We start from the raw sequence: 58441 nt of genomic DNA, 5'->3' as shown, positions 1-58441 counted from the left end.
GGCAGGAGGTCCACAGAGGTAGTCTGCGTGCTGGGGAGCCAGAAGACCGCACGGTGCTCAGCCCCAGTGACGGACGCTTATATATACTCAGCTCGCACCTTGCTATGTCTTCATTCCTTACCTGGAGGGAAATCCCAATGCCTTCCTTGCTGGAGGCCTGGACAAGTTCTCACCCTGTCCGTGTTGGTTTGTTGACCTTAGTAACGGCTGGCAACAGTGGGAGATGACCTCAGCCATTTCCTGCACTACAAATATCCTCTTCTGCAGCCCTGCTGCTGAGTGCAAGTCCAATCTCTGCTGCCGGTCTGGATTCTCAACCCCATGAGAACCATCCCTCCCCACCTGGCCTGCTGATTCACAGGCATGGCGGGCAGAGATGGTCATCGGGAAGTCTCAGGATCCAGTACATGGAAGCCGCTCTGTTCGTCTCCCCTTCCGGAGCTGACACAGGCAAGCAGAGGGTGGGATTACTGGAACAGAGAGCAAAACTGTTGCTAGTGGGTCCTCAGAGTCATGGTGAGGGGCACCGCTTCCACTTGGATGCACTGATTTCTAGACATCCTGTGAAGAGCAGCAGTGGGTCCCTGACACATGGATACACTTGATTCTCAGTCCTTCTCTCTCGTGGTCCTTTATCACGAGCCTTCATGTGACACACAAATACTTCAGCACCCTTTTCCTGTACGAAGAGGTCCACCCTTAGGGTTCTTCAGCACAGGTCTTTGTCACCCGTTTTCCAGTCCTGTTCACTCCCAGTGCCTGACCATCAAGCCAGATCAGCGGCTACAGCCCATGGATTTCGGGACAGTCGCACGTCTACAAGTGAAACCCCAATGTTTCTCTTCCAAGCAAAATGTGTGGCCCGGTGCACTGCCCAGTGTTCTGCTCGTCAGGAGGACTTCGCTTCTCCGTCTCCAGTGCTGTCCTGAAGAGGGGCAGCAGGGCTACAAACGCCCACTCCAAGCGGAGTCTGCATGCCATGTGGAGCCAGGTGTAAGCCCGGCTCCATTCTTCTCTCCCTCTGCCCATGCGGCCTGAGGTGCACACAGGGGAGAGGCGACAGGAGACGGTGCGGCACAGCGACGACCGTGACATTGGGTCTAGACCACTTCCCGAGAGAACTGTACCCAATGTGTGAAGGCAGACAGTAACGTCCCTACCTCAACGCTTCCAAACACAGAGAAGAACATACCCTTCCCTATTTGCTTTCTGATCCCAGTGTAACAGTGACACTAAAGCCCAGGGAGAGTGAGGAGAAAAGGAACTTACAGGCAATACCTTCCGTGCATATCAAACCTCAACAAAGTAGTAGCAGGAGGAATTTATATTGTCTCATTAGACCGAGGCAAACGTGTTTAAGTGTGACACGTTCCATACAAAATTAGAAAAATAAGGGAACACCCTGAATTTGATAAAAAGAAGAGTACCATCTATGAAAACCTCACAACTAAAGTCACTATAAAAGAGTGAAAAGGCCAAGTCGTTTGTCTCCTGCTGTAGCTTTTTTCTTGGATGGAAGATTTTGCATTAAAATCCAATTTTTGAAATCGGTGTAGGTCTACAAATGCTTTTACATTTCTTTCTGTGTTACTAAGTTCCATTTTCCAAGGAATCTGTTTATATCATCTAAGTTGTTCCATGTATTAATATGCTTTTTAAATAATATTTTCTTTTTAATGTGCCCATGAATCTAGATCAATATCTCCACCTTTATTCCTGTCATCTGCTATTGCTGTGTTTTTTTTTATTTTTAAAGACATTATTAGTTTTCCCAAGGTACCAACTTTGTTTTTATTGAATACCCTATAGTGTGTTTTCCATTTCATTCATTTCTACTTTTTCCTTTCCTTCCTTAAAAGTATTTTGAATTTAGTTTTTTCCTTAGAACCTTAAAATTAACTTAGTTCATTAAAAGATTTTTCTTCTTCTAACATCAATATTTCAAGTTATAAACTTCCTTTGAAGTACAGTAGTGACATGCCACCATTTTTGGCTTGTGTTTTGTTACCGTCTTGTTTCCAACATTTTCTGCTTTCCATGGTGATCCCGTTTTGGACCCCGAGAGACCATCTCACCTCGCGTTCCCAAAGAGGACGCGGTGCCTCCTTCACCTGAGGGGCTCTAATGGAGAGCACGTCCTCTCCGACCCTGCTCCTCCCTGTGCCTGCCCGCATCTCCCCATCCTGATAGGAGCTCTGCTCTCTGTTGCCTCGTGTTTACTTCAGACAGGAAGGGGCAGGAACAATGTCAAAGTCATGTGTGCCCGGGTGGTTACATAATTCATTCCCGAGTCCCCACAGTGGAATGAGCGTTATCCTTGACAGTACAATAGGACATCAAAGCGCACCGATCTCACGGCCATGTCAGAGCGATCATGCGTAATTCCATTAAAACTTACACCAAGAGGAAAACCAAGATACACAGTAGGAGAGAAAGGCAAATGTTTGGCGGAGGGAAAAGGACCGGGAGATGGATGAACAGGGGAGAGAGAGGAGGGAAAGGGGCCTGAAAACTGATCTAAGATGTATTAAGTAAGTGCGCAAATCCCCACAGGGAATGCGGTTATCTTGTACTCTAAACACGTAGTGAGAAATACTGAAACTGTAAAAGTTAATAATTTCTGTTCATGGTTTAGAATGCCCAAGGATTGGTTGCCATAGATATTTCACGAGTTCGTGTTACATGCTGTTCACAGCCCGTGCAGAATGACCATCAATGTACTGTTCCTTATGATCTGCCCCTCTCTTCCTTCTGTCTGTCTCTCCTTTGTTGAACAGCACTGACGCCGCAGCCAGGGCCTCAGGTGTGCCAGGGAAGTCCCTGACGCCCAGTCGCACCCCGGCTCCCCTGTACTCTTGTGCTTCCCAAAGTCAGCACTTCCCACAAACAGAGACAGACCCGGCCACAGTGACTCCCAAGAGACACGCGGGACCCTCTCCAGTGAGTAGAACTCATCATCCCCCTGGGGCAGGGGCGACGATTAGCAGAGAGAAACAGAGGAGAACACAGCTCAAGACAGCCACAGCCTGCTGTGTCTCACGGAGCAGGAGGCTCAGGGTACCCCGTGTGATCCGTACAGTGCCGCTGGGGTGTCGGGTCCCCTCCGAGTCTTCCTCAGCTCCAAACCGGCCCCTGCCTGTGACAGGAGCGGAAGAGGCCAAGGAGGTGCGCGCCCTGAGTTTGGGTCATCACCGGCTGGGAAGCAGAGCAGACCAGCGGCCTTTCCTTCCGGTGTGCGACTAAAGGTACGTGTCACGGCTGACCTCCTCGGGTGAAAGGGTTCTCAAGACCCTGAAGGAAAACATGAAAGGGACAGCTGATGCTTGAAATATTTTCTGATTGATTCTTGTCCTTACTGCAACCCAGTAATGTCTCTTTCTCTGGAGAGGAACGCAATTCGCTCAGACTCGGGTTCTCTGCCACGAAGTAGCTCCGCGTTATGCTCTGGGTCACTGCTTCTGGGACGTTAGCACAGGTCTCAGTGCTGGGGGTGGAGGTTCCTAGATCATCGGGCACATGGGATTCGGGGTGCGACACAACCCCTTCGCGGGCTGTGGGGGCGACCCCAGGTCCACGTCAGGTTCCTGAAGACCCTGCTGTGGGGAAAGTGGAAGGGGCCGGGCCTCCCTGGGGCCTCTCCCTGAGCCGCCTGCATGAATCACATCTGCTGTTGAGGCACTTAGGAATTCATGACCATAAACTACCGAACTTAGCAGTCCACGCGCTTCCTGGCGTCCAGCACTGGACATTGTTCCAGATACAAAATCCCACTGTGGGCCAGACGTTCTGCTTCTGCCGATAGCAAACAAAGAACCATTTCACTATAGAAACGGGAGAAAGCAGGAACCGAGACAGTCCACTAGCACTTCTCCTTAGGACACCAGACCCAAGTGCACCGGGAGCTGTGTACGTGGGCTTGTCTCTGCTCTGGGCCTGTGCGGGCGGCGGGAAGCCCAGGACGCGGGTGTGAAGGCCACCGAGGCCCTCGCTCTCTGTCGCACGTGCTCAGCAGTCCGTGACGGCCATCTGCGCAGGGAAACCCTCAGCACCCAGACATTTCGGGACCTGAGTCTGACCCGGCTTGGGCGGCCCACGGCTGGGTCCCACTGGGGAGTCACCCACGAGGTGTCCCGAGCGCCTCCACAAGCGGCTTCCAGGGAGGAGATCTGCGTTTTCATCTCCGCGCCTTACTGTCTGCTCCTTGTTTGGCCCCACAACAGGGGATTTCCACGGCTCAACAGGAGAGACAGGAGGCTCCTCCTTCCAGTGTAGAAGAAATAACGAGTCAGAGCCTCCGTCCCGAGCGCGAGCCGAGAGGCGACGCCAGCTGTGCACCCGTCCGGCTGCAGCAGGTGCCCGAGCCGCGGACCCCGGACTCCTGGCCTCGGCGTCTCCCTCCTCCCTCCGTCAGGAGAGCAGAGAGAGTCCAGTGAGGGCACAGCTGGGCTCTACTCCATGGCTCCCGGCTCCCGCGCCTGCAGGCAGCAGGTGAAGGAGTCCTAGGAAGCGCAGAAATCGCAATGCGTCGGGCCCCGCCCGGCCTACTGGGTGGACTGACGGACAGAGAGGGGAGATCGCTGCTGCCTTTGTTTGCTCCCCACCTCTGGGCTCCCTGGACCCGACCTGCGCATTTCAGTGTTTGCTGTGAGACAGAGCAGGGCTGTCGTCAGGGGAGATGTCCGTGGCTCCTGCAGACGCTCACGAGCTCCCAGTGGTGACCTGACAACTCTGCGAGGTAGGGACGCCCTCACCACAGGGCACAGGAGCCTGAAAACCCAGGCCTTGGTGCTCCGTCCCCACGGGTCTCAGTCCCCTGAGCCGCTCACCGGGTCCCCAGCACAGACGCCGGCAGCTGCCGTCTGCTCTCTGGGTGGAGCAAGACCCCCGGAGACGCACATCTGCGTGGTCTTGTGAGGTGGAAATGGGGGACCTCGTTCCTCGGGCTGGGATTCCCCGGCCTGCTCACTGGCATCACCCAGGACGCAGGGTCACCCCACAGGCGGGAGTGTGACGGGTGGGATGAGGCCCGCTGTGTAACCAGGAGGACGAGGACGCTCCCCAAAACCTGCTCCGTTAAAGGCGCGCACCACTGTCTCGGTGCTTCGTCCCGGGCCTCCGTGAACTCTGACTGCAGGAGAAACGCTGCTGTCTGAATGAGTCACAGAGCCAGGAACACGTTCGTGCGCGCTTTACAGGAGGGAGCGCCCGCACAGCGCACTGCGCGCATGAAGTCTCGGCAGCAGCCACGGGGCTGAGCTCGGCCTGAGCTGCTGCCCACCTGCCACCTGCAGAGCAGGTCTGTGGGGCCGACCCCGCCCTCCTGCAGCTGCTGGCTCCTGTGCGGGGAGCAGCGGCCCTCAGTTCACCAGGGGAGAGGACTCACAGTTCCCCAGGACTGAAGGCGGAAGTGTGCGCCTGCTAGGAATCCTTTCACGCTCCTCTCTTCCAAGACAGGTGGACAGAAAGCAAACGCAACGGGGAAGCTGGGGATCAGGGGAGACTTTAGGGATGGAGATGTGAAGCCATCGGGAGGTTGGCAGGGCACAGCCCACAGTGACAGGGCCGGTGCAAATGTCTCCCCGGAGCTGGGCCCAGGGAGCACTTAACCGCCCCCGGGAGAGCTCGCTGGAGGGAGCACAGAGGGCACGGCACCCTGACGGGAAACCCGTTATCATCTCCTCCTTGGATAACGAAGGAGATTCGGGAGCAGCGCACGTGAGGAAATGCTGCCTTCCACCCAGCGCTAGCCGGCTCCCAGGGTGCAGAGCATCTCCAGGACTCTCTGGACCGCTGTGCTGCCCACACGCGTCTCCGTGTTCAGTTCTGAGACTGATGCTGCCCTGCGCACACATTTCTGTGGATGTGGCTGGCAGACTTGGGTATTCACAGGATTTGGAGCCCTACAGGTGCACTTTTTCCGATATCTGCTGTCTCGGGCATTGATGTGTAAACAACTGCGGCACGAACACACGAGTTCATGTCCATAAACAGACTCCACACAAGCCGAGGGACACCTCCTCCTTTCTCACCCTCTCCAGGGTAAACACTGTGTAGGGTTTAGCTTAATGCTACTTCTGAGTACTCACTTTCCAGGTCCACACCTTAGGACACGGCCCAAAGCATTCGGTGCGCAGTAAAGATGCAAAGGTTTTCATAGGATGCGGCCTGAGGTCCATTGCACAACAGGTAAATAAAACTTTCGGTCAAATGCCAGTGACGATTCGCACATTTCCCTGAAACACCTTCAGAAATGTGCGTTTTACCGTGCAGCAATGGTGATGTTCAGAGCAGCGGGCTGCACGAGGGGACACTGGGGTGAAGCCCTGAGCATCCCTGTGGGGCCCTGGAAGCCCACGGCCACGTGTGGATGGCGTGGTGCCCTGCGTGGACACCCCACGTTCCCTTCAGACCTCAGCCCCTGCCTCTGCTGTGCAAGAACCCTCTCTGCCCCTCTCATCGGGGCAGCGCAGCCCCAGGATGAGCCCTGGGGTTGTTTCAAGGGGCTGCCTGGTTTCCAGCTGCCTTCCTTCCAATTCAGTCTCATCTGGGAAGAGTGGGGTTTTGTCGATTGCGGAATGCCAGGGCCCACAAGGGTCCTTCAAATTCCTCTGAACTCGGTGATTACTGAATAAAGGGGTGAAGAAAGCAAGTGGAGGCAAAGCAAATGCAGAGAAACGAGCAGCCTTGAGACGACATTTTGACTTCCAGCGTAGCTTTTCGGCGTGTGTTAGCACGCGTTAGTACGCGATGTCCGTGTGGTGACATCTGAGCCCTGACTGAGGGAGGAGGGAGCGGACCTGCCCTGAGCACCTGTCCACTTCCTGCTTGGCCGTAGGTCTGTTGTGCGCGCAGCCCCCCATGCGGGAGCACAGCGCAGGTCTTCCGTGCAGGCTGTGAGGATGCTTGGTCATTTCCTAACTTCTTGAACCTTGGATTTGCAGGTTGGATTAAGTCTGTTGTGTGCGCCGCGCCCCATGAGGGAGCACAGCGCAGGTCTTGCCGTGCAGGCTGTGAGGATGCTTGGTCATTTCCTAACTTCTTGAACCTTGGATTTGCAGGTTGGAAATCGCTCTCCCTGCCTCACGAACGTTCTCGAAGGGCCTAAGGCTCGCTTCCCTCCTCTGGGAGAGCCCTTCTGAGTTCTCCGCTCTTCTCTTTTCCGGGCCATGAGTCTGAATTGCTCCTCGTGGCCGGAGAACGGCGCGTCTGTCACACGTTTTGCCTTTGCCAAGTTCTCCGAGGCCGCGGAGCAGTGTTTCCTGCTGTTCGCCCTGGTCCTGCTCATGTTCCTAGCTTCGCTGACGGGCAACGCCCTCATAGCCCTGGCCATCCGCACCAACGCCGCCCTGCACACCCCCATGTACTTCTTCCTGGCCAACCTGTCTCTCCTGGAGATCGGCTACACGGCCTCGGTGGTACCGCAGATGCTGCAGAGCCTGCTGAGCCGGGCCCCGGCCGTCTCCCGCGAGGCCTGTGCCACGCAGATGTTCTTCTTCACGCTTTTCGGTATCAGCGAGTGCTGCCTTCTGGCAGCCATGGCTTTCGACCGCTACACGGCCATATGCGCCCCGCTTCACTACGCGGCTCGGATGAGCCGGGGGGTGTGCGCCCGCCTGGCCGCGGCCTCCTGGGGGGTGGGATGCACGGTGGGCTTGGGCCAGACCAGTTTTATCTTCTCCCTGGACTTCTGTGGGCCCTGTGAGATAGACCACCTCTTCTGCGACCTCCCGCCGATCCTGGCCCTGGCCTGCGGGGACACATCCCGGAACGAGGCTTTGGTCTTCGTGGCCGCTGCGCTTTGCATCTCCAGCCCGTTTTCCCTGATCATCGCCTCCTACGCCCGCATTCTGGCTTCGGTGATGGCCGCGCCCTCTCCTGAGGGCCGCCGCAAAGCCCTCTCCACCTGCTCGTCCCACCTGCTCGTGGTGACCCTCTTCTACGGCTCAGGGTCCGTCACCTACCTGAGACCCAAGGCCAGCCGCTCGCCAGGCACGGATAAACTGCTGGCCCTCTTCTACACGGTGGTGACGTCCGTGCTCAACCCCATCATCTACAGTTTGCGGAACAAAGAGGTGAAGGCGGCTCTCGGGAGGACTCTGGGAGGCAGGAAAGCTGGGACCCGGGGACAGGCACCGCGGCCCCGCAGACCCGCTCGCGGGAGGACATGCGGCGCCAGAGCGCGAGCGGACGACTGAAGCTTCTCCCAGAAGGGTCGCTGTCCCTTCCGCATCTTCCTGGGCTCGGCTATTCGCTGGTTGCGAATTCTGCAGGGAAGTTGATTGCTAAAGAGTTTTGCGGGCCGAGTCCAACCTTAGACAGGCATCTGAAAGCACTTTAGTCCAGAGAATGGAAATCGCCAGCTCACGTCTCAGAAGGCTGGTGCTCTGTCGCTCACATTTCCTGGATCCTTGGGGTCCACCTCACTTCACACCTTCAGCTCTGTCCTACATGGGTCTTATCCTATAATAACGCACAGTGTTATTTCTATGCATGAGAGTTTGAAAATTCTCTGGCTCTAAGTACTGACACATAATATGGTCAAAACGTGGTCTGTGAAGAGGATACCAGGCAAATATGCAAAGAATCCCCCCAAAACCCCCAAACTTAAATTTCAGAGATATTTTCTACAAAATATATTAGAAGAAAAGTTGAGGTAATTAAAGTTCAAGATAGGAGAAGAAACCAAACTAAGAAATAATTGATATAAACCATGATTAAGGTTCTTGTTTTATCCACAAATTTCATAGTGCAGATGAATCTGGACTCATCACACTTGGAGATCATGCAGAAAACTGCCCCTGAGAGGCACGAACATGGTTACACCATACTCGGTAGCCATGGGCACCTATAAAGGCCTTGTCTTCAGCTGGAACATCTAGTTTTCAGAGAACTGCTGTACTAGCATGTATTCAGTGAAGATTTAACAAGTACTCGTATAACCTGACAGACAGTGAAAGCCGTGACTACTTCCAGGACTGAAGGTTAGCTGTCAGATGCAAGACTGAGCAGGATGTGTTGTTTCTGCAGTCGGGGGAAAACACTTGTGCTCACTAATGAACTGGTGTCTATTTAGCCAATCGCCCCTCCATTTCCCAAAACTATCCAATCCATGTACACCTAGTGCTTTGTGCTTTTTTGTGTGCGAATATTAATTTAAAAATGCACTTAGAACCCGCAAAAATGCCCGACTGGTTAACAATTGTGCTACACCCATGGCAGGAATATTCAGTGCAGACAGTACAGATTGTCGTGGAAATATTGATTTAAAAATGCACTTAGAACCCGCAAAAATGCCCGAGTGGTTAACAATTGTGCTACACCCATGGCAGGAATATTCAGTGCAGACAGTACAGATTGTCGTGGTTTATGCCTGCGCGTCCCCAAGCACCTTATGCACTCGTAGGCCAGCTTTCAATCGGGAGCGGATCGTGGGGAGGCCACAGGTAAGTGTGCTGTTAGAAGGCGGGCCTGGCCTGAAGAGGCAGGTCGCTGGGGTTTGACCAGGAAGGGCGTCTCTCCCTCCCAGGCTGCTGCCTCGTCTCCCTGCTTCATGACCGCCATGATGCGAGCAGGTTTCTTTCAGTGAGGTGTGTGAGATTTGATCCTGGGGCAAATCAGGGCATGAATAAAGAAAACTGTGAAATCCGAGTAAAACTCACAGTTTAATGATGCTAGTTTTGCCATGATCCAGAAAACTGTGACTTTAAGAGAAAGGGGAACTGGGTGAGCGGTGAATGAGAGTTTTCCATACTATCTTGACAAATTTTATGTAAATCTATAGTGATTCTAAACAGTCTTTAATAAAACCATTTTATTTATCTCTAACAATTTAGAAAGTGTATGTTGCCACAAATGTATACACACACACACACACACACTGACACAGGAATTCTCCAGAGAGAATGAGAGACAATGTCACCAGTCTCTGTCCTTCCCTCAGCAGTAATGTGTGCTACAAAAAGTCACCGAGGGAGGGAAACCACCGCGGGAGCAGAACCTGTCAGCAGCTGAGAGGTTATAGGGATCCATGGTTGTGTAGGGACCTTTTCGGCTTTGTCTCCCACAGTTTCCATAAAACAACCAGGGAAATGAAGTGAACTGTACTGAATATTTGCCCATGGCTGCATTATACTTTTAAAAGTTAAATTCTGTATTCCAATTTTTTGATCCTACTTTCCAATAGAGAAGTATAATTTGACCCCTTTAAATTATCACATATATCATGCAAAATGTGACCCTATATTCATGAACACTCATTCAGTAAAACAAACAAATAGAAGAAATCTTGAGTTCAAAGTAAAGTGGGAACACAACGTGCTAAAACTTAGGACATGCTGAAAAACAGTTTTAAGAGAGAAATTTGTATCATTAAATAGCTACAACAGAAAATAAGAGAAGTCTGAATTTTAAAAAAAATCTACATTATACCGTAAGAAACTAGAAAAAGCATGGAAACAAATGGAAAAGGAAAGAAATAAGAAAGATCAAAACAGACAAAAAGTGAAATAATAGAAAATATCAATGAAATGACAAGGTGTTGCCACATAAAAAAGCCTTTAGCAGACAAGCTGTTTTTCAAAGAAATAAATTCAAAACATTAAAAAGGGGACATTACGGCTGATATCACAGAAATAAAAATGTCATAAGAGGCCATTATAAAAATGCTATATTTTATGTCAACCTCTTTGATAATCTAGAATAAGGAGAAAATCTCCTGGGAGTACAGAATGTACTGAATTGTGCTCATGAAAAACCAAAATATCTCATGAGACCAAAATTAGTAAGGAGACTGAATTTGTAAGAAAACTTCTCCCAGTAAAGAAAAGTGCAGAGCCTATGACTTCACTGCTAATTCTAGAAGATAAAGATGTAAATAATAGTACTTAAAGATGTTAAATAATAATCCTTTAACACCTTCAAAGATAGAGAAGGAGGAGTAGGAGTAAGAAAAAGAGGAAGAGAAGGAAGAGTGGGAGAGGGCAGATGAGGAGAAATACTGATGTCACGAGAGACATATTATCCTGATATTAAACCCAGATTAAAAAAGAGAAAAGAAAAACAACTGTGAGAAAGCAAAATTAGACCACAATTTGTGAATAGAAATGCAGAAGTCTTCAACAAGATACTAGCAAGTCAAATTTAACAACACATAGAGATCTTTCACAATAATCATGTAGGATTTCTATTTAGGATACAGGTGTGATTCAACATATGCAGATCAAGAAATAGCATTCACCTTCTCAGCAGAATGAAAATAAAATGTTTGCTTTTTTGTCAAATAGCATTTGACAAAAATCAGTATAGAAGGAATGTATTTCATCGAAATATAGGCCATATATGAGAAGCCTACCATTAACACCACACCTAATACTGAGGAATTGGAGGTTTTCCCATTATAAGAAACAAGACTGGATGTGCTCATTGACCACTTTTATTCAACATATTACTGGACGTCTTAGCAAAACAAATAGAACAAAAGCCATTCAAATAGGAAAGGAAGAGGCTGGGGATTTAGCTCAGTGGTGCTACTCCCTGCCTCACAAGTGCAAGGACCTAAGTTGGATCCCCAGCACCGAAACAAAACAAATAGGAAAAGAAAAAAATGAAATGATCTTTATTGGCTGGCAATCTGGTCTTACGATATATAGAAAAATCCTAAAAAACTCCATCAAAGACATTACTAGAACTGATATATCAACTCAGTGAAGCAGCAGTCTACAAAGTCAATGTGTAAAAATCAGTAGTATTTCCATACACTAATAATGAAGAATCCAAAAGGAAACTAAAAGAACTTTCCAATTCACAGTGGCCTTAAAAACATAAAATTAGGAATACATATACTCCCTGAAACGAGTGATCAATACACTAAAAATCTTTAAAAAACTGATGAAACCAAATGAAGACAACACCAATACACAGAAATATATCCCATGTTCATGAAGTGGTGGAATTATTTATTTAATTTCATTTTATTTTACTTTGTTAGTACATGTTTACAGTACATGAAGTTTACTATTATCTTAAGGATTAGGCACATGTACTGAATATATGGATTCTTTTTCAATTCCTTTCCCCTCCCACCCACCTTCCTCCCTGTCTCTAGATCCCCTTAACCCATTGTCATTATTTTTTTTAGTTCATGTTTGTGAAATACAACATTTACATTCATTGCGGGTATTTGCCACATGAGTATGAGGCATCCAAATATCTCTTAACACTATATTTTCCAAGTGTATCCATTTTCCTACAAAGGTCTCCAATTTACCTTTCATAGCCATGTGATATCATATCGTGTATGTGCCAATATTAATAGAAAAGCATTTTGCAGATTCACTGAAATAACTATCAAAATTCCAGTCTTCACAGAAATGCAGAGAAATACTCTTAATGCTCATATAGAACCACAAAAGATGTTAAATAGCCAAACAAAGCTTGGGGGATAGCAGGGGGATTGTTGGGTCATAGGGAATTTCTAATTTCAGTTCTTTGAGAAATCTCCATATTGATTTCCATAATGGTTATACTGATTTGCATTCCCACCAACAGTGTAGGAGAGTTCCTTTTTCACGACAGCCTCACCAGAGTAGCTGGCCAATGTTTTCCTCCCATTCTGTCAGTAGTCTATTCACTCTACTGATTGATTCTTTTGTTGAACAGAGCTGTTCAGTCTGATATAATCCCATTTGTTGATTCTTGCTGCTGTATCTTGTGCGATTGAGGTTGTTTAGATCTTTTCTACACCTATGTCAAGTGTTTTACCTATTTTATCTTCCAGAAGGTTTAATGATTGTTTTAATGTTCATATCTTCAATGCATTTTTATTTTAATTGAGTATATGATGAGAGATAAGGAGCCAGTTTCACTTTCTGCAAACAGATAACCAGTTTTCCCAATACCATTTGTTAAACAGGCTCTCTTTTCTGCAACATAGGCTTTTGGCACTTTTGCCAACCATCAAATTGTTGAATATGTCTGGCAAGAGGTTTCTGTATCTTCAGTTGTGTTTCATTGATCCATGTGCATTTTTGTTTTATACCATGCCATTTTATCACTATTGGTTTTTGTATAGCTTGAAGTCAAGTATTGCGGTGCTACCTGCTTTGCTGTTGTTGCCCAAAATTACTTTGGGTATTCTCAGTCCCTTCTGGTTATGTCTGAATTTTAGGATTGTTTTCTCTAGATCTATAAAGTTTACTGTTGGTATTTTGATTGTGATTTCAATAGCTTCTTTTGCTAAGATCAAGGTATTTTTATTGTGATTTCATAGAATCTGTATAAAAGTTTTGGTACTGTGGCCATTTTGACAATATTGGTTTTGCCTACCCTGGAGCAGGGAACATCTTTCCATTTTCTGATGTCCACTTCAATGTCCTTCAGATTACTGCAGTTTTCTGTGTGGAGGTCTTTCACTTCCTTGCTTTGGTTAATTTCTAGATATTTTAATTTTTCTTCAAGTGACTGAATGGTATCATTTTCATAATTTCTGTCTCATCCCATTCATTGTTGGTGTACACAAAAGCTAATGATTTTCGTGCACTGATTTTGTATCCTTCTACTTAGAACCAGCTCTTTAATTTGTTGATTTTTGTACAGTTATTTTTAGTCTCAATTTCATTGATTTTTCCACTCTCCATCTTTATAATTTTCTTCTGTAACTTTGGTTTGATATTGGTTTGTTGTTGTTTCTTAAGCATCTTAAGGTTTCTCAAAAGGTTATTTGGGCTTGCTCTGTTTTCCTAATGCGAACACTGACTGCAATGAATTTTCCTGTTATGATTGCTCTGATATTGCTCCAGTCACTCACCAACTGTTTACCCTGAGGCTCTGCTTGGGAAGCAGTGTCTTGTGTTCTTACTGCTGTCTCCAGCTGCATGAGATTCTCCTGGTCCAAGTGTAGATTTTTGTTTCTCTGTGAGCACACATGTTATTTTCCCTTTGCCTTCAAGCTAATGGCTACACAGCCACTTCCTGTGGTGCAGCATGGTCTCCTATTTGCAGTGGTGGTCTACTTATTGCGTGTCAATGAACCCTGCTTTCTTCTCCTCCATCAGTTCCCTTGTGGTCCCATGTGCACTTCGCTAACTTCAGCTCCTCCCCATGTTATCTTCCAGACTCCACACTGTCCTGGAGAAGCTGAGTTGCTGGCACTCACGGCTCCACCATTTCCTCCCCTCTCATTCCCTATAATTTTTATCACATCCCATAAAGACTCTCACAAAAGAGGGCTTTCAGAGTCACTTCAGAAGGTGGCAGCTCTATTGATGAACATGTCTGCTTTTGTACCATTGCCATAATGTTTTCATCACCACAACTTTTTAGCATAACTTGAAATTCAGGATTATAATGACTCTACTTTATTCTTTCTTTTTGTTGTTGTTGTTAATACACTGTGTACCATTGTCTTCAAAGTAGATACTCAGAGTATAAGAAACAGACCAAAAAGATTCTTGCAAAAAAACCACAAATGGATATCACAGAATTTTCTTTTCAGTGAACTATAAAACTAGTAATATGAAACAAAGTAACATATATATTAACTTTTTTATGTTTAAGTATTTTTGAAACAATGGAATAATTTGGGGAAGTACTTGATCTCCCTATTTCCTATTTATCATATCTAATTATATATATATATGTGATAGTGGGGTATTGCTTCCACATTATAATTGTGTTGATTTTTTCGGACCTTTTATGTCTATTAGTATTTTATGAAGTTGGGTGCACTGTGGTTTGGTGCATATATGTTTATAATTGTTATCTCTTCCTGTTAATAGTTGTTAATGAATATGTAGTGTTGTTTTTGCCTCTTTTGATCAGCTTTGGCTTGAAGTCCACTCTGAAAAATAGTAGAGCTATTCCTGCTTATTTTGGTGTTTCTGCTGTGTGCCATATTTTTTTCATCTTTTGATTTTTAGTCTATGAATTTCTTCTTGTGTTAAATGTTTCTTATATACAGCATATAGTTGAATTGTTTCTTGATCCGTTCTAATTTGTACCTTTTGATTAGCAAATTGAGTCCATACAGTGAGCCATCATGGTGAGCCATGACATAGGCCTAGCCATGATTGAACTCTGAGTCACCTCGCCGGCACGGACGTGCTGTCGGCCATAGCAACGGGCGAGTTCAGCTGGTAGCAGATGTAACCCGTAATGGTTGTTATTGTTTCCCCCTGGAATGTGTGGGCGGTACTCTCGCTCCCGTGCAGCCCTCTCTCCCATGCAGCTGAAGAGTATAAATGTTTACACTTTTGGTTTCGGTTTTAGCCTATATATACCCCACCCTGAAAAATAAACGGGGCCTTGCTACGAAGAGAGAACGAGCCTGGAACTAAGTTCGTGAAACTGCTCTCCTGTTCTTCCCTCAGGTTTGGGACCTGCTGGCAGGATTCTGACGTTGCGGCTCGCAACAAGTCCACTTATATTAATAGTTATAATTAACAGAGATTGACTTATTCCTGTCATTGTATAATTTTCCTGTTGCTCTTTTGCTTTCTTTCCCCTCTACATAGATGCTATCCCTACTTAATGCATTCATTTTATTAGACTTTTTGGCATTGCTAGCTTCATTGCCTCTTTCTAAGACATCCTTGAGAATTTTTTGGCTTTTTCATTTTGTGATCATACATTTCTCTAAGTACTCTGTATCACAGAAATACCTCTTTTCTCCGTCAATTTTGAGGTAATTTGTCAAGATATATCAGTCTTGGTTTAAAGTTGACTTTCTGTTCTGTCAAAAGAATGGGAAGCTCACACTACAGAAACATACCTGAGTGGCAATTTGTCTCTTTTAGCACTTGGAACAGGCATCCTGTTGTTTCCTGACCTTTTTCTTTTCCTGTTGAAGACAATGCTAGTAGTACTGTTGGGATACCTTTGTCTGTTGTGTTGTAATTTTTATGGCTTTTATGATTCTCTCTTTAGATGTTGTTTATAATTTAGATGACTTGATTATCCTATGTCTTGTTGGATTAACTTTTATCGGACACATTTGACCTTCTGGTACTTGAATATTTATATCTTTCCCTGGGTTTGGAAATCTTTCTGGAATTATTATTTATAAGCTCTCAAAATGTTTGTGTTGCTCTTTTCATTCTTTAAATCCTACATTTAGAATATTTGCTCTTTTTTGCTGTTCTTAGGAAATTTACAAGTTATTTGTATGATTTTTAATTTTTTTTCTCTTCCAATCTTAGGTTGTTTATAAATAACCTAGAATATGGGGCTTTAGGGTCTTGCCTTAGGCATAGGCCTGGCAAAGGCCAGGCTGATGGAATATGGACCCAAAGGCTGAGACTACTGATACCCGAGACTGCTGGGCCACAGGTTCCAACCTGCACTTGACAGAAAGAAGCTCCTTTCTCTGCAAACTACCTGGAGTCTGGACCTGTGAAATCAGGCCACTGCTGAGCTTTGCTGAAGTAGCCCCCATGATGAGGTTCACGACAAAGTCTGCTGCTTAAGTCCTTCTCCTTGTCTGAAGCAGAGGGTATCTCTCAATACCGTGAAGTCTGGAATTGTGGAAGGTAACATGTGTAATAAATAAGTGTCCTTCCTATTATCGTGTTTACATGATTTCTTCCTTACATTCTGTAGAGATGTTGTAATCTTTAACATGGTTTCTTTAGCTCCTGGAGGATATTCTTGTATGGATTATTGTTCAAATAGATGGTTCTGTGGTGCACAGCCATAGAATTACCTATTCTGTTGATTTTGCTAATATGCTAGCCTAGAGTTTATGTTTAATGTTTACATGGTACTAGATAACTAATGAAGAATAAGTTGAATGTCTGCTATTCAAAAAAAAAAAAAACAAACAAAAAACACAGACAATACTGTGTTTTGTTAAACTTAAAAAACAGCATGCCAGGGAGGTTTCAATATTATAATTCAATTTGCTGAACATGATCATTGAATGCATCTTTACTTTCTAACTTAGAACATGATGAGTACCTCTCCCACATGCTGGAGATTGAGCCTGTGTATTCTTTGCTAGCTGGAAGTCTTTCTCCTAATCATCCTTTCTAAGAGACACTGCACCTGTTTTCCTAACAATTTTTCATTATCATGATCCACTTACTAGTGAAAATTTAATGCAGAGCTATATGCTATATCTGGCCATATTCACAGTTGTTTGAAGAAGCACCAACTACTGTGCACCCTACGATATTTGCCAACCCCTCAGTGTCACCTTTTGCTCTTTGTTGAATTCATCTTTGATGTGAATGCTACATTCAGAGAAATAAAGAAGGATGCCAAACAGAATAGAGATAGGAAAAAATGCAGAAGGAATTAACTAAAATATTTATTTTGAGGGGCTAGTAATATCGACCGTTATTTTCCTGATCTTCAAATATATACTTACAGGCACCTCTAAAAGCTATTGTGAAAATTTTATAATGTTACACGTGTAAGAGATAGAGTACATTTTCTTTCCATTTGCCTACATTTCTTGTGTTTCTTGTGCTTCAAATATTAACACCAACTGAAGACACTGATTCAATATTCATTACCCATCAGCGTTTTCCATATTCTGCAAAATAGGTAACATTTTCAAGATTTAGTAAACAATTATTCACTTAATCATTTTACAGACATTTTTGAGTTTGTAATTTATGTCAAGAAACATTACATATACTATATTAACAGAGTCAAGGACAAAAACCATATCATCCTCTCAATCGATGCAGAAAAAGCATTTGATAAAATTCAACACCCATTCATGATAAAAAACCCTGCAAAAAATTGGAATAGATGGTCTATAGCTCAACTCGATAAAGGCTATCTATGAAAAACCAACAGCCAACATATTAAATGGCCAAAAACTGAAAAACTTTATGTTAAAATCAGGAACAAGACAAGGATGCCCACTATCACCACTCTTCCTCAATATAGTTCTGGAAACATCAGCCATAGCAATTAGACAAGAGAAAGAAACCAAAGCAATAAAGATAGGAAAGGAAGAAGTTAAACTGTCATTATTTGCTGGCGATATGATACTCTACATTGAAGACCCCAAAAATTCCCCCAAAAGACTTCTAGACTTAATTGACACTTTCAGCAGAGTAGCTGGATACAAGGTCAACACCCCAAAATCAACAGCCTTCTTGTACACAAATAACAGACTCACTGAGCCAAAAATTGGGGAAACAATTCCTTTCACAATAGCATCCAGAGGGTTTTTCTCCAATGTTAAGTTTTTTAAAAAATTTTTTAATCTTTCACAATGGGTATGACAAATGAAAGCTTTCCCTCATTGCTTATATATATAAGGTAGGGTTTCTACACAGTGTGACACCTTTTATGTTTATAAAATGAATTGTACTTAGCGAAGGCTTCCCCACACTGCTTACATACATAGGGGTTTTCTCCAGTGTGACTCTTTTTATGTCTATAAAATGAAGTCTTACTAGTGAAGGCTTCCCTACACTGCTTACATTCATAGAGTTTCTCTCGAGTGTGGTTACTTTCATGTCTATAAAATGATCTGTTATTAATGAAGGCTTCCCCACACAGCCTGCATACATAGGGTTTCTCTACATTGTGGCTCTTTTTATGTCTGTAAAATGAGCTGTTATTACTGAAGGCTTCCCCACACTGCTTACATACATAGGGCTTCTCTCCAGTGTGACTTCTTTCATGTGCTTGACAATTACTGTGAGTGGTGAACGCTTTCCCACACTGCTTACATACATATGGTTTTTCTCCAGTGTGAGTTCTTTCATGTGTTTGGCAATTATAGCGTTGCCTGAAAGCTTTGCCACATTGCTTACATACGTATGGTTTCTCCACAGTGTGACTCTTTCTATGCCTAGAAAATGAACTATAATTAGTGAAGCCTTCCCCACACTGCTTACATACAAAGAGTTTCTCTCCAGTGTGACTTCTTTCATGTATTTGACAATACCCATGAGAGCTGAAAGCTTTCCCACACTGCTTACATACATAGGGTTTCTCTCCAGTGTGAGTCCTTTCATGTTTTTGACAAGCACCGCGTGCCCTGAAAGCTTTCCCACACTGTTTACAGGTGAACGGTTTCTCTCCAGTGTGAATTCGTTCATGCACTTGACGAGAGCTGGGACTGGCGAAAGCTTTCCCACACTGCTCACATATGTAGGGTTTCTCCCCAGTGTGAATTCGTTCATGTGCATAACAAGAACTAGAACTGGCAAAAGCTTTCCCACACTGCTTACACACAAAAGGTTTCTCTTGAGTGTGACTTCTTTTATGGATACAAAAGGAACTGCTATACATGAAAGCTTTCCCACAATCCTTACACACTAAGGCTTTCTTTCTAGGGTGAGCCCTTCCACTGTGAGTTCTTTCATGCGCCTGACAATGACTGCGCCTATTGAAAGCTTTCCCACATTGCCTACATACGTGGGGCTTCTCTCCAGTGTGACTTATTTTATGTCTAGAAAGTGAACCGCAATCAGCAAAAGCTTTCCCACACTGCTTACATATATAAGGCTTCTGCCCAGTGTGAGTTCTTTTATGTCTAAATAACGAACTATAATGAAGATATGTTTTCCCACATTGCTTACATATGTACGATTTCCTCAATCTGTGAGTTCTTTTATGTCTACAAAATGAAGAGCGATTAGTAAAAGTTTTCTTACAGAGTTTACACACACAGGGTTTGTCTGCAGTGTGAGTCCTTTCCTGTACTGGAATATCGTGGTGAGAAGTTGTTCCTCCTGGTGTACACACAGAGACATTGGCTCGACTGTGGTATTTCTGGTGCATTTGAAAATAACTGGGTGTATCGAAGGCTTCGGCATCTCCTGTACCTCCAGAGGGCTTCTCTCCAATGTAAGTCCCTTCAGTACAGTCAGAGTAGGATTTCCCACATTGCTTTCCCCTGCAGGGTTTCTCCCCAGGGCTTTCTGCACGCTTCTGAAAGGACTGGAGATCTTTGCCGGTTCCCCCATGTTCCTTCCTCTTAGACAGCTTCTCTTCAGATCCCGGGTACTCACAGGACTCCAGGGTACCGCGAGTGCTGACGGGAAGGTTTAGGGATGAATGACTAATGGAAGGAACTCCGTCAGCTACGCTTTCAGCTGTTTGCGCACCGAATGGTTTCATGTTCACATGAAGGTTTGGAGTCCAAAGAAACATTCCTCCAAGTTCACAGTATAATTGACATTGACAGCATTTCTCCGTCTCTTCACTGCTGTAGAAGAAAAAATAACAAAACAACCAATCATATTTAAAACTGTCTCCTTATTAAAGATTTATCAGGAGGTGATCTGGTGTGAGGCTCCTTAACTACATTTGACAATGAATTTAATGTACTCATTGCAAGATGGCTTGAAAACAGCTTTTACTGAAAGACGATTTTTCAAATGTTTGCAATATATAATATTTACTTCCATTTTGGGGAAATTGATATATGCTGATTATTTTTTAAACTATTTCATCCATGATACCACCCCTCCCTTCCACTGAACCTCTTTCCCCGCTGTAAAGTTTGCCTCTTTCTGTTTTACCATCATCTCTCATTTTACAGCTTGTTATTTTGAGTTTATCATACAAACTATACCAGGTGACATGGAACTGTCTCACTTATTTTCATGTAATATTATGGACACAAGAGTCATCCATTTCTTGAGCGAATGATACCAGTTCATTTTCCACTGAGCACAATTCCATTATGTATACTTAGCACAGTATGTTCAGGACTGAAGGTTTAATGCACAGCCTTAGCAATGTGCTACATTCCCTGGCTTTTTTTATGTTTTATTTTGAGCAGAATCTCGTCGGTCATTTACGTTGCCCAGGCTGAGGACAAGTGTGATCTTCTTGTCAACTTCCCAGAGTGCTAGGATTTCAAGCATATATCATCATGCCTAGACTATCTCATAGATCCTTAATCCCCTCGTTTGTGGGTGGCCAGCAGTTTGCTTCCAGAGCTAGCTATTGTGAGTTGTGCTGTTATAAACGTGGATATGCATTTATCAGTCTAATATGATTACTTTAACTTTTGGCAGAATATACCCAGAAGTTCAGCTGGATGAAATGAAATTTCTATTTGTGCTTATCTCCATAGACATTTCCTGGATGTTGAACTGCATGACAATCCCACCAACAATAAAAGAAGGTTTCTTCTAATAATTTTGGAGGAAGGATGGGGTGGATGCTATGGAGGATTACTTGAAGACAGCCATTACCAAAACAGTGACATTCATTTCAATGATTTTGAATACATCTACAATGTCAGCAATTATGCAAATACTGAACACATTTACTACATTTAAATAAAGATAGCATTTTGTATATAAATCGACTGATATCAAAGTAGGCTTTAGAGAACACACAGATACATTAACTGATACAAATACCCTGAACTTGTAACCAGGCATGAACACAAAATTTGTTTCATATACACCTACAGTCAATGCCTAAAGGACAAAGTCACACATTCTTATAACCCTGAACGTGGAACAAAATTTGTTTGTCCTGATGTATTAGATAACGGCACTTGTGTCTCAGTACTTCCTACATTTCCAATATTAGAGAGTTTTAATATTCAATTGTCACATTATAGATACTCAAACCATGTGGATTTTAGGAGAACCGTGAGATTAAATAAATAAATAAACTTTAAACTCGTTCAATACTTGCTTGGTTTTAAAATTTGCGCTCATTCTCTGACTCTTGAGGAACATTGTTTTTGATGTTGGGCACAAATTACCTTAGATATCTCTTCCAACATTTGCACTCATCTTCAATTTGCTGATTATTATAGTATTGTCCTAAAGGGCAGAAAGAGAAACATAATGATAAATTGCTACACTACATAAAAATTAACAGATTTTTATTTACATTCAAAGTGTCACGTGAAGATGCCAGAAATATCCATTAAATGTTTTCATATTCCAATGAATGAAACTACACTGGTAAGACACAATGTTCCCTACTTATATACATTAGAAAATAATGTCTTTCTTACCAATAACAGCCATGTTCTTCAGTGTTTCTGACATCACGTCTCTGTAGAGCATCTTTTGGGATGGATCCAGCAGAGCCCATTCCTCCAAGGTGAAGTTCACAGCCACATCCTCAAAGTCCACTGCCTCCTAAATCATCACACATATTTCCAGGAAAAAAAATTGAGACTCACAAGCTCAGAACATTTCAGCTGCGCTCATGAAAAGTTGAAATGAAGCTGAATCCTTTAAATATTTACTCCATGTTTTGGTCATCAGACACTTATTCTTCAACCACGTGGACACCTTACACAGGAAATCGGATGTTACACTGGAATCCATTGCTAAAGCCACAACAGAAGGGGAGCACAGGTCCTCTCACTGGTTAGATCCAGTTCTGTTTGTACTCTGTCTCCAAAGCATAGCTCACTGAGTCTATAAAATCATCGTCTAAATAAAAAGCTGGAGTAGATGAGTATCTAATTAATTGCTCTAAGAGATCACAGAAAATGTCTCTTTCCAAAACATATTTAGGGAATTGTTCCCTTCCTTCTCTGATTATATTTAGGCAGCATTTTGAAACTCATATCTAGTTTCACAGACAACACATTATTGAACACTAAATACAATTCACGAATGATAATTTAAAATGTTCCTGGACGGCATTACAGTGTTTAATAGAGAATGGCTAAGAACAATGGAATTAAATTAAGGAGGTCATATTATGTTACATCTCAGTGATACCAAATGATCAAATGTCACAGAGGTATAAAAAATTCTAGGGTGATATAAGCTAGACAAATGCAGGGATGGATATGATCAAATTATATATGTACCGAACATCAATATTTTGCAAAGTTAGTAAACACTAATAATAAAAGGAAAAAGTGGCAGAAAAATTTGTCACTTCCAAATCACATCTTTGATTTGTCAAAAGAATTATAGCTGTGGAGTATAATGAATGTCTAACAATAATCAATAATTAGTATACAAGAAGGCATAGCTTGCCTAATATATAAGAAAGAAATTTAAAAATCCACTATTAGGGGACTATATTGGTAGAATGAATGACAAATAGTTCACAGAAAAGGAAGACCATCTTCAGCGGGCTTACATGCAAATAGAATACCGATCCACGATAGACCTGTAATTGTACAAAGTGGCAGAAATCACAATGTGTTTAATACAACCAGGGAAAAACAGGTACATACATTGAAACACGAAATTTATTCTCCAATTAAGTTACATCTTGAAATGGAAAATATAAATGTGAATACTTCAGAATTCATAGTTATCTTTTGGATGTGAAAAAGTGTTTCTTTAATGGGAAAGCCAGAAGCCATCAAAATTAGAGGAAGAAACAGAAACGCATGTAAAACATGAGATATAAAAGAGACAATAAAGAAAAAGTATTTACAGTGTATACAATAAAAATAATTTGGGTAGACAGCGTAAAATCAATAAACACAAAGCAAAAACAAACAAAGCCTATATGACTCAAGAGAAAACACTAAATATGAAACAAGATCTATGAGCTTGGGCAAGGAAATAGCCCGAAGACATGACATTGTAGAAGGATAAACTAGTGAACAGCTGTATGCAAGAATAGTAGATTAAGAGCTGGGGATTAGCTCAGTGGCACTGTGCCTGCCTCGCAGGCACAAGTTCCTTAGTTTGATCCTTAGTACCAAAAAAAACCCATCATCATCATAATAGTCAATCACACGATACACTCCACCGCCACTTCTTCTACTTTTGAGTATACCAAACTACAGACCAGTGACATCACTCCAACTTCTGAAAATACACTGTACTGTTGTTCCTGGACACACATGCGATTCTTTTCACATCAGTTAAAAGTAAACTTGATAATAACTTCAACCACGTGGCTGACCACTAGAATGGATGAGAAAGCACCGCTCCTGGATCAGGTAGGAGCACAAAGGAACAATGGTGAGACACAGACACCACCCATAATGGTTTTCTGCGCAATTTCTCCGGTACTCATTTATCGAACATGCCAAGGGGGCAAAACTAAAAGAATACTGCCTGGTGACATTTACACACGGTAAACAGGAAAAGCAGCAAGAGAAATAGGACGGTGTGCGTCTACGGGAAAGGCGCTCCACACCTTTCCAGGACTGGCGTGACACGTCGGGCAGTTGGCATGAACGGTGGCTGACAGACGGGGAATTCTCCACACAGACCAACAAACTGAAGAGGGGCAAAGAGCAACGTGGCAAGTAAGGTTAAAAACGCAGGCTCAAAAAGAAAACACTCTCTCGGAAATATGTAGAAATTCTTTTGTTTTGCTTTTTTCTCTTCTCCCTTCATTTTTCTTTGCTCCTCGACTGGTATTATTATTATTATTAACTATTGGTGGAGTTTGGAGTTTTATCATCAGTTTTCTTACTTTCCCTTTTCAAAACATAACTGTTTGGTTTTAATAGGTCCTTTTTTTCTCCCGTCTCTCTTCTTTCCTCGCCATCTCTCTCTCAACCTACATATCCTGAGTTTCTTTCTTATCCTCTTCCCCTCTAGTTTAATCTCCATTCCCTTTTCTTCATCCTTAGCCTACTTGGCTTTTTGGTAACTGTTATATAACACTACTAATTTCCCTTTGCTTTTTAATTTTTATAATCTGTGTTTTTTCTTCATGGTCCCATAGCCACACCATTTACCCTTATGAATCTGTAGGTAGTTAACAGTATCTTACCACAGCTGAATACTGTTCTGTTGGAAAGGAGGCAAAATTGCTCTATGGAATAGGTATTTGCTGTACATAAAAATGCCTGGTTGGTCTTACAGTGTGTTCTATAAATATAGAGCTTAGCCTTACGGTTAACAGTGGTACAGTATTATTAGAGTTGGTCATTAAAGACTTTGCGCTTGATACTCTTCTTGATTGTAATACTTTAGCCAAGGGGACCTAGAGATTATGCTCAATTGGTGTTCAGTGCATACAAATATCCATACTGTCTGGAGGTCGCAAACGCTACTACACCCCATTACCAAAGAACTGGGTACTAGGCCTTTCCTTGCTCACAAAGGTGGCAGGACCCTGGTACATACCCTAGGTCCAACGGCTACCTAAGCCTAGAGGACAGCTCTGAAAAGTTGATGCTGTTATAACCAGAAGTAATTATCTCTGCAAAACAGGGACAGAAAACAAACAAATCACTTAAAAGACTTCACAGGGAGGCAATATCTTACTAAAAAAATCTTCATATAAGTCACAAGCTCTCTGCACTCTAGTGGACCTCAACCCACAGTAAACTCCTCCCACCGGAAAAAAAAAGCGAGGAAGAAATGAGAGGGATAATATATGAAAAAAATATACACACTCACAGAAGCATGGGGTTCCAAAGCAACAGAAGACCTCTGAGGTCTCCTAACTCTCCCAAGGCAGGGCAAAAAGTCACAAAGGTAGAGGAAAGCAAACACTGACTAGTGAAAGAAGCACATCATCAAAAAATCATGTATTATGACCAAGTAAGTTTAGTACCAGAAATACAAGGATGCTTCATCATGTGTAAATCAATAAATGTAATGCATCATATAAACAGAAGCAAGGTCAGAAACTATACAATATATCAATAGATGCAGAAAAAAAGGCTTTTAAAAAAATCCAATACCCCTTCATGATGATTTAAAAAAACAAAAAACAAACAACTCAAGAAACCAGGTAGGGTGGATCATACCTGAATTGGATAAAAGCTATTTATGACAAACAAACAGCCAGCCCCATATTAAATGGGGAAAAAACTAAAAGCATCTCCCTCCACCCCCAAAATCAGTACTTGAAACATTAGCCTGTGCAATTAGGCAAGAGGGAGAAATAAAAGGGATACATACACGAAAAGAACTCAAACTATCATTCTTTGTAGATGACATGCTACTCTATGTAGAAGCAGCAAGGAATGCCACCCCAAAACTCGTAGAACTAATAAGCAACTACAGCAGCGTAACAGGACATAAGATAAACACATAGAGATCTTTAGCATTTGTGCACACCAATAAAGAACCCAATGAGAAGGAAATTATCAAAACACCACTATTCACAGAAGCTTCGAAAATAATGAAATGCGGTGGAATTAACTTAACCAAGGAAGAACCACTACAAAGAAAAGTACATTACTCTGAAAAAGGAGACTGTAGAGAGCATCAGAAAATAAAAATATGTTCCCTGCTCTAGTATAGACAGAATCAATGTTGAAAAAATAGCCATCCTCCCAAATCTGTTACATAGCATCAGTGCAGTCCCCAAAAAAAACACCAACAGCATACTTCACGGAACTACAGAAAACGATCCCCAAGTTTATACAGAAGACGTGATCCAGAACAGCAAAAGCAAATCTGAGCAAGAAGAGCAAAGCAGGAAGCCTCCAATGCCAGACCTGAAGCTATTCTACAAAGTAATAGTGATAAAAACGGCATGGTACTGGAACGAGAACCAATGCATGGATCAATGGAACAGAATAAAGGATCCAGAAACATTCCTAGACACATTCACTTATTTAACCTTTGACAAAGGGGCCAAAAGCATTTGTTGGAGGAAAGACGGCCTATTCAACAAGGGGTGCTGGGAAAACTCCTCTGTTTACAGAAGACTGTAACCAGACCCAAATCTGTCACATGTACTAAATTAAAATAAAAACAAACCAAACATCTAAGCATCAAAAAGAAACATTAAACTTCCTGGAAAATAAAATAGGTAAAACATTTGAAGACATAGGTATAGGAAAGCATTTTCTAAACAGAACTTCAGTGGCACAAGAAATAAACAGCAAGAATCAACAAATGGGATTATATCAGAGGAAAAAGCTTTTCTGCACAGCAAAATAATCAACCAGTGGATTGAAGGGACAATCTACAGAATGGGGAAAAAAATCTGCCAGATATTCCTCAGATGGAGGAGTAATATCTAGAATATATAAAGAACTAAAAAGAGTTCTGATCCCCTAAAATTAAAGACCCAGTCAAGAAATGGGCAAGTGACTAGGCAAAGTGGATAAATAAATAAAGGAGGCAGAGGTTGTTTAGGAGCTAAAGAAATTATTCTAACTGTACTATGGTGGTGATTATGATTATTTTAAATAAATAAAATTATAAGTAAACTATATCCTAACGTTGGCAGAAAAGACAATGTCTAGTTGATAATTTTTCAAATTTGGAAAGCTATTCACAATATAACTGATAATAATGAATGAAAGGAAAAAGTCAGAAAGAGGAAGAGACGGGAAAAGAAGGAAATGAAGGAAAAGAAGGTAGATGGGAGCAAGAAATGGAAGTGAATGAAGGAAGGAAAAAGAGGCAAGAAGAGAAGGGAGAGAAAGGAGCAAAAAGCAATCAGAAAAGAAAACAATGAAGAAAGACAAAGAGGATGTAGGGAGAGAAAGTCAGGAGAGAGACAGGTGAGAGAAAAAGGTCGGAACATAGATACCAGTGTGCCCCTATGTACTACCCTCCTAGACAGAAAAATTCTCCATGAGAGCTTTAAGGGGAAAGGCTCTCTTCCTGTTGCCCTTCTGATTCTTGTTCCTAAACAAGAATGTGACAGGATTATTGATCTTGAATGTCAGGCTCTTCAACTAGCTATTTTGAGATATTGCAGAATTTGAGTAGAAAGCCCACGACAAATGAGGACTCAGAATTCTTGACAATCACAATGAGACAGATTGCACACGTGGACAAGGCAATCCGGTGCTCCTCAGCAGAGAGGATTCTCAAGGTGGCAGTCTCATGAAAACCGAAGCGAGAACAGTGAGCATCTTTAAGGACCTTCGAAGACCACACTCATGGTGAAGTGGACTTCTCCGTACCAGCACTCTTCACGAGGAGGAGAAATGTTACAGAGAATATCTTGGATTAGCACAGACTGAAGAGGGCATCATAGAAAGCTACTATTGGTCACCATAGTTGCCACAACAAAAGACATCAAAGAAAAAATCAGTAATAACAGAAGACATATTTGTGCAATGTTTAACAAGTCCCCATCTGTCCATCATGCCTTTGACTCACTCTCGTACTAAGCCAACACACACCTCTTCCTTTTTGTCACACTAAGAACTATCTAACCTCGGAGAAGACCCTCTGGTACGGGTGCTGATCGTAGAACCATCCAGCATGGCCTCCTCCCCTACTTTCTTTCTTCTCCCATTCGTTCCACTCTACAGGAAACTCTTTTCTCCTGAACGATTCTTGTACCTGCACACCTTTAACCCTACTGCAGCACTGCATAATATGAAGTCCACCTCAATCTGCACTGCGGCTCCTGAAGCAACACCTACAAGCAGTCCAAGGACTATCAGGATTGTACGAGATAACCCTCTCCTTTCCTGCTCCTCACAAATCACAAGTCCAAGTAGATGCCCCAGTTTGGAGTTTCTCAGGGTGGGTTTAACTCGCAGACCCTTTTGGAAGTTGTCCTTAGCGTGGACATCTTCAGCTGCCTCAATAACATACTAATTCCCCCTCCATTTTTTCAGTATTCCGAACGTTTGTAGGAATCCTCACGTACATGGTCTCTCTGCGCTCAACATGGCGGTGCACTGTGTCATCACAGCACTTGGAAGGTCTGGGCAAAAGGATGGCCTCGAGTTGGAGACCGGCCTATGCTGCAGAGTGAGTTCAAGGCCAGCCTGAACTAGAGGGCAAGATCCTGTCTCAAATAAACAAACAAACAAAAAAGTTCTATCTGCGAACAGAGTAGCCACCTAACTAAGATGATACTTCTCTGCGTTGCTGTGTGTGTGACACACGAGTTCACTGCCTGCTTGGCAATTAAGGATTCACATCCACTGACATTAAACATTTCTTTGGATTCCCCTTGCCTCATCAACACCTATCATGAGCTTGTCAACGAGGGGACATACTGGAAATTTACAATTTCAGGCTCATCAGAAAGGAGCATTTCCCCCCGGGTGTGTGTGTGTGTGTGTGTGTGTGTGTGTGTGTGTGTGCGTGTGTATCACAAACATTTATAAAATGCAGGTCCTTCTAGGGCCAAGGACACCAGAATTCGCTCAGTTCAACCCCGCACCTGAATTACGGTCTTCCCACGGCTCTGGCCTTGTGTGATCGCTGTGGGAGACACAAAGCTGGGGACCCAGCGCTGGACCAGTGCCCGCCCAGAGAGGGGGACACGGGGCACCCAGCATTAGAGACCAGGAGGACCTCGGACTGCAGCACACAGTGAGACTGGCTCCCGCCACACCCACTCACACCTCACCCCCAGGCGTCCCAGTCTGTACCATCACCATTGTGTGGCCGCGCTGCACAGAGCCGGCAGAAGTCACGGAGAAAGGCGATCTAACCCGTTGATGTGTTTCTCAGCAACGCTGAGATGCGGTCATAGGCACCATGACACCGGAAGAGCCCTCCCTCCTCCCGCCTGATTGGGCCATTCGTACGACCGCCTCTTAGTGATTGGCTCTTGCTCCATTTCCCGCCTCTGAATCAGTGATTGGGTGCTGCTCATTGCCAATCCGCTGAGCTGGGAGAGACTACGGGAGGGACGAACCCCTACTTGCGTGAGTGGAACTCTGAGACTTCTAGAGCGGCGGCTCTCCCGGAGTGTTAGTTTGTCCTAACCTGTTGAAATATTGTATTTAAGCAGATTTTGCGCCCGCCTTTTCCGCGTTGCCACTTTTTTTTTGGCCGGGTCTGTAGAGTCACATCTGTGCCGAGGCTGGCCCTGAAGTAGCTGTGATCCTCCTGCATCGGCCTCCCCAGTGCTGTGATTAAGAGGCACCACCCCACCTGGTACTACTTCTTTCTAGACTCATTGGGCTTTTTCCTTTCTCTTCACCTTAAGAATGGGGTCACAAGTGTGCTGTAATAGTTCCACAGTTAGTATTCCGTGCAGAAATCACAGCCATGAGAACCAGGCAAGGCCAGGACACAACGGAATAGAGGGAGGGGCTGATGTTATCAGACATCAAAAATTTGGAAAAAGGTAGTTGGCTAGGTGGACAAGATTTTCTAACACCGTACCAGTCTAATCATTTTAAGCCAAGACAATAAATACGTACCCGAAAAGGAATACAACGATCGAATAAAGAAACGTCACAGTAGATTATAGCAATATTCTACAAAGGAGTAAAGAGGGAAACTATTGCAAGCATTTCAGCTGCAGCAGACTGTCAACCCACTTTATCTGGGGTCACAAAGAAAACATGAATTCTGGAAACAAGTATATTCCCAAGCCAGAGGGCCAGAATGATTCCGGAAATACAGCCCCTGTACCGTATCATTGCCTGGTGTTGGAGCGGGGACACCCAAAGACTTCAGACTGTCATCCCCCTGTGGTCTGTAGGTCCCTCCACACAGGTTAAAATGTCCAATTATTAACTCACTATATTTCTTCAGGGGAGATATTACTTGCAGTCTTGTGAACTCTCCCATTAATATCTTGTTTGGGGCCCGGGATGTAGCTCAGTGGTGCTGCCTCACGCCTCACAAGCGCAAGGTTCTGAGTTGGATTCCCTGGTACCCCCCCATCTTGTTTGGCTTCAGAGTGCAGGATAGGAGTGAAGCACACTTCTGGGGTCTGGTTGAGACCCCTCCTCCCTGCCCCTTCCGTCCAGGCCCTTGTCCTGCTCTGTGCTTCCGGCTCCCGTATCGTAGTCATTTTCTTTCCTCATTTCTTGCCACTATGATATTTCTCCTTAGGAGACAACGGATTTCAATCTCTGAAACCATGTGTTAGGAGAAAAGGAAGAGAAACAGAGGTATAGGCTCAACAGTACAAGTTTATTTCAGAATAAACCCGAGAGGAACCACTCTGGCACTAGAGGCCAGACCAGTTACTGTCGTGCAGACTATAAGGTCTTTATAGGGGTCCCAGGCGTATACAGAGGGGGCTGTGGAAGCGAGAGGCACCACGGGACTTTCGAGGAGAAAGTTCGGTAGGAAGAGGTTGTGGCTTTCCACCCGGTCAGGGCTTGAGGGTGTGGAGGGGTCGTACTTTGTCAAGAACAGGGTAGAACGTGACTGGACACTCTAGGGTGCAGCTGTGCTTCCTGGGCCTTCCATCGGCAGCAGGGGTGGCGCACAGCAGGACGAAGGGATTTAAAGAGATCTCTGCTCGGACCAGATTGGTGGCGCCCGATTCCTTAACCATGAGCCAAGATAAAGGTCTTTGTACCTGTAACCAAAACTGCTACGATTAATATTTAGTGTGTGAGACGAGTAAACGACCAAACGCATCAGCCTTCCTCAGAAGACTGTGTACGTGAGTCTTCTCGAGGACTGTATGCACAGATCTGCTTCGTGGGTACACGTTTCAGGGTGACCACATCACAGTACTTTCTGACGAACGGCCCATGACGACCCGTAAGAAACCCTGCAAAGACAGAACCTGGTTCCACTCACAGGCGTCCCGGCGTCACACTGCCCTGCGGCAGTGTCTGTTAACAATTATTCCAGTCAAGTCTTTCCGTCAAAACCAGGTAAGCCCTTGTTTTTCTTTTGTGCTTATTCACGCAATAGAGAAACATAATTCTAAGATACTGTATTTGGATTTAAAGCATGCAAGAAATATTATGTATTGGAAAACAAAGATGTCATGAAATATTTCCACGTGACAGAATGCGTTGAAACAGCTAATCAAATGTACATTGTTCAGGGCTGGGGTTTTAGCTCAGTGGTTCTGCCACCTGCCTCATAAGCGCAAGGATCGGACTTCGATCCTTGGTAGCCACAAAAAAGGAAGAAGAATATATATGCACGTTGTTCACTTTCTCCTGTGCGTTGGTGGATCCCTCACCAGTCCACTCGAATGGTGTCACATCTGCTGCGTGCCTAGGGACTTACATATTCTGCTTAGCTTAGTAAAACTACCTCTTGATTCCCTCTCAGTCGTATTGATCCTTGGAGTCATTTCTCTAGCCAAATGCAAAGCATCTGATAAGTACCCCTCCTTTTCAAACAGTGGGACTGACCCACGTTTTAATTTCTGGGAGCCTAAATCACATCCCGCTGCTGCACTTATTCATTAGAAGTTATACCAAGTGAATACGGCGATGCTTCAGGTGTGTTCTAGGGACAGATTTACTGTGGCTGTTTTCCAAAGCCTGTCACACCACAGGAACTAGGAGAATGCACATAGAATATTATTTTAACAAATCATACTTTAGGAATTCTGATATAGGGATTTCTAAAACTCTTAAAATTTGAGTAAAAATTCTCTCTTATGTGTATCATAATATGGTTAATAATGGTGCAACTGTTCAGTTTCTTTTGTTTGTTTGGGTATTTTGGGGGGTTACTGGGATGAAACTCGGGGCTTTGTGCTTGCAAGGCAGGTGGCGGCATCACTGAGCTAAGTCCCGGGCCCTGTTCGTAGTTTCTTGATGTGGAATCATCTAAAATTCAGCAGGGCCAGGGGATATTTATGGCCTAAACACACAACAGGACAAAAAAATCTGCTCCCCCTTTATGTCATGTGAAATGAATTTCCAGCACATCTATGTGTTTTTTTGAAAACCAAACTCACCACTGCTTGAAAATCGTTGACCTAGCAACGACATTGCACACCTGGGCCGGTTAAATAGCAAGACATCCAGAATGGGCAGAAAGTCCAGAGGATTTCCAAACCTGGGGGATTCCTCCATTCTGCCACTTCTCCACCACAGACCAGGGTGCAGAATCCTTCTCAAATTATTTGATCTCTACATGGCACTGCCGGGCCACTTGACCTCCCCCATATGGGCTGCATTATAGAATGCAGTCAGGGCGAGAAGACCGAAGAGATTCCCGGGTGACATTCAGGTGACACTCAAGCCTGGGGGAGAGGCCCGATTGAGGGCAGCCTTCAACTCCTGCTGCGCTTTCTCTCTGCTGTGCGCCTCCCCGCGTGCCGTTCCCGTGGTCTCCTCCAGAGAGCCACCAACGAAGCCTGCTGGGAATCTGGGTGGATTGACGAGGAATTCAGTTGGCAGCCCCTTTCTGACCACATGACAGATTCCCTGCACACCCTGCCTTCCCAGAGAGAGCACAGCTGCTCTGTAAGGGTGAGGATCTCCCAGGCTTGGCAGGGCTGGATGGACAAGCCGTCAGCCCTTCCAGACTTCAAGACAGGGCAGGCGGGGTGGGAGCTGGTTGGAAATAGTGAGAAGCCAGTGTTTGCTCTCAGATAAACAAGCTAGAAGTCTTCCCAACATCAAAGTAATGTAGACCTGCCGTGGAAGGATGGTTCCTCTTGGGCAAGGAGGGTGCTGCTTTTGTCTGGGGAAGGTGTTTAGCCTTGGCTCTCTGCTCGGATGACATCAGTGTTCCCCTTTCCAGTTTCAGTGAAGAAGGAAGTCCCTGTATGTGAAAACAAAATGTTTCAGTGACCCTAATATATGCCTCCAAAAGGAAAAAACACTGGATATTATGGGGTAATCAATTTTTTTTTGTCTGCATGCATGCCAAAGATAAAATTTAATGGATAGATTTTTGCACAGGTAGAGATAAGAGTTTGGTATTTTGTGCCCCACAACTTCAGTAAATTTGAAGTTTCAGGTGCTCCTTAAATTACAAAGTAGCAATATTTTATCATCCCAGAAAAGCTGGAAAAAATATGAAAATGTACTTCCTGTGGTTAATCGGATGGATATTACTACTTAGCCCTGGCTGTGTAAACATGCTTGTTAACTGGAAAAACTAAGATAAGTTGGATTTCAAAATAAAGCACTGCGTAGTACATGTAGTGTGTACAGTACCCTGAGAGACCGGTTTACCCTGCGTGTCCTGTAGCTGACAGAGCAGGGCCCCTGCCGCAGCAGGAACAGTGCGAGTATCACACTGTTACCACGCGTGCCGGGCTTGTGGCTCTAGGAAACATCGGAGAAGGACGTTTCCAACCAAAGGAGGTTCACAGTGTTTTACTGCAGATAAGGAGTTAGGGTTAGGGTTATTCACCTTCTTCCTCCCTAGACACCGTAATCCAAAACCTAGGCACAGCGAACCCTTTCAGACTCCTCCCCAGCACAACTTACCACCTTTACTTCCTGTGTTCTGCTCTGATCGTTCCTTCTTCACTATTATTCATCCTCTGAACCTCTAACACCACAACACAGGCCCTTCCTACATACCTCAGTCAGACACTGTCTCACACGGCTCAGATCATCCAAATCTTTAACGGAACCATCCAGCCACCCTGCTGGGTCTGCCTCTGTCCTACCCAGAGAGCAGACTCAGTAATCCCTGCTCCCTTGGAACAGGGATAAGCACGTCCGCAGTGCTGCATTTCTCAGACTGCCAGTCCCAGCCATGCAGTCCTGGCTGAAAGCTCGGACGTCAGACTTCCAGGCCCAGAGGGTATCAGAAGCCTTAAAAGCTCACCAACTGCCACAGCAGGCCATGACTGGTCCCTCCCACAATGGACCACATCTACCCCAACCTGCGCCTTTGTGCATTTCTTAAAAGAAACAAGATCACTACCCCAGTTAGTTCTTCCGACACCTCCCTCTGCAAAGCTGCTACCCACCTCCTCCCACCTTCTGGTCACCGCAACTTTCACCGTCTGGGAACTCTTTCATGGGTCCCTCGGTACTCTTCCTTCCAGAGCAGTCTCAATGCTACCACATCTCAATGTTGCTAAGACAGAGGAAAGAACCCCCTAAAACACAGTCCCTGGCCCATGGAGATGCCCAAAATGCAGTCACCTCAATGCACCTGACAGCAGAGTCTTCCTAAACCAAAATTCACTGTTCTGAGCCAAGAAGGTCCTACAGTATTTCAACCTCACCCTTTCCCCTTTAACAGCTGCCACTTTTAAGTCCTCCCTCTGTATATGTCACAGATTCAAGGCAGTCTGACATTTACTTCCTAACCCACCCCAGACCGCTTCTTCCTGTCCCAGTTTGACCCCATGGAATGCCTTTCCCGAGAGACGGACATCTTCCGCGTGTGTGGAAACAAAGCATACATTTGCCTACTTACCAACTGGACCAGAACCTGTGCACCGGGCCTCCTCATTATCCTCCCTTTAGCAACATCTGATCTACCCATCCCTATTTCCCCCACAGCCATGTCAAGGCACGTGTGCCGCACAGGTGGTCCCCCAGTGGCCGCTCTCTCTCTCTCTCTCTCTGTCTCTGTCTCTGTCTCTCTGTCTCTCTGTCTCTCTGTCTCTCTCTCTTTCCAGCGATCTCTTCCCTCTTCATTGGCTCTGTCCCCTTCCGGCCCCCGACTCTCTTTCCTCTTTTCCTTCCCCGTATAATTAATCTTTCCCAAAGATTTTTTTTTTCTCAGGAACAACTAGAGGCCATCTCCAGGGCAACTATTGGAAAACACCTCCCAATGGCCTTCCTCCAAAACATAAAAACAAACAAACCATCAAAACCCCCCAAAACTTCACCACCTCCCTCTCAACAGGAAGTAGTCAAGAAAGAACAATGATGACCCATGCTCCTCTATCCCTTTAAAGCCAGGAATGACAGAGCCTGAGAGGGATGTGTTTGAAGGAGCCCACTGCCGTTTCAGAGAGATGTAGGATGTAGGTTTCATTTTACTTAGACCACAAGCAGTCCCCAAGGACATGGCAGCAGGTTATAGAGGACACGTCAGGAAGCCACAAGCTCCCTTTTTCTCCAACCCATACCTTCAAAGGAGGCCCCAACCCCCCAAACTAAGTGCTATTAAGAAGCCTCCAGCCTGGAAGACGCACCGTTCTGTTCACACAGAGAGGCCCCTCTCGGGTTTAGCAGTGAATGTGCTTGGATTGTGGAGTTCACATCTCTTTGTTCCCGCTCAGTTTGAGCAGATCTTTTGGAGCACTTTTATCAGATAGTTGTCCATATAATTAAGTGTCCAGTGACAGCACCCTGGAACATGTACACACATTAATCAAGATCTTATTTCTGGGAATGGTGGCACACACCTGTCATCTCAGCGCTCAGGAGGCTGAGGCAAGAAGATCGCTGTGAGTTCAAGACCAGCCTGGGCTGCATAGTGAGACCCATCTCAACAAAAACAAAAACGAAATATTGCTCTCTCTGGCTCACTCTGTGTGACCCCAGGACCGTAGTAGGGGAGTCAGAGGTAATGAACTCCGTGTCATCCAGGGGTCTCAGGATCACATTTGACAACGCACCCCGTTCCTTGCTTAGAAGGAACTCTCACAGCTCATCGGGGAGGTGCACGTGCCGGAACGGTTGAGCTGTATCTTGAACTAGTCCACACCCCTCAGCGTTCTAGGCCTTCCCAAATGTGTAGAAAGGAACATCCAGCCCACTGGTGACACTCTGGAAGGGATCTCTACAAGCACATTTTTATCCCAAACAGTTTTCTATATAAATTCTCCCCATAGGGGGCCGGAACTCCGGGTGGCTGCTGCCACCACACCTGGCCTGATTAATTCCTGAAAGAGCTGTTACTGTTGTACCCAGATCGCGATATCCCCAAAGACCACCAAGGAGTTGAGTCCGATGTAACAGGAGGAGTTTATTGCAGGCTTGAGCCCAGCAAACTCGAGCCTGGACCTCCAGTGGCACCGTCACAGCGGCTTCTAACTGAAGGCCCTGACCCATTTCCAAGACACGCTTATATAAGGCTGGGGATTGATACTATTTTTAACTTTCCATTACTAAGGGTTATTATCGGGACACTTAGGGGAAATACCTCATTCTCATGAGGGGAGTTGTAATCATGAGCTCAACGGAGGGGGGCGCTCTGTCTATTTTTAAGGAACACTTTATGTGATTACACAATTACGCAAACTCTCTGTACTCAGCAAAGCCTGTAATATCTCTAACTTATTCATTGCTAGGCAACTGTAGGGGAGGGGATAAATTCACTCTTGGGGCAGAAGAAGAGGAAAAGAAAAACAGGAACAGAAAAACAGGGAGGAGGTCGTTATAGCCCTTTGCCCAGAAAACTTTATATTCTGAGCAAAGGACAAAGAGTGAGACCACCTCGATCAGAGAACTTGGGTCCTACATTACTTCCAGTCATCATTTTATGTTAGCTGTTGTCAAGTGGTTTATCATAAACAGAGACTGACAGCCAAAACTCTCCCTAGGGACACACTAAGCTGGAATTACAGCATCCGGTTTAGACCGGTCATTACCAGCTTTGAAAAGGCTTTTGATCCCTGGGCATTCGCCGCCACTGTCATCTTGTACACCCACCAGAGGCTCATGGGTCTGCCCGATCTTGGAAGGAGACCTCCAAAGCGTAATTATCACAGCTGTTGAATTATGGTGATGAAAGCTGACTCACATGGCTGTTTTTCAGAGCAATTCATGAGCTGAGATTTATTTTTAGAGCAATTCATTAACCAGGATTTTTAAAGATGTGCTTTTGGGGCCTCCTACTGAAAATGTTAATATCGCATGATCATTAATTACATTTAGGTCAGCTGGTGGTGATGCTTAAGACTGGCCCTTGTGTTTGTCATGTTAATAAAATTATTCTGATGTTAATGAGACTGCTTGAGTTAGTCTTGGAATTCAGAAATGGAATGGGGAACGTCTGACTTTTGTAATTGGCACGAAAATAAGTGTTTAAAAACGCTGTTGGATTTGTAATTTTGTAACTATTCATTGTCAGGTAGTAGGTTAGCAGTGCTTACCAAAAATAGGGATGTGGTTCAGGGTTCAAAAATATGCAGTACTTGCTTCTTTGGAAGTGGGCCTGGTGTTTTGACTAAGATGAGAATAATGAAGAGTATATTTATTTTGAATCCTACTCAAATCATTAATCAATGTGAGTTAAACATGAAAATCATGGTCCCTATAAAAAGGATAACTAAAATGATAGAAAAATGAGATTGTTGTTTAGCACGGTCAGGGTATAAGTCGTCTTAAAGATGTGGTCCACTGACTGTAAGACTTAAAAGTCTCACTTCCACTCCACGGAGCACAAACAGCCCAAAAGGCCTTTGCAATGTTGGGCCCTAAAGCCCAATGAGGCTCCGTGAGCGCTATCGAGGAACGAGAAACCCAGGAAGGAACACACCAGGTTAGATGATAAAAGACCTTTATTAGTCTGGCCAGACGGCACTCTCAGAACCAAGTGGCTGGCTCAGAGAGGCGCCTAGCTTGGGCTGAGGTCCTCTTATAGGGAGTAAAAGAGGGGGTTAACATTTTTGGGCTCACAGACAGGAGACAAAGGTCTGCTGACTTGAGCTGGTGGTCAGCAGTCCCATGCTCAACAGTAACATATTGATGAGTAACAGGTACCACCCATAGGATGTCTCAAAGGTCACCAAGACACTCCGGATGAGCAAACAGTTTGTCAATTAACTTGGGGCTCTATGTCTGGAGTCTCTAATTTACAGGTAGATTCAGATCCGGACTTCAAACAATACAAGAGTGATACACATTCTTAGGCCAGGGCTGGAACAAAGGTCGGGGCTGTGGCTACAATGGGAGGGGTTCAGGACACTGTCTTCTAGGCCCTTTGCCATTTAGCAAGGGCTTGTAATTTAGGTCCCACATGACTTGTTGAGTTGATTTTAGTATCGGATATATAGACTTGGGTAGTGGAGATTTTTGAATTTTAAATAGTGTGTTTCCTACAGTTGTGTGCAAAAGAGGGGAAACTTCTATGACTGACTGTACTGAGGTAATTCTTTTCTCATCAGTATTTATGTTTATACGTGAACGCTTGACAATAAAATGACCACCGAGATGTGTCCTATGCCTGGTGTAAACTGTAAGACGTTGTTTCACAGAAGATGGTACGGATTGGTTGTGTTGGCATCCTGGATACAGTGAGTGGGTTCCTAAGAATAGAGGAGAAATATTTTGATAATAAGGTGCTTTGGACAAATTTCTAAGATTGTGTAAACAGTGTCAGGGTCAATGTGGAGTTGCTTGTGCCGAGTCCTAATAAATCAGTCATGCAAGCCAGGTTGATAGGACACAATCTGCAGACAGCCTGATAACAGGAATTCACACAAAAGACTGTCGGAAGGCAGCTTTTCACGGAGGCCCCCACAAATGCACACAGAAACAGCACCCACTAGCATGTCTGTCCACTTGCCCATCTGGTCATGAATTGATTGCCCCGAGTTATTGTTTCCTACGGCTAAGAACTGTTTTTGGTTTATTTTGCTTTTTTTGTAGTACTGGGGATCGAACTCAGGACCTTGCGCTTGGGAGGCAGGCAGTGATGCCACTGAGCTAAATCCCTGGCCCTGAAGAATTATTTTTATCAGAGCTTTCTTTTCCTTTTCTTTTCTGCAGTCCTGGGGATTGAAGTGGGGACCTTGTGTTTGTGAGGTAGGTGTGGTGCCACTGAGCTAAATCCGCGGCCCTTTTCAGAGCTTCTTATATAACGTTCTTACTTTGCTTTGAAACTATCCTGTTGCTTAGAACTCTTTGAATATAGTTTTCTGTGGTTTGTGTTTCTTCCACTGCAGCATTCTTTCCCCAAAAAACTCTCTTTTGGAGAATGGCCGTTCGTTCCCCTTTAGGTTGACAAATGATTGCAAATGCTTCTAGAAGAGGGTTGCTGCAGGGTATTTAGAATAATGATATTAGAACATTCTACTAAGAAAAAGTTGGGATAAGTGGGCATTTTCCCTACCGAATGTTAACATGGACAAAAGTTCGGACTCACTTTTGTTAAGAAACGGGGACTCAGCCGTTCTCTACTAGAGCTGAAATGAGTGGTAGCGTGGGGAGACCAATCTGAATTCACATCAGGCCAGATGTTAATTGTTGATTAGAAAAGTCGCCCCCTCGGGGCTTCCTCGTCCAGCACTGAGGTTGCAAACCTATTGGCTGATACACACTCCAAAATAGGATTGCACTGCCCTCCATAGGGTAACATGTTGTGTAGATGAAATTGTTTGAGCCAGCTAATGAGTGTAATCCTTTGTCTGTTGTACATTTTCATAACTGTATCATGGTCTGAGATAACCCCAACAAAATTGTTAATCCAGTTATATTTATGCTGTTCTTTTCTTTGGTTGACTATTTACTCATAGATTAATTAAGATTAATTAATTTAAACTCCATAAGGTCTTATTTTAGTACCGCTGCCTCTTCAAAGGAGGGTTAATTTCACTGCTTAGAAGTTAGTGCGATGTTAAATGAATTATGTCAACCTGTTTGGCTAGGGGGCAGCCTAGGAGCTTAGTGAAACACACTTCTGGGTGTGTCTGTGTTGGTCCTCACTTTGGGTACTGTACACAGTTTCACTGGCCCTGTTTCCCTGCCCTGGTTCCAGGTCACCATGGACTGAGCATTTTTGCCCCACCACGTGCTTATACTATGTTTCTGCCTTGAAGCCAGTTGACCACGGACTAAATCCCCTAAAACTGTGAACCAAATCAGATCGCTCCTCCTTTAAGCTATGGGGTGAGGTATGGTGTGTCAGCAACAACAATGCTCACTAATACAATGAGGGACAGTTAAACACTTTTGGCCACTAATTCAGGGCCCTGCTTAAGGAACAGAAGCTGGCGGTCTCTGGTCGGCTACCGCCCCTCTGGAACACGAGCCTTCTCAGGTAAGGCAGGGCCTTGGGCTGATGTGCATGTAAACAGGTGATGTTTGTGTATGCTACATTCTTTTTGCTTTTGAAATATTTTCTTCAATGCACATTAATGTAGGGTTAAGAACTTTTAAAGTGCATAATTAATGGTTTAAATTTATTTAGTCATTAACGGATCATTTACTCTGATATGAATGCATGTGAAAGTATACATCTCTTGGTACTTATATTGGCAATATTTCTATATAATACTTTGATCAGAGAAGCGTTTGTTATTATTTATTAAGATAATTTGCCTCAGAAAGATAGTGTTCTGGAGTTTGAATGTTTTCTTCCATGATGGCAGCTTTTAGGCCAACTATTAAATATTTGTTCTCTGAGGAAGGCCGTTTCCTGTTTCTGAAGAGCTTTCCTCCTTAGGTTAAAATTGAAAATTGCATTAGGATGAGATATTTTAGGTAAATTTAAAGTTTAACTACATTTCTGTACTGGACAGTCAGCTATCACCAGGCTCAGTTAGTTTTCTCAAGTCTATGCATAGATGGATTCATTCTCAAAACTGTCCATGCGTACTTCATCCGATTTGGAGCTTTTTAAGTAAAATTTTTTTTGTAGAAAATGTTCCAATTAGTTAACTATGCCAAATGTAAAAGGAGCTAGCTTTGCTATTTTGTATTTTTAGTGCTTTGTTCATCATTCACTTGTAGCTTTTATAGTGCCTAGAGAAATTTCAATTTCCTGTACTTTTAATTGGGAGTCAATGTTTTAGTTCAAGTTAAGTATAATCATCGAATTTTGTTAGTACCAGAGCACCTCCCTAATTTCTTATACCATTCTAAGACATGTAGTGGCTTTCAAATAATAGTGTCCCTTTCCAACATGAGACAAAAATAGCCCAAATGCTTTTCAAAGGTCAATACTAAGCCCTCTGAAGGTGCTGGAAACCAGCAGCCACCCACTAATAAAACCCAGACGCTCTCCGCTGTGCTCCATTGCAGCCTGTGAGCTCAGTACCCCAAATACCCCCTCACTGGTGTAGGCTGTTTTCCTTCCTGTCTACCTCAACAGTGCATAGTTCTAGAGCTATAACACAAACTTAAATAACAGACTTTTAAATGTTCTAGGAATTACTCACAAGAGTGAGGAACTGAGGAATCAAAATCAACAAAAAAATGTGTTCTGCTCTTTTGTCCATTTGTATCTTCTCCTACTTTTCTCTGTCTTCTATGTGGAAAAGAAGCAGTTTGCTTCTTGTTCCCGGAACAGTTGCCTCCCTCGTCCTCAGGGAAGTTATGTTCTGCAGGGGAAGCTGAGAGTGGCTGTGAACTACGCTATGATTAATTGATGGTGACCGTCATTACATTTGGAGGATCTCCCTGAGCACACAGGGAAATCTCCACGGACCTGCATCAGGAGCTTGCTGTTTAAAGCTAGAAAAGCGGTTAGGGAGCTTTTCAAAGTACCCAGCTATTTCCAGGTACTCTTGGGATCTCATTACTGAGCCGGGTCGCTACTGTGGCTGAGAGTGTGGAGTTCACTTCCCCGAGCCCCTAGGGACTCCGTCACACTTAGAAGAGTAGAACTATTCAATATGCTGTATTCCCAGGCTCGGCGCAGCTATTTAAAAGTTTCCAGTGGTTCATCTTCCTTCACATATAGAATAATCATCCTTTGATGACTGGATCTGAGGGCACCACAGTTATCAGTGGGTTAGTGCCCGATGAGTGCTCGGCTGAGCGGGGCCTGAGAGGGGTGCCTGGTCACGGAGTGGGTCTCTGGGGCGTGCTCCACCCCCCACCACGCTCTGCTTTCTGATTTGCCTCTGCTGTGCCACCCTGTCCTGGAGGCAGCAGGCCAAGTCCTGAAGCCTCCACAGACGGAGCCAAAATGCAGCTTTGCTCCTAGAGTTGTGGGTTTAAGGGATTGTGTCCCAGTGAGGAGACCTTGAGGAAGACACGTGACAGTCATTGCTGTTTCTCCTCCTCCACAGCGTTTAGCATTCTCTGTCCAGGGTCCTGTCTAGGAGCCAAGGGAAAAGAGGAACAAAGGAGGAGGAGGGGAGCAACAGTCTCCGTCACTTTGATGCGGGCAACAGTTGTGCCGGGAATTCTCTGCTTGGCTCTGTCAGCTAACCTGAAAATCAGTGAATCAGCACCGCTGATCCTTGTCAGAGAATCTTTGTGAATATTATTATACGCTTATGGCTACTCAGGAAATCCCAATACCTGGACGATTCCAAGAGGGCTGACTTATTCCCCTTGAGGCCTGGAATCCTGCCGTGGCATTCCCAGTCACCCCCACCCTCCAGATGAGAGCCTGTGCACAGTTATATAAGGGTGACTGTCCTCCAACTAAGGCAAGATCCACTGGGATGTTCAGGGGCTGGTTAAGAGTTAGCTCTGCAAAGAACTGCTTGTTTTGGGTTTTGTTTCCGGTACCGGGGATCACACTGAGGACCTTTTGCTTGTGAGGTGGGCATGGCACCACTGAGCTACATCCCAGCTCTAAGAATTGGGAACATTCCCCCTAGGAGTAAACAGAGGTACTAGCAGTGACCCCCTAACCCCTGGCTTCCAGTTCAGCACAGATTTCATGACCTGCAGTGCACACCTTTATTCAAGTGAAGTCTTGACTTTTGATTTCCAAAAAGTTCAGGCAGGAAAACCCTTATGCTTACGCTTGTCCAGCTCAGCTGAAGTGAAATATAATTTTATAGACTTTAAAATACTGCTAATTTGTCTAATGTATACTACCAGTTTCTCTTAGTTCATTGAAAACTGCTATTGTCTCTGTTTCTTTTTTGTAAGAAAATGTCTTCCATCTTCTGAGAATCTACTTTGGAGATAATGATACACTGTGTATTAACTGAAGTTATTCCTTTATTAATTTATATGAAAGTAAATTATGTGAAAAAAATTTATTTTTTCATAAAATAAAAATTCAGTTTAAAAAGTTGACTGACATGGGCCAGGGATGTAGCTCAGCAGGGCAGATCTGCCTAGCAAGCGAGAGATCCTGAGTTTGATTCCTGGTACCCCAAAAAACAAGTTGACCGGCGAAAAACACTATCAGGTAACAAAGGTGGGTTTTGAAAGGAGTCTTCATCTCTTTTTGTAGAAAATAGTACAGATGCATTTATTTAAGTATTCTTACTCAAGAGGAACCTAGTTTCAAGGTGATTTTCCATCAGAGATTAAAATTATGAGTATCATCCTAGGGCCCCAAATGATCTCATTTCACCTCAAAGGATTTCATTGCATTCTGAGTTCGCTTACTTATCGGATATCAGTCCTAGGCTTACTGGGGGGTAACGCTATCATAAATCAGGGGTATCTGTACAGTACAATTACTTTTATCTTGGAACTGTTAGAGAATGAACAATCCCATAGTCACGTGATGCTTTATCACCCCAAATACCTTAGCGTGTGTTTTTAATAAAAACAAGACAAACTGTTACATAATCACCGCGTATCCCGCCCCAGTGAGTGTGGCAGACAGACTTTAAGATGCCCCAGATTACCTGTGCTGTTGGATACTCGCGCTCTGGTGTAGTCTTCCTTCACCCTTTGAGCCCAGTGGGAACCTGTGGCCTGCTTCTAACTACTGGACCATGGAAATGGTGCTAGGACCCCAGGGTTATGTGACATAAGGTTGTCTTTTCTGGCTTTGATAAAATAAGGAGCTGTGTTGGTGGGAGCCTCGTGACAGAGAACTGGAAACAGTCTCCAGCCAAAAATAGCTAGGAACCGAAAATGACCCCTGATGCACAGCTTAGAGGAAAAGTGAGTCTCTCAGTCTGCCAGGCTACAGGAAAGCAAACGTCGTCGGGAGTGGGAAACGTACTACCTGAGCGTAGAGCTCGCTGAAGAGGGAGCTGCGGTCTTGTCAGCTCCGCGACTGCAGACCCCACAGAAAATCTTGAAGCAGAGAAATAAGTCATTCCTGAGCTCCTGATTGGCACACACTGCAAACACGTGATTTTGTCTAGTTCTGAGTAATGCTTGAAGAGACAGAAATACCTGTTACAACAAGTTGATTACTGCACGTCACCTACATGTATGGAGTTACCATAAGTACTGCAGAACACGCACAGATGCTATATTTCAACCAAAAAGAAAAGAGTGAAAAAATTTTTAAATGTAAAAAGAAATGAATCATTGTGTATTGTTTTAAAGTACTATTTGTAGATTTTTTTACAAATCAAGATAAATGTAATATAACAAAGTTTATGATGAAAAAAATTCCACCATATGCTAGAGAGACCATATCAAAAAGTTTTCCCATTTCCCCCATGGCCCTTACGCAAAAGATTTAATTCCAAATCTTGCGTTCTTTTGTTGTCACGTATCCTTTGTGATTTATTTTGCCTTGCCTTTATGTTGGTGCTTCTGAGAGTGGCAGCACGTCGCTGAGCTCATTTGGTTTTGTAAATCTTATACTTATCCTATTTGACATCATTTGGCCATCAAGAACCTCAGTGCCCATTTGCTCACCAAATTTGGATAATTTTTAGGCATTTTATCGTTTCTGTCCCTTTTTCTCCCTCCTGCTTAAATCTCCATAGCATTATATTATTTTACTTGGTGATTTTTCATATGTTCTATAAGCTTCCTACCCTGTTTCATTCTTTTTTTTTCTCTTACTCTGCTGACTGGAAAATTCAAAATAACCTTTGCTTTTTTTTCTTTTACTTATTTGAGTGCAGTGTTAAAGCTGTCTGTTGAATTCTTTTAATATAATCATTTTGTTCACCATCTTTAGCATGCCCGTTGATTATTTTTGTTGCTTCTATTTCTTCATTAGCTGGGCTGAGGATGTGGCTCAGTGATCGAGTGCCTAGCATGTGCAAGACTCTGTGTTTGATCTCCAACCCCACAAAAATTTCAGGGTTGTTTACTGAACTCGTTGAAGATGATCATTCCGCAGTGTCGGTAACAGATCTCAATTTCTTTAGAGACCTCTATTGGAGCCTTACTGATTTCATCTGCTAATCAATTCTTTCTGAACTTGGCGTTGCATTGCTTTGGTTTCGGCACGCGTGAGGGATTTTACCATGCCTAGATTGGCTTTTTGAGGCATATTAAGGAGATTTCTTTACTTGAAAGAACGCTAGCCACCAGCGTAAATACAGAAGAAACTATAACACTTAAAACTCACTAATAAAGGAAAATACATAGTGAAGGTCAGCATTCTCTAATGCAGTAGTTCACAATTTCAACTCTGGTGTACTGTTTAAAAGACAACAAAGCATTACAAGCTGAAGTTTTTTCCATTCTGGTTGCCATGAGACTTAAATAAAATATCTAAAGTTGTGCTATCCTAATTTAAGATCACAACTTAGCTTCGATCACACACAGGCTCCCCTCAGGCCAGACCTGAATTTCAGCGTTGTCAGCCCGACCTGGGGAGAGCGCCGTGTGCAGGGAGGAGGGCTTAAAATTGGTGTGAACCCATGGCCTATGACTCAGTTCTGAACGCCTGCGCAGTGAAACACAACAGGATTTTTGGACCCTGAGGCTTGGGTGCGTTTCCTAGCTGGTGTTACACACTGAGGTACGGGGGCGGGAGGGCGACACATCCTAGGTCACAAGAGCTCTGGCGCCTTCCACCTGTGTGTCTCTCCATTTGGCTGACCCCCCCTTTTACCCTTTAAAATTAAACTGAATTCTTACGTACAGCACTTTTCAGCCTTACGTGAGGCGTTCTGGCGAATTACGAAGCCCGAGGGGCTGTAGCGACCTCTCAGTGTTTGGCCATCTATAAGGGTGAGTGGCCTTGGAACCACGTGACTCGTGGCTGTGAAGAAATGCGCCCCAAACCTGTGAAACTCACCTGCCGCGGGTAGTTAGCCGCAGAACTGCGCTGCAGCGCCACCTAGTGGTGCAGGGCTGCAGGTTTTTGTTTTTTGTTTTGTTTTTTATTCATTAAGTTTTTGGTATACTTTAGGTATACAATATGACATTCATCATTGGGAACTTTTAACTTTACATGATATATCTCGGTTCCTACTTTTTCCTCATTGCCCTGCCCTCCTTTCGACCCCTTCAGCCCTCTAATTTACAAAGACTTCGTTTCGTTTTTTAATGGTATTGTTGGGTGGGGAGAAGGACATCGGAATAGGACATGAGTCACAAAGCTTCTTGCTCTTACTGATATTCAGGGTTTTTAAAGTAAATGATTTCTTAAATTATTAAAGCCTTGAGCTCATTTTGAGTTTTGGAGATTCCTTTTTCGACATTTTACCATTTGTTCCCTGAGTTTTGTGGCAGAGAAGATTGTCGGAGGTACTTGTTGCCCTTCTGGAAGCGCTCTCCAGTAAATCCTTTTGTGGAGCCAGCTCAATCTAAAGAAATCTACGGATTACACTGTTTGTCTGTTTGTACTGGGGATCGAACTCGGACCTTGCGTTTGTGAGGCAGGTGGTAGAACCTCTGAGCTAAATCCCCAGCCCCACGTTATTTTAAATTAATGGGGAACGTTTACAAAATTTAAGTTTATTTGGCACTAGAAAACAAGTTAATAATTTTGAAGAATGAAAGTCATGCAAGGAATGTCGTCCGAGCGCAGTAAATTCAGTTTAATTATTCAGTTTAAATTATTCAGTAAATTATTCAGTAAATTCAGTTTAAATTATTTCTTCTCCACAATTAAACCCCTTAGGAACATCTCGATAGACGAGTTTTGACCGAAATCGATACAGAATGCTTGAATTTTAAAAAAATGAATGCAGTAAAGATACAATGCCATTAATCCCCCAAGAGTATTGCCCCGCACTTCAATCACGCGCATCCCACCGTTCTTCCTACTTTCTGAAGCGGTGGCAAAAGCCCCATTTTGTGTCTCTATGAAGTGTGGTCAAAGCAAAGCGTGCCGAAGGCGGCTGAGCGCCGTCCAGCTGGGTCCTCGCACACCTTGTCCCCCGCGTCCGCCACCGGGCGACTTCCAGGTCCTCCCGAAGCCCGGCGACCTCGAAAGGGAACGGCTTTGAACGGATTCACGACGCTGGAGAAAGACGGCGTCCAGACCTGGTCGCAAGGGCCAAATGTGATGAAAGGAGGGGAGTAATTTAGGGGGATGAATGGCAGTATATCTTTTACTGTAATAGACGTTTCTAAACATTAAAATATTGGCCTTTTTAAAAAAAATCACACCTCATGTTTGGGAAATAATCAAAACGCTAAAAAAAAGAAATTACGTTGGAAGTCAGTTGAGCGAGTGACAATAAAAATCCTGTCTATAGGCTGTAGCTGAAGAAGCTTTGGGGAGAAATTTAAGAGGCGAGTTCGAAAAGAAAGACAGTTGGGTCGGGGATGTAGCTCAGGGGTTCCGCCGACTGCCTCGCAAGCGCGAGTTCCCCAGTTCGATCCCCGGTACCTAGAAGAAAAAAGAAAGATGGTTAAAAATGAGTGAGACTAACATAAAGGAACTAGTAAATAAATGAATAGCAAAGTATAGCTAAACCCATATTCTAAAGTAGAGGCTAAACATACCATGAAAAGGATCAGTAAAAGAAAAAAAAAATTTAAAGTGGAGCAAAGTGTTTGTTTCTGTTTTTTCCTTTTCTCGTATTTTTTCCTTTCCCTTCTCCTTTCCCCTGCTCTTCCCCTCTTCCGCCTTCTCCCTTCCGCTCCCCCTTTGGACCTTTTCTTCGTAGTTCACATTATCTTTTATACATTTTGGTCCTCATTTACACTTTCAGTTTCTCACATCAGAGAAACTACGCAACATTTCCATGTGTCCTGTTTATTTTTCTTACGGGTGTGGCCTCATTGTGTATAAATTTAGCTATAAATGTCTCTAAGTTTATCATTCTTTATGGCTGAGTAGTACTCCATTTTATAAAAAATAAAACCACCACATCCTCTTAACACAGGGGGCGGAGTGGTTGAAAGGAGGGCAGGGGAATGGGGAAAAAAATAAGGACCAAGATATGTCACGTACAGGTACGGATTCCTAATGATGAATGTCATCATATTGTATACTGAAAATGGACCAATGAACTTCATGTTTTTTTGAAAAAGCAGAGCAAAATTTAAAAATCACTGATTAAGAAGAAAAGTAGAAAGGTCAATAGCCTATTAAATTGTAGAAGAGAATATTATTCACATGCCAAAGTCTCAGAATACAGATGGCGAAATATATTATTCATTAATATATGCAATTCAATTAGGAAAACTTGATTTAAATTCTCAGAAAATGTATAATTTTCAGTATCTTAATTCTTGGGCATTCTTATACACACTGATATTTCAATAAACATTTAAAAACGTTTCCATGAAGACAAATCTCTGCACAGATTTACTTTTGAATACTACCACTGAATAATTCTAATCTAAGCATAAACTACTCCTCAGCACGCAAGAATGTAGTCTCAGACTTTTTCAGACCAGCATATTTTGATTTAAAAATCTGACATGGACAATAGAAAAGAAAAATATATAACAAACTCACTCATAAATATGACTAATCTTTAAGAAGGGATAGACCTATGAAATTCAACTAAATATGCAGAAAGGTAATACACCATGATCATTTTGAGTTCATTCCAAGAATTCATGGTTCAACATTAAAAATATCAATTTCATTCACCACATCTACATATTAAGGGAAAATGTTTATTTCATTAAATATAAAAATTGTTGAAGGCAGTTTACATGCACTTATTGCAAGAAAATAGTGAAAGGGTTAGGTAAGAACTTAGCCAAAGGAATGGATAAGGATCCATTGCATGGTGAGGTGTTTCTACAAAGCCTACGTAAATATTCCTGCTCATAATGATCGTTGGACGATCTTGTCGCCATGAAGACTTGGGAACTGTGGGTCAGCGGTACCTGCTGTGGGCTGTCCCAGCTGAGAGCAGCGCTTCTCCTCTCTGGGCCATAAGCTAAGGACCAAGAATGAAGACCAAAAATATACTTAAGGGTGAAATCTTTGCGACAGTGCTTGAGGATCAGAAAACATCAAGTATATCCACCTCTAAAGTTTCTATTCAATACTGTCTTAACAATCCTCACAACTTCAGTCAGTAAATTAAGGAATCAAATGCACCAAGGCTGAAAGTCATTAAAATTTCATGGACAATGGATTTTCTGTTTTTGAAAATTCCCCAAAGAATTTTCAGATACTTTTCTCTAAAATGAATATGATTTAACACAAAAAATAACACAAAAAATCAAATTCAATTCTCTGCACCACAGACATCTAGAAAATGCTACTAAAATACAACTTAGAAAAATTTTTGAAAACTTGTAAAAAACTTTGTACTAAAACTAACAGAAATTTTGCGAGATTGTTTCAGACAAATCCACCAAACTTTATTAAAAGCACTACTGTGATACCTAGTAGCTGGAGATTGGACATATTTAAATATAATAATTCCCCTCTTATTTTTATGGTCTGAAAATGAAAAGGGAAGAAAATCCTAGGCAAAAATAAATAGCCAGTGCAAAACTCTGGCGCTTCTAATGAGATTTTTAAAAACGTTCTCGCCACAGAACTCTGAGCGATGGTTACATGCATGAGCTTGACCTGATCGTTTCCTGTCAGGTGCGTGTATCAAAGCGTCATGTTTTACGCCATAAATATACGACACTTATTTGTCAGTTAAGCTAAAGAAGTACAAAGGGCGTGAGTCATGCGGGGCCGTGCTCTAAACTCTCGCAGGGGTGAGTTGGTATTCCGCGGAGAAGCCAGTCAGGAGGCAGGGTGGGAATCAGCGCCGCCTTGCAGAGGGAAGCGAGAGCAGCCTCCTCTGTGTGTGTCCTCCTTTTCCTGCTTCGTCCTCTGAGTAGGACACGCTGTTCTGTCTGTATCTCCATAGAGCATTTCCTTCAGTGAACCTCACACCACTCTAGGCGGGACAGCCCCTTGGAGGGCATTCACTGCCACTCTGGGATTGATCCTCCCAAGGGCCCCATGGGGAGAGAAGGTCCCACTGCTCTTCGTGTGGCCCTGAAGGCTCGGGAACCCCCCAGAGCGCTCCCTCCGCCCGCTAAAAGCGAGTCTTTCCGCCGAGCTCAGGCTCGGTTTTCCGTGGAGATGACGGGTGGCTTACTTCCGTATTTTCCTCTACGTAGTCGGATTTGGTAAGTTAGCAAAACCGGCATGAGAGAAACGCGGTGGATGTGTTCAGGCTGCAGGACAAACAGAGCCTCGACGTCCCTGGCAGGTGGGGAGAGGGGCGGAAACTTGTCACCAAGGCTGTGCACGCTCAACCCCCAGGGTGCGCATCGCCGCTCTGCGGTGCGAGCGCCACTAACACAGAAGTGCGAGAAAATAAAAGGAGGAGAGGGAGCGCTGATCGAGAACCACGGAGGCAGCCTCTGGCCTCCAACTGCTAGACAGCAGGTTAGAAGAAGCCGTCCTAGGAAGATGTGATGAAAGTGTGACCTGGCGGGGATGTTAATCAGCTCGGAGTAATCACTTCGTACTGTATATGGATAGCATTACATTGCATTCTGTAAAAACACAGAACGGTTATTAGCCAGTTAAAATTAAAACAAAACCAAGTAGGAATAAATACGATGACAGTTGTAGAATGTCCGATGACAGTAATCAGACCAAGAAGAGCTAAGCCACTCACTAATGCCAGTGTTTAATTTATTTTGTTTACTTAAAATGTTTATTATGAAGGTGTGTTTGTGACGTAGAATCGTCACATTCACCACGGGGAATCGGTTCATACACATATTGTATCTTCCTCAGTTTTGTTCCTCATCCCCCACTTTTCCTCTCCTACCCCAACTCCTTTTCTCGTGACTCAATTAAAAGACAAGCATCTTATAGCTCATAAAAGCTACCGTGGATAGTGTCTGTTTCCCCCTTCCATCAAGGACAAAATGAAATCTCTGAACTTCATGTGAGATGCCTGTGTCCCTCCCCGCTTAGTTCCCGTACCTTTTCTCCCCCCAGAAGAATGCTGGAAAAGACGGATCATATAACGGACGATGAATCATCCCAGCCGCTGCTCTCTTTAAATTCATGCAGACATGAGTTAAGGCAGCTGTGTAAGGTAAGAAAAGTATACTGCCTCAGAGAAGCTATCCACAGGATTTCCAGTCAACTGTCCTGTACAAAGGGCTTTGTATGTCGCATTTCAGGGAAATACAAAAGAAAGTTCTGTCCATTTTCCATGACTGCCCTCAAGGTTAATGATCATCGCGTTGCCAAGAACATGAAGAGGGAACAGATAGAAGCCGTATCTTGGGACACGTGTCATCTTCCCCCGCTCTCCGAGTAAAACACAACCAATCAGACAGCTGTATCTTTTCTGGGAGGGAAGATTATAATGCTTGAATCCTTACAAGTTCCTTGAAGGGTTATTGGGGGTCTCTCTTGCTGAATTTGCCTTTTGCCACCAGAGTGCGACAGGGAAAATTGCATGAAGAGGGAAAAGAGACAAAGGAGTGAACACGCAAGAGAGAATAAGCAAGGATAATCTGCGTGTCAGTGCACATGCGAATTTCTTCTTTGCTGCCCAAGAGTAACCACAAGTTGAAATGTTCACTGACTTTTATATTTACTCGTTTATTAATGTTAGCGGACGTGTCTTCAGAAGCTACATTACAAATTTCTATACACGCTATTCATTGAAGTTAATTTTTCATCCATATTAATATTTTAAAATTCTATTTCATCACACGAGAAATTCTTAACTATATGTAAGAGTAAGACTAGAGGAATTGCTTTCTCTATAACTACAAAATTAGAAACAGCCTGAAAAGTGAAAAAGGGGAGTAAATTTATTTTTTTTCCTAAAAATATGTTTCTAAAAACTGTGTTTTCTATGAAATATCATTTCATTCATCTATATTCTAATTTAGGGATGTATAAAAAAACAAAATTACCTGCTGAATGCTTCATTAACATAAGGAGTCATTCACTCATTAGTTCATTAATAACTGAATGAAACCTGGAAAGAAAACAATCAAAATTCTGCTACTGAAAAGGAACGAGTAGTACACTCGGAAGTGGTGTACGTACTGTCTTCAGTGTGCTGGTGTGCATGAGACAATACGTGGGCAACCTTTGAAGTTTATGTGGCCCTTTCTGCAGATAAAGGAAAAACATGAAAGATGGTAGGAAGAAACGCTACTTCTGAAGGCTCCTTCATCCTGCTGGGCTTCTCCAGGTGGCCTCAGCTGGAAGTCACTCTCTTCGTGCTGATCTTGATCTTCTACTTGATGACACTGGTGGGCAACCTCTTCATCATTGTCCTGTCACACCTGGACGCCCGTCTCCACACTCCCATGTACTTCTTCCTCTCAAACCTCTCCTTCCTGGATCTCTGCTACACCACCAGCTGCATCCCCCAGTTGCTGGTCAACCTCTGGGGTCCAGAGAACACCATCTCCTTTGCTGGCTGCGTGACTCAGCTCTACTTTGTCCTCTCCCTGGGAATTGCAGAGTGTGTCCTGTTGGTGGCGATGTCCTATGACCGCTACACAGCTGTGTGCAGACCCTTGCACTACACTGTGCTCATGAACCCTCGCTTGTGCCGCCTGTTGGCTGTGGCCTCTTGGGCAAGTGGCTTTACCGTGTCAGCACTTCATTCCTCCCTTACCTTCTGGGTCCCCCTTTGTGGACATCGCCAGGTGGACCACTTCTTCTGTGAGGTCCCAGCCCTCCTGAGATTGTCCTGTGTCGACACTCGTGCAAATGAGCTGACCCTCATGGTTATGAGCTCCGTCTTTGTTGCTGTACCACTGATTCTCATCCTCAGCTCCTACGGCGCCATTGCTGGTGCTGTGCTGAGGATGCCGTCAAAAGCGGGGCTTCAGAAAGTCTTTGGTACCTGTGGAGCCCACCTCGTGGTTGTCTCCCTGTTCTTCATTCCAGTCATGTGCATCTACCTGCAGCCTTCGACAGAAAGTTCTCAAGACCGAGGCAAGTTCATCGCCCTCTTTTACACCGTGGTCACACCCAGCCTGAACCCGCTCATCTACACCCTCAGAAACAAAGATGTGAAGAGGGCTGTGGAGAGACTGATGGGGTGGGACTAGGAGAGGTGCTGGAGAGATCGCAGCCCTGCAGTTTCTGTGGGAAGGGTCCGATCCACCTTGGAGGGTAAGTTTCTCTGCTCCCTTGAGATTTATTTGTCTCTACAACTCACCGAACACAAAATCGCTCACCGTAAATTTGGTTCTCAGTTTTCCTGAATTATTTTGAACTATCATGGAGGGAAAACCTTTCATTAGCACAAGTGTAGTCTTCAAAATTGTCTTTCATTTCGTCAGAGTTGGGTTTTGACGCATATGTGTCTCAGCGTGCATGGCAATTGATATCACTATGAAGAGATTATTGCAAAAGTATTTGAAGTGTTTTTACATGTCAGTGTGCTAACCTGGGGACTTGCCACCTATGTCCACAGAAAGGGAATATTGCAAAGACTTCTAAAGGTGTTTTTGGTCTTAGAACCTTAAACTTGCCTTGCTGGTGTCATAGGAAAAGCCGGGGGGCAAATAGGATGAAGAACATCACTTATGTGATAACCGGATGTAAGACAGTTCTTTAGAGAAAGCTCACTTTTTTCATGATACTAAGTTATATGAGAAATATGTCCACCGGTTCCACATAACTTGTCACATTGAACGGTATAAAAATATGCGTTCAATAGTTCATTGGCTTACCCATCAGTTCACTCTTATCAGTGTGCATTTGCAGCATTAGCTCGATCTTCTTGACTGTGGGATTCTTGGTTTGAGATGGATATAATGCGATTGGTTTGACCAGGACTCTGATGGGGTAAGTGGCACCATGAGGTAAACAATGAAGTTTCTGTAAATGACTGAATTCCTCGCTGTGAACAAGGATAATAAAGTAAAGTACCTTCAAAAGATCAAAATCACAGTAAGAAGGGTGGCAGTGAATCTTGAAAGTAAATGTACTCTGGTAATTCTGGTAGCTAACTATTAAATGAAGCAAAAACAGTTTTTAATTTATTTCATTGACTTAGTAGCACATGGAACCTACTTTGAAAGTCTTTTAGCATTTTTAGTTAACATAATAATTATACACAGGTATGCAGTACACTATTATAGTTCAATACATGTATAAATATGTACTGATCAAATGGGGTGATTACATTTTCTGTGTACTTATCGTTACTTTGTGTGAGAGAAAAAACTCCACACATTTTTCTTTGCTTAATAGTATTAGTTTCTAAAAGCTCTTTATTTTTATTTTGGTTTTACAGCTTTATTGCGGTATCATTCACAAGCAAAACTGTGTGTATTCTAAGAGCACTCTGACATTCTGTCTATGCCTACATAGAAATAATTGCCACAGTTGAGTGTCGCTTCCCAGCCTCCCCTCCGTGCGTGTGGCGTGTGTACCCCTGGGGAGGCCCTGAAGAACCACCCTCTGTGAATTTCTGATGTGCGGTGCGCAAAGCTAACCGCGGTCACCATGATCTATGTCAGGTCCCCACCGCTTGCTCGCCTCAGAGCTCGGCATCCCTGCGATGTGCTCATCTCCCCTCCGTTCTCCACGCCTGTGCAACCACGATTCTACTCCGTGCTTCTCCGAGTCTGACTCCTTTATATGGAATGAGATCACATGGTGTTTTTCTTTCCATATCTTGTTTATTCTACTCTGCATGAAGTCCTGTAGTTTGGTCCAGAGTGTTGTAAACGGCAGCATTTGCTTGTTTTTGTGTCTGAAGAGTAGGCCCCAAGACAGCATACATCCATTATACATGCATGTCTGCAGTTTCTTTATTCCTCCATCTATCGCTGGACGCTATGGTGTTTTCTTACCTCAGCCACCGTCACTAGTGCTTCGGTGCTCCTGAGGCACGGGGAGGTTGGCTCTCAGACAGTTCGATTTGCACAGTGAGTGACAATACTCTGGAAACTTTGCCCACATCAGCACTGCTGGTGTAGTTGTATATTTTGCTTGCTAGCATAATGTAAATATTTGTTACTAGCGAGGCTCCTACAATAGTAAGCTTATACATACTATTTCCCAGACACAGTCATCTATTTTCTGTAATTGTTTGAATACGTGGTTTGTGGTATGCATCACTCCCAGAGTCAGCACCTGAAACAGACTTGCTTTGCATGTCCTGCTTTAAAGAGAAGATACATTCTTCATGTAGCTACATTCTACATGGTGGGAGGCCGAGGCAGGAGGATTGCAATTTGGAGTGCAGCCTGGGCTAGGCAACTTAGCAAAAGCCTATTTCAACGTATAATAATAATAATAATAATAATAATAATAATAATAATAATAACAACAACAACAACAACAACAACAATAACAACAACAACAATTCTAACAGCAATAATAAAAGGGCTGGGAAAGTAGCACTGTTCGAAGGCTCTGAGTTCAGTCTGCAGTGCCATTGAAAAAAAAAAAGAACAGAAGAAGGAAGGTGCAGCCATGTGAAAAAGTGAGCCTGTAGAGACTGTGTTCGAATGACAAGCCCTTTAAAATAGTGTCTTTGTTTCGCTTTTTTACTCCAAATGTTAGATGTCGTTTTTGCAATCCCTTTATGAAGCAGATCTAATGAACACGAGTTATGCACAATAGATTCTAAATCCAGACATGGAATCCTCAGGGTCTCCTCCTCAGATACTCTTTGTTTGGATTCTTGATCCCTGCCCGATTTGTTTTCTCCTCCCTTCACCTTTTAAAAAAGTCTCTCCTCAGACATGAACACTAAGTCAAGGTAGCGTCCTGTGGTCTGCAGCCCACCTTCCAACCGTGGCTATGCAGACAGCAGAATTTCTACAAAATACTGACGTCACACACCACAGAAGCCTCACAAATACGAGTCGTTCCTCTCACCCCCAGGGAACCTCCGCATCTGGAAGACCTCACGCAGCATTTTGCTTCTCACCGATTAAATGGATCTTTCTTCCCCCAGGTTCACTGAAGTCAAATTCACTCACGACAAAATCTGCACATCTTAAATGTGCAGTTCAGAGAGTTTTGACGAACGTAACATTGTGTAAACACCACCGCCACGAAGACATAGAACTTCTATCCAGCCTCGAAGCCTCTGTTCCTTCACGGCACTTCTCCGCCTCTACCCATGCTCTGAAGAACCATCAATTCTCTCTCAGGAGGGTCCCCCACCGCTGCAATCCTACGGGCCTGCAGTCATGCGGAGCAGAGCCTCAGCATGATGTGGTCGAAATTGGCCATGCTGCCCTTTCGGGGCTTACAGTCTGTGGCATGAACAAGCCACAGTGTGCCGTGTATCTGATGGGATTCGAGGGTATTTACAGTTCCTGGTTCTTATGAACAACGCTACTATGAAAATTTGTAAAAAATCGTTCAGGTGCCTGGACGTGTTTACTCAGCTTGGGTAAATGCTGGGGGACATCTCATGCTTCCTGACCGACCTTGGTAAGCAACTGTCAGACGTTTTCAGCAGGGCTGCTCATTTCCTCTCCGAACAGCAGTATAGGAGCTGCCAGCTGCACTGCTCTCCCTAGCACCTGATGCTTTCGGTTGCATTTTACCCTCTGGAGTGGGTTCTGCTTAACTGGGTGACGATTTGCACTGAGAATTGTTGCTGTTGGCCGTGTTCACTACTTTCCATGTGTTCCATTGTCTTGTTCTGTACAGTTTCTGTTCAAATGTGCTACCTATTTGTATTAGGTAATTTGTCTTCTTGTTATTGATTTGTAAGCATTATTTTTTATTAAGTTTACTGGTGCATTTAGGTCTACAGTACGGTTACATTCATCATTGGGATCCTGTACCTCTACATGACAGGTCTCGGTTCTCATTTTCCCCCATACCCCTGCCTTTCCTTACCCCGCCTTTCCCTGCTCACAAAGACATTGTTTCTGTGTTTTTCCTTTTCTTATATTTTTTCTTTTCCCCTTTTCCCTTTCCCCTACCCCTCCCACTTTGTCTACTCTTTTAGACCTTTTTTCCTTATTACACAAAGTCAATTATACATTTTGAACCTTATTTACACTTTTAGTTTTTCACACCAGAGAAACTATATGGTATAAGTGAGTGTGTTATTGATTTCACTTAAGAGTATGGCCTCAGTGTGCATCCACGTAGCTATAAACCTCTCTAGTTTCTTGTTCTTTATGGCTGAGTGGTATTCCATTTTTAAAAAATCCACATCTTCTTTATCCAGTCTCTGACTGATGGGCAGTTGGGCTGTATCCAAGTTTTAGCTATTACAAACTGTGCTGCTATAAACATGGGTGTGCTTATATCACTGTGGTATGATCCTTTAAATTCTTTTGGAAGGATACCCAGCAGGGGAATAGCTGGGTCAGATGGAACCTCTAATTCTAGTTCTTTGAGGTGTCTCCATATTGATTTCCACAGTGGGTGCACCAGTCTGGACTCCCATCAACAATGATCTCCCCACAGCCCTGCCAGCATTTGCTATTGGTTGGCTTCTTTTTTTTAAAATTGAGTTTATTGGTACAATCTAGGTATACAGTACAGTTACATTCATCATTGCGATTCTGTACCTTTACATAATAGGTCTTGATTCTCATTTTTTCCCCTTGTCCCTGCCCTCCCTTCAGCCCCTCCTCCCCTCCCCATTTACAAACACTTTATTTCCATTTTTTCAGTTTCTCATATTTTTTTCCTCTCCCTTGTTACCTTTCCCCCACCTTCCCACTTTCCCTACACCTTTAGCCCTTTACTTCCTAGTTCACATTTTAATTATCTCATTAGGATCCTGTGTACTATTATAGTTTTTCACACCAAAGAAACTATTCAGTATTTCAGTTAAAGAAATCTCTGTATGAACACTAAAAATAGGGAATCCTAAAATAAAACTAAAAAGGAAAGTAAAAGAGTAAAGGCAATGATGTAACATTAAAATAATCCTTAATTCTGGGGATGAAAATGGTCCCTGAACATATTTAAATTGCTTCTTGCTCTTGTAGTCTTATCTTATTCTTTTTTTCATTATGTAGAGAATACTTTATTAGTTTCTGTAATCAAACCCATGTAGATATGACCTTACATATTCATTACAGTGTGTTACCACTGTACACATGGAAAAAAAATAAAAATAAAAATAAATTAACATTTCTAGACCAATATGGCTGTCCATTTCTGTACAATGCCAACTCAACGCAGTAAATTGG

At 43.6% G+C, this 58441-nt stretch overlaps 3 protein-coding genes across 10 annotated transcripts; 2 read left to right on the top strand and 1 right to left on the bottom strand.

The window, feature by feature from the left end:
• Positions 1-6856: 6856 nt before the first annotated feature.
• Positions 6857-8287, top strand: LOC104876363 (olfactory receptor 10C1-like). Its single transcript, XM_010644335.2, has 2 exons — positions 6857-6941; positions 7059-8287. Exon 2 carries the CDS (start codon positions 7167-7169, stop codon positions 8193-8195), a length of 1029 nt encoding a protein of 342 aa, XP_010642637.1. The 5' UTR covers positions 6857-6941; positions 7059-7166; the 3' UTR covers positions 8196-8287.
• A 9030-nt stretch (positions 8288-17317) lies between these two features.
• Positions 17318-29438, bottom strand: LOC104876365 (zinc finger protein 14-like). Of its 7 annotated transcripts, none has more exons than XM_019210679.2 (5): positions 29153-29426; positions 21950-22076; positions 21692-21752; positions 19630-20170; positions 17318-17530 (listed from the first exon to the last, which is right to left on the bottom strand). In XM_019210679.2, the coding sequence occupies exons 1-5, from the start codon at positions 29186-29188 to the stop codon at positions 17507-17509; spliced, it is 789 nt and encodes a 262-aa protein (XP_019066224.1). In that variant the 5' UTR covers positions 29189-29426; the 3' UTR covers positions 17318-17506. The 7 variants fall into 7 exon arrangements, with proteins under 7 accessions (XP_019066224.1, XP_019066225.1, XP_019066217.1 ...); XM_019210680.2 differs by having other exon boundaries at positions 19617-20170; positions 29153-29425; XM_019210677.2 differs by lacking the exon at positions 17318-17530 and adding an exon at positions 18451-18808 and having other exon boundaries at positions 19617-20170; positions 29153-29428.
• A 22977-nt stretch (positions 29439-52415) lies between these two features.
• LOC104876364 (olfactory receptor 2J3-like) lies at positions 52416-56437 on the top strand. Of its 2 annotated transcripts, none has more exons than XM_010644337.2 (2): positions 52416-53426; positions 56230-56437. In XM_010644337.2, exon 1 carries the CDS (start codon positions 52436-52438, stop codon positions 53360-53362), a length of 927 nt encoding a protein of 308 aa, XP_010642639.1. In that variant the 5' UTR covers positions 52416-52435; the 3' UTR covers positions 53363-53426; positions 56230-56437. The 2 variants fall into 2 exon arrangements, with proteins under 2 accessions (XP_010642639.1, XP_010642640.1); XM_010644338.1 differs by lacking the exon at positions 56230-56437 and adding an exon at positions 54556-54626.
• Positions 56438-58441: the final 2004 nt, after the last annotated feature.

This window comes from Fukomys damarensis, unplaced genomic scaffold, assembly GCF_012274545.1.
Source record: "Fukomys damarensis isolate Sample0158 unplaced genomic scaffold, DMR_v1.0_HiC HiC_scaffold_37, whole genome shotgun sequence".
In the NCBI taxonomy this organism is placed as follows: domain Eukaryota; kingdom Metazoa; phylum Chordata; class Mammalia; order Rodentia; family Bathyergidae; genus Fukomys; species Fukomys damarensis.
Note: the sequence above shows the minus strand (reverse complement) of the source record. Positions and strands in the feature narration are given on the sequence as shown.

Bases quoted from the DNA above. Each gene is read 5' to 3' on its own strand.
- LOC104876365 (XM_019210672.2), bottom strand. From the start codon at position 29,188: ATGGTGATGGTACAGACTGGGACGCCTGGGGGTGAG. The intron at 21,753-21,949 runs GTAAGAAAGACA...TCTGCCCTTTAG, and splicing joins GAAGAACATGGCTGTTATTG to GACAATACTATAATAATCAG. The intron at 20,171-21,691 runs GTAATTTGTGCC...TTTCTTCTACAG, and splicing joins TGTTGGAAGAGATATCTAAG to CAGTGAAGAGACGGAGAAAT.
- LOC104876363 (XM_010644335.2), top strand. From the start codon at position 7,167: ATGAGTCTGAATTGCTCCTCGTGGCCGGAGAACGGCGCGTCTGTCACA.
- LOC104876364 (XM_010644337.2), top strand. From the start codon at position 52,436: ATGGTAGGAAGAAACGCTACTTCTGAAGGCTCCTTCATCCTGCTGGGC.